The 57,500-nt window shown below is 38.9% G+C and overlaps 3 protein-coding genes across 5 annotated transcripts in view; 2 read left to right on the forward strand and 1 right to left on the reverse strand.

Annotated features, from left to right (window-relative positions):
- Positions 1 to 8,494, forward strand: part of hycc1 (hyccin PI4KA lipid kinase complex subunit 1) — a 73,670-nt gene extending 65,176 nt beyond the window's left edge. For 2 of the 3 annotated variants that reach the window (XM_061882790.1, XM_061882791.1), the window contains exon 12: positions 1,702 to 1,849. Coding sequence is in view for 1 of the 3 variants with exons in the window: in XM_061882789.1 (XP_061738773.1) it covers positions 1,702 to 2,189 (488 nt within the window). In the remaining 2 variants the exon portion in view is untranslated. Of the gene's footprint in view, positions 1 to 1,701 lie in introns of all 3 variants that reach the window. The other variant, XM_061882789.1, reaches the window with a different exon arrangement.
- Positions 8,495 to 13,179: 4,685 nt separating this feature from the next.
- On the forward strand, positions 13,180 to 27,952 carry tomm7 (translocase of outer mitochondrial membrane 7 homolog (yeast)). Its single transcript, XM_061882794.1, has 3 exons — positions 13,180 to 13,347; positions 19,446 to 19,494; positions 27,791 to 27,952. The coding sequence occupies exons 1-3, from the start codon at positions 13,242 to 13,244 to the stop codon at positions 27,804 to 27,806; spliced, it is 171 nt and encodes a 56-aa protein (XP_061738778.1). The 5' UTR covers positions 13,180 to 13,241; the 3' UTR covers positions 27,807 to 27,952.
- Positions 27,953 to 30,862: 2,910 nt separating this feature from the next.
- LOC133540216 (interleukin-6-like) lies at positions 30,863 to 41,267 on the reverse strand. The gene is made up of 5 exons (XM_061882795.1): positions 41,165 to 41,267; positions 40,911 to 41,092; positions 40,737 to 40,835; positions 34,875 to 35,018; positions 30,863 to 31,378 (listed from the first exon to the last, which is right to left on the reverse strand). Exons 1-5 carry the CDS (start codon positions 41,178 to 41,180, stop codon positions 31,160 to 31,162), a joined length of 660 nt encoding a protein of 219 aa, XP_061738779.1. The 5' UTR covers positions 41,181 to 41,267; the 3' UTR covers positions 30,863 to 31,159.
- Positions 41,268 to 57,500: the final 16,233 nt, after the last annotated feature.

Raw genomic sequence — 57,500 nt, forward strand, 5'->3', positions numbered from 1 at the left:
GTGGATCTAGTGAGAGTCCAGTCCATAGTGGGGCCAGCAGGAGACCATCCTGAGTGGACACAGGTCAGCAGCACAAAAATGTCCCCAACTGATGCACATATGAGTGGTCCACCCTGGGTCCAAACTTTAGAGAGCTAGCATATCATCTGTGGTCACCGAATCTGTGCCCCCCCCCCCCCCCCTTCTCTCCTTTGTGGAGAGCAGAAAAGAAACGGCAGATCAACTGGTGTAAATATGCATACACAAGCCAACTAGTAGTACTACTTGTGGTGTATAATAAACATGTACTTTGAGTCACTATTTACAAAAAGATGCAGGGAGCTAAATGTTGGCTGAAAGTACATTACTTAGAGTTGTGTGTTTATTATTCCCCATAGTCGTACAGTAGTAGTAGATAGTTAGATAGTACTTTATTGATTCCTTCAGGAGACTTCCTTAGTTGTCCTATGTGTGTTTGTTGTGCTTTCATTTTGGTTTAAGGTGGCCTCCGTGTATTAAACGCCGAGTTGGGGTGTGGGAGCTCTTCAATTTAGTTGTGACAAATAAAGTTCCTGCAGGTTGTGAGTTTGAGACCCCCGCCATAAAGCATTTCTCCATTTATGGCGATGAATGCGCCACCTGCTGGAATACTGTAGTACAACTGCCTGGTCATGCAGCCCATCAACACAAAATATTTGATCCTTAACATATTAATTAGGGGTGTCCTGATCTGATATTAATCTAACTTAGATAACAGACACTCTTCCACCAGTGTGTGAGTGGCAGGAAGAAAAGCTCTGACCTGCGCCACCTGCTAAGTTTGCGTGTAAAAATCTACACCCCAAATATAAGACAATAGGCCTTTTTTTTTTCGAGTCAACACTGTATAACTTCCTGAAAACCGCCTACTTCGACACCAGACACCCTTCACCAGTGTGTGAGTGGCAGGAAGAAAAGCTCTGACCTGCGCCACATGCTTGGTTTGCGTATAAAAATCTACACCCCAAATATAAGATGGCCAGCTTTGTTTTTCGGGTCAACACTGTATAACTTCCTGAAAACCGGCTACTTCGACACCAGACACTTGGCCGCCAGTGTGTGAGTGGCAGGAAGAAAAGCTCTGGCCTGCGCCACATGCTTGGTTTGCGTATAAAAATCTACACCCCAAATATAAGATGGCCAGCTTTGTTTTTCGGGTCAACACTGTATAACTTCCTGAAAACCGGCTACTTCGACACCAGACACTTGGCCGCCAGTGTGTGAGTGGCAGGAAGAAAAGCTCTGGCCTGCGCCACATGCTTGGTTTGCGTATAAAAATCTACACCCCAAATATAAGACGACCCCACAGGCAGACCAGCTAAACATACATAAGTGTATGTAAAACATGACATTTGTCAATATAAAAGAAGTATCAAATGCTTGTAGTTTTGCATTATGTATCGATACAGAGTTCTGAAGGCAGTAACAAACGTGTCCGCATCACTCAACTTAATGCATCATGTGCTTGATTTAGTTAATTATGTCTATCATGAGGTTAGTGTTTTTTTAGTTGGCGTTGTTCGGTGCCGTCTGTTCCAATCCACTCTACAAAATAAAGTTTGAGTCGATATCGTATCGGATTAATATCAGATAAGTGAAAAAGCGACACCCCTGATATTAATATTGACAGGAGTCATTCTCTGAGTATCCATGTTTTTGACCCCAGTTCTCGGCTCGCCACAGACGCAGTGGATCTGGGTTCCCCGGACGAGCTGATGGATATTTCCGAGGCGGACGAGGGGGTGTGGCCAGGCGGGGCGGGGCCCGACGTGAACCCGCCCACCATCACCATCAGCAACAGCGTGACCACGTTAAACCTGGGCGCCAAGGCCATGAAGAAGTGTCGCCTGGGCGGGCGCGGCAGCAAGGACAAAGAGGCCGCCAGCGAGCACGGCGAGGTCTCCGCCAAGCGCCTCACGCTGACCTCCAGCCAGTCGGTGCCCAAGACGGGGGCGCTCACCAGCCTGACGCGCACCGCCAGCGCCGTGTTCTCCCGCTCCTTCGAGCAGGTCGTGGGCGCCGCAGCCCCGCCCCCCAGCAACCACGCTGCCTCAGAATCCGCCCACTATCCACGCAGTCTTCAAGAGGAAGGGACGGGGTACTTGAGTCCGGCTGCCAACCACACGCCGCGCTCTCCCAGCATCGGCGTGCACCTCGGCGCCGACCTTTGAGCTTTTTAACACCAACCTTTCCCAGTCTACACACCTGGACCGCCAAGCCATGACCACTCCGAGGGCGAGGAACACTCTGGTGGTTTCTCCACGCCGTCAACCGCCTGCGTTCTCTGGGACAAAGAAAAACCACCTCGCAGCTTTCTCTGACTGCTCCGGTTGTCAGGAACTAATTGCACTCCTCACCTGGTCTAAATAGGTGACTTGAAGGGGATCGGCGCTTTCTTCGGAATTTTGCCTGTCATTCACAACCCTGAGGTAAGACAAGAACACTTTTCTTTTTTTGATGCATTCTAAATAGCTCATAAATGTCATCAAAAGTCCGCTTACAATGGAGTCGCCGCCAATAAAGCCCTTAAAAAAACATCCAATTAACTAAATATATATGTATAAATACATCTAATATTTACATATTTTGCACGTTTGAAGCATATTTATTTCAAAAACGCGTCACGACATTCGCTTTTTCCCTCGACATCACTTACTGTACGATGTCTGCTCTCATTTGGGCGCCAAGTGATAGAATGTTATGTACAGTACAGGCCACACCTTCTTGTTCAATGTGTTTCCATGACTATTTACATTGTAGATAGTCACATCAAAACTATGAATGAACACATGTGGAGTTATGTACTTAACAAAAAAAAAAGGTGAGATAACCGAAAACATGTTTTATATTCTAGATTCTTCAAAATAGCCACTCTTGGCATTCTCTCCATGAGCTTCAAGCACACCTGTGAAGTCAAAACCCATTCAGGTGACTTCCTGTTGGAGCTCATGGAGAGAATGCCAAGAGTGTGCAAAACAGTAATCAGAACAAAGGGCAGCTACAAAAAGGTTGAGGACCACTGATGTAGATGAGCATAGTAACTAATTAGATGAGCATAGTAACTAATTAGATGACCATAGTAACTAATTAGATGAGCATAGTAACTAATTAGATGACCATAGTAACTAATTAGATGAGCATAGTAACTAATTAGATGAGCATAGTAACTAATTAGATGAGCATAGTAACTAATTAGATGAGCATAGTAACTAATTAGATGAGCATAGTAACTAATTAGATGAGCATAGTAACTAATTAGATGACCATAGTAACTAATTAGATGACCATAGTAACTAATTAGATGAGCATAGTAACTAATTAGATGACCATAGTAACTAATTAGATGAGCATAGTAACTAATTAGATGAGCATAGTAACTAATTAGATGATCATAGTAACTAATTAGATGACCATAGTAACTAATTAGATGAGCATAGTAACTAATTAGATGAGCATAGTAACTAATTAGATGAGCATAGTAACTAATTAGATGACCATAGTAACTAATTAGATGACCATAGTAACTAATTCGATGACCATAGTAACTAATTCGATGACCATAGTAACTAATTCGATGAGCATAGTAACTAATTAGATGAGCATAGTAACTAATTAGATGAGCATAGTAACTAATTAGATGAGCATAGTAACTAATTAGATGACCATAGTAACTAATTAGATGAGCATAGTAACTAATTAGATGAGCATAGTAACTAATTAGATGAGCATAGTAACTAATTAGATGAGCATAGTAACTAATTAGATGACCATAGTAACTAATTAGATGAGCATAGTAACTAATTAGATGACCATAGTAACTAATTCGATGACCATAGTAACTAATTCGATGAGCATAGTAACTAATTAGATGACCATAGTAACTAATTAGATGAGCATAGTAACTAATTAGATGAGCATAGTAACTAATTAGATGACCATAGTAACTAATTAGATGAGCATAGTAACTAATTAGATGAGCATAGTAACTAATTAGATGAGCATAGTAACTAATTAGATGACCATAGTAACTAATTAGATGAGCATAGTAACTAATTAGATGAGCATAGTAACTAATTAGATGAGCATAGTAACTAATTAGATGACCATAGTAACTAATTAGATGAGCATAGTAACTAATTAGATGAGCATAGTAACTAATTAGATGAGCATAGTAACTAATTAGATGACCATAGTAACTAATTAGATGAGCATAGTAACTAATTAGATGAGCATAGTAACTAATTAGATGACCATAGTAACTAATTAGATGAGCATAGTAACTAATTAGATGAGCATAGTAACTAATTAGATGAGCATAGTAACTAATTAGATGAGCATAGTAACTAATTAGATGAGCATAGTAACTAATTAGATGAGCATAGTAACTAATTAGATGAGCATAGTAACTAATTAGATGAGCATAGTAACTAATTAGATGAGCATAGTAACTAATTAGATGAGCATAGTAACTAATTAGATGAGCATAGTAACTCATTAGATGAGCATAGTAACTCATTAGATGAGCATAGTAACTCATTAGATGAGCATAGTAACTCATTAGATGAGCATAGTAACTCATTAGATGAGCATAGTAACTCATTAGATGACCATAGTAACTAATTAGATGAGCATAGTAACTCATTAGATGAGCATAGTAACTCATTAGATGAGCATAGTAACTCATTAGATGACCATAGTAACTCATTAGATGAGCATAGTAACTCATTAGATGAGCATAGTAACTCATTAGATGAGCATAGTAACTCATTAGATGACCATAGTAACTAATTAGATGACCATAGTAACTAATTAGATGACCATAGTAACTCATTAGATGAGCATAGTAACTCATTAGATGAGCATAGTAACTCATTAGATGACCATAGTAACTAATTAGATGACCATAGTAACTCATTAGATGAGCATAGTAACTCATTAGATGAGCATAGTAACTCATTAGATGAGCATAGTAACTCATTAGATGACCATAGTAACTAATTAGATGACCATAGTAACTAATTAGATGAGCATATCATGCAAAAGCGCAGATTCCAAGCATTGAAATACTTAGTATAGTTCAATACTTGCATAAATTATAAAACATCACTACACAATAATGGCAGCTACACTTTCCATTCTAAAGATCTAAAAACAATTAGTTGGAATAGTCCAGCGGGCCAGATTGAAAAGCCTAACGGGCCACGTGTGGCCCCCAGGACCTTAATTTGCTCAGGTCTGATCTAGAATAAACTTTCACAATATAACAAATACTGAGTTAGTATTAAAGTTGTGAAATGCAAACACGGCCAAATGAGTAAAAACAAAAGGTGAAATGTTATTAGAAAGAGTTGCGAAGGTAATATCACTAACATTTAATCATTCCGATTAGCCGATTTTTGTGATAAATACACAATTCTTATTGCTGATTAATGCCTTTTAAAGTCGACCTCCTCTGGCTGACATTAATAGTTTGTAGTCTCCCGGCTGACTAGTGGCTAGCATTGTGGAGCCACTCTCCCAAACTATTAATATTCACCTCCATACCTGCAAATAAACTGCATTTCTTAGTATTTTAAGTACATTTATCATCGGAGGATGAGGCTATACATGTTACACACCGAGAGCAAGCCAGGAGCAGCTAAGCCAGGGGTGTCCCAAGTGCGGCCCGGGGGCCTTTTGGGGCCCGCAGCTCATTTTTTAACGGCACATTTTAAAAATACAATTGAACAAAATAAAAAAACATAAAAAGTGGCATAAAAGAGCAAACAGCTGAAATGTAACAAAAAATGTTGCAATGTTTATTACTCTAATAACACAAAGCTGCCATGCAGGCTGTTTCCTTCTTTAAAAAATAATAATGAATCAAAATAAATGTCATTTTGAATTATTGACCTATTTAAGGCTTTGATTACGTCACATTAAATATTCCACTTTGAGATATTTTGGGGGAAAATGTTGCATATTTTGTGTTTTGCCAAATAAAAAACTGAGCTGTTTTATTTAAAGAAGGGCCTGAAACAAAAAAAAAACAATAACACTTAAAATTGACGGATAGATCTGAAGTTTATCTCGAGATTATTGTGCTAAAAGTAAACGGTAAAAAAAAATTATAATTTATTTTTTAACACGAGTAGGAAACTTTTGGATCCCCAATTATTTTAGTGTGATTTGTTTTTAAGTGTCATTGCTCAAAAAATAATAATAAATCAAAATCCAAAATTAAGGCTCCAATTATTATATAATCTCAAATATTCCACCTAAAAAAGTTACCGGGTGAAAATATTGCATATTTTGTGTTTTTTCCATTTTTTTTCTAATAAAACTTGCATACTAATAAAAATAATAATACTGAATAATGACACATTTTTTATATATTTTTTTACCAAAACCCTTTGGGGTCCCCGGGATCATAACTGAGTGGAGGCCTAAATGTATATTTTTTATACATATATTGTATTGGTTTTTAAAATAAAAAATATGAAAATGGCCCCCGCTTGCTCTGATTTTTCAGTGTGGCCCTCAGTGGAAAAAGTTTGGACACCCCTGAGCTAAGCTAACCGCTAAACAAGCTTTAAACAACAACAACGTTTCATAAAGTTTAAGAAGTGTAGCTGGATGTTTTATTGGCGCTTTTTGGATGCTTCTTTTGTGGGTTTTAAGGGCGGGAAAATGTAAGCGGACTTTTATTTACGAATATAAGAGTTACCGTATTTACTTCAATTGCCGCCGGGCATATAGTATGCGCCTGACTAGAATTACTGCCGGGTCAAACTCGCTTCGCAAAATAATTAGCGCATGCTTAGCATTACCGCTGTCTCAGGATTAACGTCGGGTCAAACTCGTTTTGCAAAATATTATTTTTATTAGTGCATGTCTAGAATTTCCACCGGGTCAAACTCGTCACGTCACGAGTGACACTTCACCTGTCATCATTTTCAAAATGGAGGAGGCTGCTTTCAATCATTTGAAATCGCATAAAGGGAAGAAGATTAAGAGCTATTCAGTAGGATTTAAGGTCCAAGCTATTGAATATGCTAAAAAGAACAGTAAGCAGCTATGTTTTATTAATATACCTGTGGAGAGGTGGAGCCGACGGTCCGACAAGATGGCGGCGAGGAGACGGCGAGCGGAAGAGCGACCTGGACTGAGGTTTTATTGAAAAATAAACAGTCAAACTGCTCAAGCTATGTCCTTCCTTGGTGGTCCTAGCAACCAGCAAGACGGCGGCTTGAGACCGTCACAATACCGTAGCTGCGTGTGTCAAATATGAGTAACTAAATGATTCCCGCCTCCTGGTGGTAGAGGGCGCTAGTGATCCTTCTTGCGACTACTCGGCTGCAGAAGAAGTGACAATGAGTGACGTGATATGTGCTGGGACGGATATGACGGACTTTCTGATAGCGGTTTTCTAAACTGGACTTTCAATGGAAGCAGGAGGTAATAAAGGAAGATCTCCATCGAGACAGAGAGACTTTTAAAACTGAAGAAAGATAAGGAAAACTTCTATAAACAAATTATCGATGCTTTATAAGTAAAGGTAAGACCATAATAATGTTTTTTTTAATCAAATGTGCTTTTCATGATGGTATCCTTACATCACACTCAAATTTTTACTGCTTGCCTTTGGTAAGTGCCGGAGTGAGAAGAGGTTTTAAATTAATTAGCGCCCCGGTGGCAATTCAAGGAAATACAGTAGTATGCATTAAAAAAAAAACGTTGAACGATTGTGAAAATTCCCAAAAAAAAGTGCAGTTCCCCTTTTAAGGCTCATGAAAAAAAACACTGTGTGACAAAAGTATTTGGACTTCCTCCCAGGCGTGTGTTGCCTCTGCATGCCTTCTTCACCTTTACCTTCCCGCTCTGTGTGCCGGGGTCGATGTTTAGTGTTCAAGTCTCCCAAATGATGTTTTTTAAGCGTGGAGGCTGCTGGTGTGGATGGAAGACGTCCAATCTTTGTCGGACTTTTTAAAGATTGCTTGCTTCCCTCGTAGCAATACACTTTTGATCAGTGTTTCCCTTCTTTCCGACGCCACTTTCTACAAACTGGAGGGAGAAAGCACTCGCCAAAAAGGATCCAGGTGGGTTCCGGATGTTTACGACGACAATATTGGCAGCGAACAAAGTCAGTGGAAGTATTGCACTGAGAGAAAATATATATATTTTTTTGGAATGAGTTGTGGTGCACCAGCAGTCCATGTTGGGGTCGTACTCTTGAAGTGAAGATTCTCAGCATCTTTGTATTTACTTCCTCTCTTCCTTTGTGGTAATCACTTTGCAGAACTTTGACATTTTTCTTGAAGAACAAACACAAAAAAATCCTCTTCTTAATTGAAACACTGCCCTTGTCTGTGCTCCTAACTGTTGCATATTTTGGTGGGACAATCTCCGTGTTTTGCTGAGTCGCTCTTGTTGTACTAAAGATGTTTTTATTGGCCTTTTTTTATGTCACTCCCGGAAATAAAAGTGTTTCTCTGGACTCACTCTTGAATGATACGTCACCGGGAAAATATGCAGGACATTTAAAGCTGATAATATCTCCGCTAATTCCCACATTTCAGCAATTTCTGCCTGTTTTGGAACTAATGACGTTTTCCAATACATTTATCCAAAATAAATAAATAAATGAGTGACATTGCAAAATAGAATATACTGTGTGAGTGGCAGGATGAAAAGCTCTGATGTGCGCCACTACTTAGTCTGTAAAAAAAAATCTCCCACCCAGTTTTAGGACTTTTTTGGGGGGTCAATACTGTATAATCTTCTAAGAACCAGCGTCCTCTGCAATGGAAAATAAGACACTCGTGTGTGAGTGATGGGAAGAAAAGCTCTGACATGTGCCACCTCCCAGTTTGCCTGTAAAAACATGCCCCCCAGGTTTAGGACAACCCGCCTTTTTGGGTCAATACTGTATGATCTTCTAAGAACCAGCGTCCTCTGCAATGGAAAATAAGACACTCGTGTGTGAGTGATAGGAAGAAAAGCTCTGACATGTGCCACCTCCCGGTTTGCCTGTAAAAATATGCACCCCAGATTTAGGACAACCCGCCTTTTTGAGTCAATACTGTATGATCTTCTAAGAACCAGCGTCCTCTGCAATGGAAAATAAGACACTCGTGTGTGAGTGATAGGAAGAAAAGCTCTGACATGTGCCACCTCCCGGTTTGCCTGTAAAAATATGCACCCCAGATTTAGGACAACCCGCCTTTTTGAGTCAATACTGTATGATCTTCTAAGAACCAGCATCCTCTGCAATGAAAAATAAGACACTCGTGTGTGAGTGATTGGAAGAAAAGCTCTGACATGTGCCACCTCCCGGTTTGCCTGTAAAAACATGCACCCCAGATTTAGGACAACCCGCCTTTTTGAGTCAATACTGTATGATCTTCTAAGAACCAGCATCCTCTGCAATGGAAAATAAGACACTCGTGTGTGAGTGATGGGAAGAAAAGCTCTGACATGTGCCACCTCCCAGTTTGCCTGTAAAAACATGCACCCCAGGTTTAGGACAACCCGCCTTTTTGGGTCAATACTGTATGATCTTCTAAGAACCAGCGTCCTCTGCAATGGAAAATAAGACACTCGTGTGTGAGTGATAGGAAGAAAAGCTCTGACATGTGCCACCTCCCGGTTTGCCTGTAAAAATATGCACCCCAGATTTAGGACAACCCGCCTTTTTGGGTCAATACTGTATGATCTTCTAAGAACCAGCGTCCTCCGCAATGGAAAATAAGACACTCTTGTGTGAGTGATAGGAAGAAAAGCTCTGCTATGCGGAAACTCCTGGTTAGCCTGTAAAAATCTACACCCCGAATTTCAGATGAACAGTGTATAATCTCTTGAAAACCGTCCCCTGCTATGGACAATAAGACACCAGTGTGTAAGACATGGGAAGAAAAGCTCTGATATGCACCACCTCCCGGTTGGCCTGTTAAAATCTACAACCCACATTTAGGACAACCTGCCTTTTTTGTGTCAATACTGTATAATTTCCTTGGAATCAGTGTCCTCTGCAATGGACAATAAGACACCAGTGTGTGAGTGATGGGAAAAAAAGCTCTGACATGCGCCACCTCCCGGTTTGCCTGTAAAAATATGCACCCCAGATTTAAGACAACCCGCCTTTTTGGGTCAATACTGTATGATCTTCTAAGAACCAGCATCCTCTGCAATGAAAAATAAGACACTCGTGTGTGAGTGATAGGAAGAAAAGCTCTGCTATGCGGAAACTCCTGGTTAGCCTGTAAAAATCTACACCCCGAATTTCAGATGAACAGTGTATAATCTCTTGAAAACCGTCCCCTGCTATGGACAATAGGACACCAGTGTGTAAGAGATGGGAAGAAAAGCTCTGACATGCACCACTCCCGGTTGGCCTGTTAAAATCTACAACCCACATTTAGGACAGCCTGCCTTTTTTGTGTCAATACTGTATAATTTCCTTGGAATCAGTGTCCTCTGCAATGGACAATAAGACACCAGTGTGTGAGTGATGGGAAGAAAAGCTCTGACATGCGCCACCTCCCGGTTTGCCTGTAAAAATATGCACCCCAGATTTAAGACAACCCGCCTTTTTGGGTCAATACTGTATGATCTTCTAAGAACCAGCGGCCTCTGCAATGGAAAATAAGACACTCGTGTGTGAGTGATAGGAAGAAAGGCTCTGCTATGCGGCAACTCCTGGTTAGCCTGTAAAAATCTACACCCCAAATTTCAGATGAACAGCCTTTTTTGGGTCAACGGTGTATAATCTCTTGAAAACCGTCCCCTGCTATGGACAATAAGACACCCGTGTGTAAGAGATGGGAAGAAAAGCTCTGACATGCACCACCTCCCGGTTGGCCTGTTAAAATCTACAACCTAGATTTAGGACAACCTGCCTTTTTTGTGTCAATACTGTATAATCTCCTTGGAATCAGTGTCCTCTGCAATGGACAATAAGACACCAGTGTGTGAGTGATGGGAAGAAGAGCTCTGACATGCGCCACCTCCCGGTTTGCCTGTAGAAATATGCACCCCAGATTTAGGACAACCCGCCTTTTTGGGTCAATACTATATCTTCTAAGAACCTGCAATGGAAAATAAGACACTGGAGTGTGAGTAATTGGAAGAAAAGCTCTGCTATGCAGTAACTCCTGGCTAGCCTATAAAAATCTACACCCCAAATTTCAGATGAACAACCTTTTTTGGGTCAACAGTGTATGAAGTCTTGAAAACCGTTGTTCTCTGCAATGGACAGTTAGCCCCAAGTTTGTGAATGATAGGAAGAAAAGCTCTGACCTGCGCCAAAATTCTAGACCCCCAAACTTTAGATGACCAACTTTTTTTGGGGTCAACACTATATATTCTCCTAAAACAAACAGTGTCCTTTCCAGGGGACACTGTGCCACCAGTGTGTCAGTGATAGGAAGAAAAGCTCTGACCCTTGCCACCTGCCGGTTTGCGTGTATAAAGCTAAACCCCAAATATAAGACAGTCAATACTGTGCAATCTCCTCAAAACCAGCATCCCCTGCAATGGACAATAAGCCAGAATTGTGTGAGTTATAGGAAGAAAAGCTCTGACCTGCGCCACCTCCTGGTTTGCCTGTAGGAATCGCTACCCCAAATATAAGACAACCAACCTTTTTTTGGGTCAATACTGTGTCATCTCCTATAAAGACCAGCATTCTCTGCAATACCACCGGTGTGGGAGTGGCAGGAAGAAAAGCTCTGACCTGCACCACCTGCTGGCTATTAAATCCTACACCCCAAATATAAAGCAACCAGCCTTTTTTCCGGTCAATGCTGTATCATCTCCTAAAAACCAGCTGCTTCCGCAATGGACGGTCTGGCACCAGTTTGTGAGTGGCTGGAAGAAAAGCTCTGACCTGCACCAATTGCTGGTTTGCGAATGTAAATTCACACCCCGAATATAAGACAACCAGCCTTTTTTTAAAGTTAGTGTGGGCACAGTCTCAAGAAAGCCAGCGACCTCTGCAGTGGACAAGGTGTCAACAGGTTGCCAGTGCATGTGAGTGGCAGGAAGAAAAGCTCTGACCTGCCACAACTGCTGATCCCAAATATAAGACAACCAGCCTTTTTTTTTTTAAGTCAGTACGGGTACAGTTTCCCAAAAGCCAGCGACTTCTGCAGTGGAGAAGGGGTCGCCAGTGCATGTGAGTGTCAGGAAGAAAAGCTCTGACGCTCCCCACCTGCTGGTTTATTGCTAATAACACTGATATTGTTGTAGATGTATCATTTTGGGGGGGGAAGGTTTAAAAATATTTATTTATTGGGCAGTGTACCTCGGTTGGTAGAGTGGTTTTGCCGGCAACTTCCGGGTTCTGGGTTCGATTCCTGCTTCCGCCATCCTAGTCACTGCTGTTGTGTCCTTGGGCAAGACACTTTACCCACCTGCTCCCAGTGCCACCCACACTGCTTTAAATGGAACTTAGATATTGGGTTTCACTATGTAAAAAGCGCTTTGAGTCACTAGAGAAAAGTGCTATATAAATATAATTCACTTCACATTAATAATTAGAATGCATTCCAATAATATTAATAATGTAATAATTATATATTTATTTATTTATATACATATATATATATATTTATATTTATATATTTTTTTTGTTGTTGTTATAATATAATATAAAATTATTAATTCAATAATGTATAAACACCCAAATAAAAAAGTAATTATATTATATGTACGGTATATACATTAAATTATAATATAGTATTAAATTAATAATGTATAAACACCCAAATAAAAAATAAATATCAAACGTTATATTTTATATATATATTTATTATATTCTATTATAATATAATATCCAATTATTAAATAATAATGTATAAACACCCAAATAAAAAAATAAATATAGTTACAAAGGAAAAATAAGGAATATAAAATATAAAGTTGTTTAAAAAGATGTGTTTTGACCAATAAATAATTATTATACAAGTAGAACCAAATGATTTATTTCAGACAATCATACAGTTAATGGACATATTAATAAAAATAATAAGAAATATAAAAAATGTTTTCCAATATTCTGTTCGATCCTACAATAATAAATCATTATTTCGTCCTTCCAAGTCTAGCGTGACAAACGCGCAGTTGCACAGTCTGGCCACAAGATGGCGACACGTCCCGGCGTGTAGTCGCTGCAGTTGTGATGACGTGACTTCCTCTTCCGTGTCCTTGCTAGCAGTTAGCTGCTCGGCTCCCCGGCTGAAGACATGATGAAGAAAATGAGCAAGGAGAGCAAGCAGCGGCTGCAGCAGATCTTCCAGTGCGGACAGTTTGTCCTGCGATGGGGTTTCATCCCCACAGTCCTGTACTTGGGTCAGTATCATGACGTCACAGCACGCTGCTCTCCTCTTAGCATGCTAGCTGCTTAGCTGTACTCGTTCACGATTATTTTCAGTCAGTGGCTACTTCTTATTGTCCGATAATTAAAAAAATATGATTTTTAAATGTATTAATTTACTTTAATTTGCTCAACTTGATAAAACCACGCGGTGTATTCATGTAATCAAGAGTGGTGGGCACCCTTCCCGGAAGTCATTTTGTGATTTCAAAATAAAACAACCAGGCGCTTAAACACAACGCAAACACCGCGAGAATATTAATAAAAGTCACTTTTGCTGAATGTGTAACAATGAAAGGGGAAGTTCGTACGGTCATATTCGTGTCGTCACATCCGGTGGGAAATTACGCCAGACTGCCACCTTCATTTTGGAAAGGCCAAAGCGGATGTTGTGCTTCCGTATATAACCTTTGCCCTCAATTCTACATAATAGTGAGAGTCCAGTCCATAGTGGATCTAACATAATAGTGAGAGTCCAGTCCATAGTGGATCTAACATAATAGTGAGAGTCCAGTCCATAGTGGATCTAACATAATAGTGAGAGAGTCCAGTCCATAGTGGATCTAACATAATAGTGTGAGTCCAGTCCATAGTGGATCCAACATAATAGTGAGAATCCAGTCCATAGTGGATCTAACATAATTGTGTGAGTCCAGTCCATAGTGGATCTAACATAATAGTGAGAGTCCAGTCCAGAGTGGATCTAACATAATAGTGTGAGTCCAGTCCATAGTGGATCCAACATAATAGTGAGAATCCAGTCCATAGTGGATCTAACATAATTGTGTGAGTCCAGTCCATAGTGGATCTAACATAATAGTGAGAGTCCAGTCCATAGTGGATCTAACATAATAGTGCGAGAGTCCAGTCCATAGTGGATCTAACATAATAGTGTGAGAGTCCAGTCCATAGTGGATCTAACATAATAGTGAGAGTCCAGTCCATAGTGGATCTAACATAATAGTGAGAGTCCAGTCCATAGTGGATCTAACATAATAGCGTGAGAGTCCAGTCCATAGTGGATCTAACATAATAGTGTGAGAGTCCAGTCCATAGTGGATCTAACATAATAGTGTGAGAGTCCAGTCCATAGTGGATCTAACATAATAGTGTGAGTCCAGTCCATAGTGGATCTAACATAATAGTGTGAGAGTCCAGTCCATAGTGGATCTAATATAATAGTGTGAGTCCAGTCCATAGTGGATCCAACATAATAGTGAGAATCCAGTCCATAGTGGATCTAACATAATTGTGTGAGTCCAGTCCATAGTGGATCTAACATAATAGTGAGAGTCCAGTCCATAGTGGATCTAACATAATAGTGCGAGAGTCCAGTCCATAGTGGATCTAACATAATAGTGTGAGAGTCCAGTCCATAGTGGATCCAACATAATAGTGAGAGTCCAGACCTCGACTGCGGATGTTGTGGATAGGTGGAAGGAATACTTCAAAGACCTCCTCAATCCTACCAACACGTCTTCCTTTGAGGAAGCAGTGCCTGGGGAATCTGTGGCGGACTCTCCTATTTCTGGGGCTGAGGTCGCTGAGGTAGTTAAAAAGCTCCTCGGCGGCAAGGCCCCGGGGGTGGATGAGATCCGCCCGGAGTTCCTTAAGGCTCTGGATGCTGTGGGGCTGTCTTGGTTGACAAGACTCTGCAGCATCGCGTGGACATCGGGGGCGGTACCTCTGGATTGGCAGACCGGGGTGGTGGTTCCTCTCTTTAAGAAGGGGGACCGGAGGGTGTGTTCCAACTATCGTGGGATCACACTCCTCAGCCTTCCCGGTAAGGTTTATTCAGGTGTACTGGAGAGGAGGCTACGCCGGATAGTCCAACCTCGGATTCAGGAGGAACGGTGTGGTTTTCGTCCTGGTGGTGGAACTCTGGACCAGCTCTATACTCTGGGCAGGGTTCTTGAGGGTGCATGGGAGTTTGCCCAACCAGTCTACATGTCCTTGGTGGACTTGGAGAAGGCATTGGACCGTGTCCCTCGGGAAGTCCTGTGGGGAGTGCTCAGAGAGTATGTGGTATCGGACTGTCTTATTGTGGCGGTCCACTCCCTGTATGATCAGTGTCAGAGCTTGGTCCGCATTGCCGGCAGTAAGTCGGACACATTTCCAGTGAGGGTTGGACTCCGCCAAGGCTGTCCTTTGTCACCCATTCTGTTCATAACTTTTATGGACAGAATGTCTAGGCGCAGTCAAGGCGTTGAGGGGTTCCGGTTTGGTGACCGCAGGATTAGGTCTCTGCTTTTTGCAGATGATGTGGTCCTGATGGCTTCATCTGACCGGGATCTTCAGCTCTCGCTGGATCGGTTCGCAGCCGAGTGTGAAGCAACTGGGATGAGAATCAGCACCTCCAAGTCCGAGTCCATGGTTCTCGCCCGGAAAAGGGTGGAGTGCCATCTCCGGGTTGGGGAGGAGACCCTGCCCCAAGTGGAGGAGTTCAAATACCTAGGAGTCTTGTTCACGAGTGAGGGAAGAGTGGATCGTGAGATCGACAGGCGGATCGGTGCGGCGTCTTCAGTAATGCGGACGTTGTACCGATCCGTTGTGGTGAAGAAGGAGCTGAGCCGGAAGGCAAAGCTCTCAATTTACCGGTCGATCTACGTTCCCATCCTCACCTATGGTCATGAGCTTTGGGTCATGACCGAAAGGATAAGATCACGGGTACAAGCGGTCCAAATGAGTTTGGGTCTCTCCCTTAGAGATAGGGTGAGAAGCTCTGTCATCCGGGAGGAACTCAAAGTAAAGCCGCTGCTCCTCCACATGGAGAGGAGCCAGATGAGGTGGTCCAGGCATCTGGTCAGGATGCCACCCGAACGCCTCCCTAGGGAGGTGTTTAAGGCACGTCCAACCGGTAGGAGGCCACGGGGAAGACCCAGGACACGTTGGGAAGACTATGTCTCCCGGCTGGCCTGGGAACGCCTCGGGATCCCCCGGGAAGAGCTAGACGAAGTGGCTGGGGAGAGGGAAGTCTGGGTTTCCCTGCTTGGGCTGTTGCCCCCGCGACCCGACCTCGGATAAGCGGAAGATGATGGATGGATGGATGGATGTTAAGTGTTTAGTTTTTCCCATTAATTTTTAGCGCAAAGGCTGCTGATATGATTGGAAAAGTCAAATCTTTGTACAACATTTTAATGATTGCTTTGCTTTTTTATCCCCCGGCTGACCAGCGGCTAGCATTGTGGAGCCTCTCCCCCAAGCTATTAATATTCACCTCCATTACTGAAAATAAACTGATTTTCTTGTTATTTTTAGAATTAATTATCGCCGGAGGTTAAGGCTAATTATGTTGAACACCACCAGTGGTACATAAAGTTTAAGAAGTGTAGCTGGAACCGCGTTGCAGAAGAAAGCAGTGAGACATTAACAGGAAATAAACAAAATAAGAGTGGAGAGAGAGAGAGGTAATATTACAACTGTTGGTGTGTCCGCTTTGTCAGTCAGTACACGACAGTAGGAGGATGGATATAACTGGTGGTGTCAATACCAAGGGTAGTACCTGTATCCCATCGATACTAGAGTGATTAGTGCGATGATTTTACGTTCTCCAAATATTTATTTGGTAATGTTTACAAAATGGGGGAGTAATTCCCTCGACACAGGAGGATTTAAATGAGTACCGTATTTTCCGCACTATAATAGAACAGAATAGAATAAAATAGAATGAGCTTTATTGTCATTATATTTGCATATAACGAGATTAAAGACTCCAACTTAAGGTGCGGTAGTGGGAACAAATATGGGGTGAAATAAATGACACAAGAGGTAATAAAGGAAAAACTAACAATTGAAATAAACAGACTACTATCCAATAAAAATAATAAGCAATTCTGTACAATATACAAAACACTATAGAAGTACAAAATACTGTACAATATACAGAGCAAGACAAGAGTACCGAAGTAATAAATAATCAGTGACGGACGTATTGCACTCGAAGGTTAGTATTGCACAGTAGGGTATTAGGGCATTATATCGTATAGGGGTGAATTATTATTATTATAAGTTAGAGTTCAACATGGGGACAGCTTTGGGAAAGAAGCTGTCTCTGAGCCTGTTTGTTCTGGCTCTGATGCACCTGAAGCGCCTGCCCGATGGTAGCAAGTCGAACAGGTGGAAGCCAGGGTGTGTGCTGTCCTTGGTAATGTTTTTTGCTCTGTTGAGGCAACGGGAGTTGTGTAAGTCCAGCCAATGATTTTTTGTGCAGACTTTATGACCCTCTGAATCGCCTGTTTGTCTGCTTCAGTGCAGCTGGCGTACCACACTGTTATGCAGTAATAAGGCGCACCTTCAATGATTGGGCTATTTTAAAACTTTGTTGATATATAAGGCGCACCACATTATAAGGCGCATAGAATAGATGCTACAGTAGAGGCTGGGGTTAGGTTATGGATCCTTTAGATGGAGCTGCGCTAAAGATAATGTCAACAAAACAGTCAGATAGGTCAGTCAAACTTTATTGATAGATTACAAACCAGCGTTCTGACAACTCCGTTCACTCCCAAAATTAATAAACAGCTGTTTTATTATTTTCCCCGATTCAATAAACACATAAAAAACAGTCTGATACTGTTACGGTAAAATCAAAGGTTAGTGCAATCACAATATAGTAACACTGGAAATAGTGCAAAGCAATAATATATCAATAACTCAACCTTGCTCAAAGGATAATGTCACACAACACAACACATCAAATGTTATGCAATCACAATATAGTAACACTCAAAAGAGTGAATTATCGACTGTGCCGAAAATGTAATTTTAATTTCTTATGTGTCTTGTGCATGTTAAGAATTGACAGTAAATAATCTTGAAATAGTGCAAAGCAATAATATATCAATAACTCAACGTTGCTCAAAGGATAATGTCACACAACACAACACACAAAATAATCATGTAATGCTCACTTTATTAAGTTATTCCTCATCCACCAATCCCTCAAATTCTTCTTCATTGTTGGAATCAAACAGTTGGGCGAATACGGCATCCAACATGCCCGGCTCCGTCTCGTCCAAGTCCTCATTAAAGGAGTCAGTGTCGCTGCTGTTAATGTTCAATTCTCTGGCTGCTGCTCTATTCCCGTCTTCTACTGTGTGACTGATCGCCTTGACTTTAAACTCTGCTTCGTAAGTGTGTCTCTTAATAGGAGCCATTTTGGGCTCTTTACATAAACACACAGAAAAGGCACGCCTCTCGCAGTCATATATCCCAGCATGCACCACGCACTTCTTCTACGGGGGAAAATGTAGTCGGCGGCTGCTTACCACAGTTGCGAGACCTCTTCTGGCATGTTTAATTCCAACACTGAAGAAGAAGAATTTGAGGGATTCGTGGATGAGAACTAACATAATAAAGCGAGCTTTACATGTTTATTTTGTGTGTTGTGTTGTGTGACATTATCCTTTGAGCAACGTTGAGTTATTGATATATTGTTATTGCTTTGCACTATATCGAGACGTCATTACTGGAGTCAGTGTCACTGCTGTTGTCTAGCAGTTCAGTGACAATTCCTGCTTTCCTGAAATCATGTCTCTCAATAGGAGCCATTTTGGGGTCTTTACATAAACACACAAATGGAAATGAAACGGCACACCTGGCGCAGTTATATATCCCAGCATGCACCACGCGCTTCTCCTACGGGGGAAAATTAAATCGGCAGCTGCTTACCGTAGTTGTGAGACCTGTTGTGGCTCAATATTGATCCATATATAAGGCGCACTGGATTATAAGGCGCACTGTCAGCCTTTAAGACATTTTTAGGTTTTTAGGTGCGCCTTATAGTGTGGAAAATACGGTACTAGATAGTATTTTTTACTTAGTTTAGTTATTGACTTTGTTTTCACCGGACATAAAAGAGAACTGGAACCTAGTTTAAATGAATGAATACATTGTAAAATGTACATTTGGTACATGTGATTGTATCGCCCGTCTCACTCCTGGATGATGGGAGTCGGCAGCATCAAACCCTGATCGGAACATACTCACAAACATTGAAATACGCTCTCTGAATCTTTAGATTGTTCAGTATCGTCGTCCAAAGGAGTGTTTTGATATGCTCCTTTCTTTACAGGCTTCAAACGGGGAGCAGATCCAGGAATGCCAGATCCCACAGTCTTGAGGTATGTTGGACACACCGTGAAGGAAAGAACAATCATGACTTTTAAATATAACAACTGTTTGGTATCCCTAACACAATGAAGAAACAAACTACCGTATTTTTCGGACTATAAGGCGCACTTAAAATACTTTTTTTTCCTCAAAATTCGTCAGTGCGCTTTATTATCCGGTGCGCCTAATGTACGGAATAATTCTGGTTTTGCTTACCGACCTAGAAGCAATTTTATTTGGTACACGGTGTAATAAGTCTGACCAGTCAAACATAAGAGATACATGTACCGTAGACTGCAATATGATGGCAGTCACACATAAGAGATATGTGTAGACTGCAATAAGAGTCAAGTAAACAACACCAACATTTTATATGTTCCATTGAAAATATAGAACATTACACACGGCGCTCAAAACTCGATCAAAATGTTTTAGTATGACTTTGGTAAGCTGTGAAGCCACACCGCTTGATGTGCTTCAACATAGGATTATTATTATGGTCTGTGTGTAAGGTAAGACATATTATCTGGCCTTTTGTTTCGCAATATAATGCAAAAGCCACTTTTCTAACCTTCTGGTACCTGCTGATCTGTATTTGGGATCTGCATAAGTCCTGAAAAAGCAACTGCCAGAAAGCGGCTTGAAAATGATGTGTAAAACATCATCTGTGCAACATTTTGACCAAAGAACCACATTACATGTTATGTAGACCTCAAGGAAGTCTTTTACATTTAGAAAATCATAATAATATGACCCCTTAAATGCACATTATAATCTGGTGCGCCTTTTAAATGAAAATAGACGTGAGTAGATGCGCTCATCGGCGGTGCGCCCTATACACACACACATATATATATATATATATATATATATATATACAGCGGGGCAAAAAAGTATTTAGTCAGCCAGCGATTGTGCAAGTTCTCCCACTTAAAGTGATGACAGAGGTCTGTCATTTTCATCATAGGTACACTTCAACTGTGAGAGACAGAATGTGGAAAAAAATCCAGGAATTCACATTGTAGGAATTTTAAAGAATTTACTCGTAAATGATGGTGGAAAATAAGTATTTGGTCAAGCATTCAAAGCTCTCACTGATGGAAGGAGGTTTTGGCTCCAAATCTCACGATACATGGCCCCATTCATTCTTTCCTTAACATGGATCAATCGTCCTGTCCCCTTAGCAGAAAAACAGCCCCAAAGCATGATGTTTCCACCCCCATGCTTCACAGTAGGTATGGTGTTCTTGGGATGCAACTCAGTATTCTTCTTCCTCCAAACACGAGGAGTTGAGTTTATAGCAAAAAGTTCTATTTTGGTTTCATCTGACCACATGACATTCTCCCAATCCTCTGCTGTATCATCCATGTATCCATTTTGGTATCAACTCAACTGGTGGTGTTTGGAGGAAGAAGAATACTGAGTTGCATCCCAAGAACACCATACCTACTGTGAAGCATGGGGGTGGAAACATAATTTTCAGCCAAAACCTCCTTCCATCAGTGAGAGCTTTGAATGCTTGACCAAATACTTATTTTCCACCATCATTTACAAATAAATTCTTTAAAATTCCTACAATGTGAATTCCTGGATTTTTTTCCACATTCTGTCTGTCACAGTTGAAGTGTACCTATGATGGAAATGACAGACCTCTGTCATCATTTGAAGTGGGAGAACTTGCACAATCGCTGGCTGACTAATTGATATATTTACTGTATATATACTGTATATATGTGTGTGTATGCATATATATATGACTTAAAACACTTTTTGAGCCTGTCCGTGTCTTAGTAGGCCGGGCAGGCGTAAGCTAGTTTTTCATGAATTCGACTCAAAGGTTAAAGACTCGTAGCTGACTTGTAATTTCCGATCACGTCAGCATCTCTGTAAAGTTGCATCAGGGTCAGATACCCTGTGTTGCAGTGGGAGTGGAAAATACCACAGACATGTAATATTTCTGTTGAAGGGTACGTGAGTGACATGATTCCACTGCTGATGTCATCAACCATTTCTTCTCATAATATGTCTGTAATCACTTGTCTTACCTAACTTCTTGGATTTTCTGTTTGTTTTTCACTCTTGTTTTCCATTTTCATGTCATCAATAAGACTTGATGGAAGGCTTAAATATAGTCCGCTTCTTCCTGTGTACAAATGCTGTAAATATAACTTGTTACAAATGTTCAAGACAAATGAATCATGACCATATTTGCTAGAACTGGGATGGGGGTCAATCAGGGGCTGATCTCGCCTTAAGTTGGGAACTTGGGACCCCCTCTATGCTGCTGCTGGTCCCCCCAACCATTTTTTGCACCAGGGACCAGTTTGATGTAGGCATTATTTTCAGGGACCGCCTTCCCACTTGTGAACAATACAACTCACTAGAAGCCTGAATTAGTGGGAGTCCTCGCCTTGTTGCTTTGCAATGAAATGCTGATGGAAATCAGCCTTTGGCTACAATCCATCCATCCATTTCCCACTGCTTATTCCCTTCGGTGTGGCGGGGGCGCTGGAGCCTATCCCAGCTACAATCTGTCACATTTATATTCGATATCATGTCACAAAGCTAGAACAAATGCTGACTTCCTATGAGGAGTTTTATTGTACGTCATCGGTGTGTCTTGTGCACAGGTGTCAGACTCAAAGCCAGGGGCCACATGTGGCCCTCCTCGTCATTTCACATGGCCTGCAAATAACTTGTCAATAAAATACCTTATATTTTCTTTCTTTGCTTTCTTATTTTCTCACTAAAGGTATTAGGTTTTTTCTAGTTTGACAGGGAAAAATAATAATGTCCATTATTGCAACAAATATTAACTTTGTTGGTCAAAATCTAAATAAATACTTAAATATCTGCTTAATTTATGGTTTGGAAGCAAGTTATCAATCAAAATGTACACTATAAAAATGACCAATAGGTTTTACTGGAAAAATACCTTATATTTTCTTTCTTTACTTTATTTTCTTACTAAAGGTATTAGGTTTTTTTCTAATTTGACAGGGAAATAAAATAGTGTCCAATATTACAACAAATATTATACTATCTAACTTTGTTGCTGAAAATCCAAATAAATACTTAAATATCTGCTGAATTTACGGTTTCGAAGCAAGTTATCCATCAAATTTTACACTATAAAATGACAAATAGATTTTACTGGAAAAATACCTTATTTTTTCTTTCTTTACTTTCTTATTTTATTACTAAAAGTATTAGTTTTTTTCTAGTTTGACAGGGAAAAAAATAATGTCCAATATTGCAACAAATATTATACCATCTGGTCAAAATCCAAATAAATACTTAAATATCTGCCTAATTGATGGTTTCGAAGCAAGTTATCCATCAAATTGTACACTATAAAAATGACCAATAGATTTTACTAGAAAGATACCTTATATTTTCTTTCTTTACCTTTTTATTTTCTCACTAAAGGTATTAGGTTTTTTTCTAGTTTGACAGGGAAAAATAATAGTGTCCAATATTGCCACAAATATTAACTTTGTTGGTCAAAATCCAAATAAATACTTAAATATCTGCTTAATTTATGGTTTGGAAGCAAGTTATCAATCAAAATGTACACTATAAAAATGACCAATAGGTTTTACTGGAAAAATACCTTATATTTTCTTTCTTTACTTTATTTTCTTACTAAAGGTATTAGGTTTTTTTCTAATTTGACAGGGAAATACAATAGTGTCCAATATTACAACAAATATTATACTATCTAACTTTGTTGCTCAAAATCCAAATAAATACTTAAATATCTGCTGAATTTACGGTTTCGAAGCAAGTTATCCATCAAATTTTACACTATAAAATGACAAATAGATTTTACTGGAAAAATACCTTATTTTTTCTTTCTTTACTTTCTTATTTTCCTTCTATAGGTATTATGTTTTTTTCTAGTTTGACAGGGAAAAAAATAATGTCCAATATTGCAACAAATATTAACTTTGTTGGTCAAAATCCGAATAAATACTTAAATATCTACTTAATTGATGATTTTGAAGCAAGTTATCCATCAAATTGTACACTATAAAAATGACCAATAGATTTTACTAGAAAGATACCTTATATTTTCTTTCTTTACTTTTTTATTTTCTCACTAAAGGTATTAGGTTTTTTTCTAGTTTGACAGGGAAAAATAATAATGTCCAATATTGCAACAAATATTAACTTTGTTGGTCAAAATCCAAATAAATACTTAAATATCTGCTTAATTTATGGTTTGGAAGCAAGTTATCAATTAAATTGTACACTAAAAATGACCAATAGGTTTTACTGGAAAAATACCTTATATTTTCTTTCTTTACTTTATTTTCTTACTAAAGGTATTAGGTTTTTTTCTAATTTGACAGGGAAATACAATAGTGTCCAATATTACAACAAATATTATACTATCCAACTTTGTTGCTCAAAATCCAAATAAATACTTAAATATCTGCTGAATTTACGGTTTCGAAGCAAGTTATCCATCAAATTTTACACTATAAAATGACAAATAGATTTTATTGGAAAAATACCTTATTTTTTCTTTCTTTACTTTCTTATTTTATTACTAAAAGTATTAGTTTTTTTCTAGTTTGACAGGGAAAAAAATAATGTCCAATATTGCAACAAATATTATACCATCTGGTCAAAATCCAAATAAATACTTAAATATCTGCCTAATTAATGGTTTCGAAGCAAGTTATCCATCAAATTGTACACTATAAAAATGACCAATAGATTTTACTAGAAAGATACCTTATATTTTCTTTCTTTACCTTTTTATTTTCTCACTAAAGGTATTAGGTTTTTTTCTAGTTTGACAGGGAAAAATAATAGTGTCCAATATTGCCACAAATATTAACTTTGTTGGTCAAAATCCAAATAAATACTTAAAAATCTGCTTAATTGATGATTTGGAAGCAAGTTATCCATCAAATTGTACACTATAAAAATGACCAACAGATTTTACTAGAAAAATACCTTATATTTTCTTTCATTACTTTCTTATTTTCTTTCTAAAGCTATTAGGTTTTTCTCTAGTTTGACAGGGAAAAATAATGTCCAATAATGCAACAAATATTAACTTTGTTGGTCAAAATCCAAATAAATAATTAAATATCTGCTTAATTGATGGTTTGGAAGCAAGTTATTAATGAAATTGTACACTATAAAAATGACCAATAGATTTTACTAGAAAGATACCTTATATTTTCTTTCTTTACTTTTTTATTTTCTCACTAAAGGTATTAGGTTTTTTTCTAGTTTGACAGGGAAAAATAATAATGTCCAATATTGCAACAAATATTAACTTTGTTGGTCAAAATCTAAATAAATACTTAAATATCTGCTTAATTTATGGTTTGGAAGCAAGTTATCAATCAAAATGTACACTATAAAAATGACCAAAAGGTTTTACTGGAAAAATACCTTATTTTTTCTTTCTTTACTATCTTATTTTATTACTAAAAGTATTAGTTTTTTTCTAATTTGACAGGGAAATACAATAGTGTCCAATATTACAACAAATATTATACTATCCAACTTTGTTGCTCAAAATCCAAATAAATACTTAAATATCTGCTGAATTTACGGTTTCGAAGCAAGTTATCCATCAAATTTTACACTATAAAATGACAAATAGATTTTATTGGAAAAATACCTTATTTTTTCTTTCTTTACTTTCTTATTTTATTACTAAAAGTATTAGTTTTTTTCTAATTTGACAGGGAAATACAATAGTGTCCAATATTACAACAAATATTATACTATCCAACTTTGTTGCTCAAAATCCAAATAAATACTTAAATATCTGCTGAATTTACGGTTTCGAAGCAAGTTATCCATCAAATTTTACACTATAAAATGACAAATAGATTTTATTGGAAAAATACCTTATTTTTTCTTTCTTTACTTTCTTATTTTATTACTAAAAGTATTAGTTTTTTTCTAGTTTGACAGGGAAAAAAATAATGTCCAATATTGCAACAAATATTATACCATCTGGTCAAAATCCAAATAAATACTTAAATATCTGCCTAATTGATGGTTTGGAAGCAAGTTATCCATCAAATTGTACACTATAAAAATGACCAATAGATTTTACTAGAAAGATACCTTATATTTTCTTTCTTTACTTTTTTATTTTCTCACTAAAGGTATTAGGTTTTTTTCTAGTTTGACAGGGAAAAATAATAATGTCCAATATTGCAACAAATATTAACTTTGTTGGTCAAAATCCAAATAAATACTTAAATATCTGCTTAATTTATGGTTTGGAAGCAAGTTATCAATTAAATTGTACACTAAAAATGACCAATAGGTTTTACTGGAAAAATACCTTATATTTTCTTTCTTTACTTTATTTCTTACTAAAGATATTATGTTTTTTTTCTAGTTTGACAGAGCAAAAAATAGTGTCCAATGTTGCAACAAATATTAACTTTGTTGGTCAAAATCCGAATAAATACTTAAATATCTACTTAATTGATGATTTTGAAGCAAGTTATCCATCAAATTGTACACTATAAAAATGACCAATAGATTTTACTTGAAAGATACCTTATATTTTCTTTCTTTACTTTCTTATTTTCCTTCTATAGGTATTATGTTTTTTTCTAGTTTGACAGGGGAAAAAATAGTGTCCAATTTTGCAAAAAATATTGTATCATCTAACTTTTTGGGTCAAAATCCAAATAAATACTTGAATATCTGCTTAGTTTATGGTTTGGAAGCAAGTTATCCATCAAATTGTACACCATAAAAAATGACCAACAGATTTGACTAGAAAAATACCTTATATTTTCTTTCTTTACTTTCTTATTTTCTTTCTAAAGGTATTATGTTTTTTTCTAGGTTGACAGGGAAAAAAATAATGTCCAATATTGCAACAAATATTAACTTTGTTGGTCAACACCCAAATAAATAATTCAATATCTGCTTAATTTATGGTTTGGAAGCAAGTTATTAATGAAATTGAACAATATAAAAATGACCAATAGATTTTACTGTAAAATGTGGGGAGTTTTTTACAGCATGTTACTGTAAGTTGGAGAAAAAAACGACCAATGTTGTTGTTTTTTTACAGTAAAATTATTTCGATTGAGCTGTCAGTTTTTTTGTTTTTTTCTAAATCCACGGTTGATGATTTTATGGAACAACATTTTATTATGGTAAAAAACTGGCAGAGTTGCCAAAATAAAATTAAACGGGTACAGTATTTCTATTTACACTATCCATCCATCCATTTTCTACCGCTTATTCCCTTTCGGGGTCGCGGAAGGCTACAATCGGGCGGAAGGCGGTGTACACCCTGGACAAGTCGCCACCTCATCGCAGGGCCAACACAGACAGACAGACAACATTCACACACTAGGGCCAATTTAGTGTTGCCAATCAACCTATCCCCAGGTGCATGTCTTTGGAGGTGGGAGGGGCCTATCCCCAGGTGCATGTCTTTGGAGGTGGGAGGGGCCTATCCCCAGGTGCATGTCTATTTACACTAATATGTTGTAAAAATAACAATAATAAAATAACACCATATATTTTACAGAAAAAACACTGGCAGCTAAAAAAGCGACCACTTTTTTTTCTGTAAAAAATAATTGGTGAAATCCAGATTTTTTAAATTTTACTTTTTATGTAAAAAAAAGTAAAATGTTTAAATTCATAGACAAATTCATGAATGATTTCCTGTTACAAGCGGCCCTCTAATGGCAGCCATGACTGCGGTGTGGCCCTCAATGAACAACAAGTCTGACACCCCTGGTCTGGTGGGACGGGACAAAATGAAGTCAGAGAAAATGCAGTTCTTTATAATTGATGTAATGTTCCATGGACTGTACTGGTCCAACTACCAACTGAAAATGTTCTATTGCTGTGAACGTTAGCACCTCAATTAGAAGTCTTCTTAACTTGTTTTGAAATAGTTCTAGTGGCATTCATATCTATGCTATATATGGAGCTAACTGGGATTCTGGTCAGGATGACACCTGAACGCCTCCCTAGGGAGGTGTTTAGGGCACGTCCAACCGGTAGGAGGCCACGGGGAAGACCCAGGACACGTTGGGAAGACTATGTCTCCCGCCTGGCCTGGGAACGCCTCGGGAAGAGCTAGACGAAGTGGCCGGGGAGAGGGAAGTCTGGGCTTCCCTGCTTAGGCTGCTGCCCCCGCGACCCGACCTCGGATAAGCGGAAGAAGATGGATGGATGGATGGATGAATGGATGCATGGATGGATGGATGGATGGCGCTAACTGCAACACACTGCATGTCACCCATGGATTGAAGGAACCAAATGATTGTGTTTTCTTGTGTTTTCTAGTTTACTTTGGGGATGAGGACCATCAATAATCCCCTTCCGAAGACCACCAGTCCCTGCTCCATTAGGCAGGCTTACACGTCGACCAAGTGACACCGCAGCAGCATCTCTGTAACTACACATTTATTCTCTCCAATGGAAAATAAACACATGACTAAAATATAATTGGACTTGATTTGGGGGTCATGGGTCGAAATCCTCTCAGTACGTGTAGTTTTGCTGATAATATTTGTTGTGTTGCTCAATTACCCTGAAAAAACAAGTTCTACTTTTCCCCAGGTGTAGTACAGCACATACTGACAGTTGTCACGAAGCCAAACAGGACATAAAAGTACTTCATTTTTCAAGGCATTTAAACATAATGGATTTATTTTTCAAACAACTTCGGCCCTAAAAAAGACAAAAAACAATCCTGTCATGTATTTTTTTTTTAAGCTGTCAGAAAGAGATATTTTAAAGTGTTCTTTCTTATTCCATAGTCATCTTTAAAAAGCAGCTAGTATTTCCCCATGTAGTGAGTCTTCTCGTCACCTGGCTTTTATCTTATGTCCGATAGTAAACACTTTTTGTCTCTCAAGGACCGAGCTGTTTGTTTACATGCTTTTCTTTATTTCTCTTTGCTATTTGGGCTTATTGGACCCTAATTAGAATAAAAACTAAGAATCCTCTTTTGATATGATGTACTTAGTCCATAAGTACACAAACGTGTAATTCATGTTTAGAGACATGCTAATTCTTATTTTTACACTTTTTTCCCCCCAAAATTCCATTGTATGTTATACTCATCTGACACCACCAGATGGCAGTATAAATGTCCACATAAGTGAAGTGAAGTGAATTATATTTATATAGCGCTTTTCTCTAGTGACTCAAAGCGCTTTACATAGTGAAACCCCATATCTAAGTTACATTTAAAGCAGTGTGGGTGGCACTGGGAGCAGGTGGGTAAAGTGTCTTGCCCAAGGACACAACGGCAGTGACTTGGATGGCAGAAGTGGGAATCGAACCTGCAACCCTCAAGTTGCTGGCACGGCCACTCTACCAACCGAGCTATGCCGCCCCGTAAGACCCCAATTCAATAGTGTACACAATTTAGGAAATAGCTAAAAGGTGCTGTCCACGCATGTGGCCACTAAGCCTTTAGAGGTAAGGGCTGACGTTTGTCGGCTCACATCGCTGTTTTGGCCAGTTCCTTATCTGTTTTGAAGTAGCAGCTGCGCTCCAGTTTTTGCTCTACAGAAAATTGGATTTAGACCTCTTCTTGCTGATGCTATTGTTGCATTGTAAGGGCTGGTCTCCTAAAACTCTAGTAAAACTTGGCCAAGTACTATTCTGTCTCGGTGGATATGTCATCCAAAATAATTTGGGATTGATCAGTGTGTTTTATTCCCTGAGAGAAAGACTGGTCTCGTGCAACAAACCCTTTTTGTACACATTTGCATAACGTAATTTATTTTAAATAATACAAACCAATCAATCAATGTTTATTTATATAGCCCTAAATCACAAGTGTCTCAAAGGGCTGCACAAGCCACAACGACATCCGCGGTACAGAGCCCACATAAGGGCAAGGAAAAACTCACCCCAGTGGGACATCGATGTGGATGACTATGAGAAACTTTGGAGAGGACCGCATATGTGGGCAACCCCCCCCCCACCCCCCGCCCCCCTCCCCAGGGGGGACAGAAAGCAATGGATGTCCAGTGGGTCTAACATAATATTGTGAAAGTCTAGTCCGTAGTGGATCTAACATAATAGTAAGAGTCCAGTCCATAGTGGATCTAACATAATAGTAAGAGTCCAGTCCATAGTGGATCTAACTTAATAGTGAGAGTCCAGTCCATAGTGGATCTAACATAATAATGTGAGAGTCCAGTCCATAGTGGATCTAACATAATAGTGTGAGAGTCCAGTCCATAGTGGATCTAACATAATAGTGAGAGTCCAGTCCATAGTGGATCTAACATAATAGTGTGAGAGTCCAGTCCATAGTGGATCTAACATAATAGTGTGAGAGTCCAGTCCATAGTGGATCTAACATAATAGTGTGAGAGTCCAGTCCATAGTGGATCTAACATAATAGTGAGAGTCCAGTCCATAGTGGATCTAACATAATAGTGTGAGTTCAGTCCATAGTGGATCTAACATAATAGTGTGAGAGTCCAGTCCATAGTGGATCTAACATAATAGTGAGAGTCCAGTCCATAGTGGATCTAACATAATAGTGAGAGTCCAGTCCATAGTGGATCTAACATAATAGTGAGAGTCCAGTCCATAGTGGATCTAACATAATAGTGAGAGTCCAGTCCATAGTGGATCTAACATAATAGTGTGAGTCCAGTCCATAGTGGATCTAACATAATAGTGTGAGAGTCCAGTCCATAGTGGATCTAACATAATAGTGAGAGTCCAGTCCATAGTGGATCTAACATAATAGTGTGAGAGTCCAGTCCATAGTGGATCTAACATAATAGTGAGAGTCCAGTCCATAGTGGATCTAACATAATAGTGAGAGTCCAGTCCATAGTGGATCTAACATAATAGTGAGTCCAGTCCATAGTGGGGCCAGCAGGAGACCATCCCAAGTGGAGACGGGTCAGCAGCACAGAGATGTCCAAACCTTTGACATCTCATTAAAATGTCTTCAAAAGGGTCGACATTTCCAGAAAATACGTGTTTGTTATTTTTGTTTAAGACTGGTTTCTGGGGAAATTTGAGGAAATGAATATGATTCCAAAACCTTTTATGTCTTTAGAAGACATTTTAGGATAGGTCTTTATTGTCATTGCACAAGTACAACAAAACTTTTGCGTACGTAGGGGATTCATTAATGACACATGAAACGTGACAAATTAGGGGAATGCACTATCCAGGGAGTATCAAATATCTTCAAATGTGTTTTGTGGCTATTGCTATGTAGAGTGGCGCTTTCCATCATTTTCATCCGACTGCATTGCAAAATGATTAACCCCCCTCCCACTGGCATAAGAATCCCTTTTCTTATTGGATGATTTCTGATCCCAGCATTGTAGACTTGATTTATCACCACTGACATCAAGGAGCTTCGTTCAGAAACATGTTGGCAAAAGTGTTTTATTATTACATTCTTTATCTAAAAAAAATACTTTCGTTACATTTTAACGGCATGAGGTTGAAATAAATATGCATAAATACAGTCAAGTAGAAAAGAGGTCTTCCAAATAAATACAGTAGTTGTAATAAATAAGGCATGTTATCCCACATATGTGAGCAATAAATACTTTTCCATAGAATAAATACGTCTTGTCTTAGTGCGTCATTCAGTGAATGAATCACGAAAGCAGCAACTTCCCTCTTTTTTTTTGGTTTGTTTTGCACAACTTTCCTACGCGTTTAGACAAGCATGGACATGACGCCGTTTCTGGCCGGTCTGTTCTTGCGGCGCTCTTTGCGGCTCAGCGCCCGCCTGCCGTCCACCAGGAAGATGTAGAGCTGCCGCAGGATGCTGTGGGCCGTCATCTTCCTGTGGAAGGTGTCCGAGGTCTCCAGCGGGCCCAGCAGGCTCTGCTCCTCGCTGCTGCTCAGACCGCTCACCTGGTCTGGCTTCTTCATCTGCCGGGATAATAGTCCCCGTTAATTGTCACCTAGTCTCAGGCACAGTTTGCAGCACCGGGGAGGTCGAAATGGTTCTCCATTCAAGATATTTGGTATAAAGACTATTATAAAATATATAATATATAATATTTGGTATAAAGACTAGTATCAAACATATAATATATAATATTTGGTATAAAGACTATTATAAAACATATAATATATAATATTTGGTATAAAGACTATTATAAAACATATAATATATAATATTTGGTATAAAGACTATTATAAAACATATAATATATAATATTTGGTATAAAGACTATTATAAAACATATAATATATAATATTTGGTATAAAGACTATTATAAAACATATAATATATAATATTTGGTATAAAGACTATTATAAAACATATAATATATAATATTTGGTATAAAGACTATTATCAAACATATAATATATAATATTTGGTATAAAGACTATTATAAAACATATAATATATAATATTTGGTATAAAGACTATTATAAAACATATAATATATAATATTTGGTATAAAGACTATTATAAAACATATAATATATCATATTTGGTATAAAGACTATTATAAAACACTTTTATAAAAGGCAGCAAGTAAGCGCGGAGAAGCCTTTGAATAAGCAAAAAATGTAAAACATTTTTAAACTAAAAATATATATTGTGTTGTATTTTTTTAGAAAAAGAAAGAATAATAAAAACGATACTTGAAAATGATGAATTATTTTAGATCCTAGAAAACCTCAGGAGAGTGAGACCTGAGGATCCTAAAAATCTTAGGATAGTGAAACCTTAGTATCCTAGATAACTTAGGATAGTGAATCCATAGGTTCTTAGAAATCTTAGACAGTGAAACCATAGGTTCCTAGAAACCTTAGGAGAGTGAGACCTCAGGACCCTAAAATTAATAGGATAGTGAAACCTTAGGATCCTAGAAAAACGTAGGATAGAGAAATCACAGGTTCCTAGAAACTTTAGGGTAGTGAAACCATAGTTTCCCTAGAAATCTTAAAATAGTGAAACCGTAGGTTCCTTAAAATCTTAGGATATTGAGACCTCAGGATCCTAAAATTAATAGGATAGTGAAACCTTAGGATCCTAGAAAACGTAGGATAGAGAAATCACAGGTTCCTAGAAACTTTAGGGTTGTGAAACCATGGGTTCCTAGAAATCTTAAAATAGTGTAACCATAGGTTCCTAGAAACCTTAGGAGAGTGAGACCTCAGGATCCTAAAAATCTTAGGATAGTGAAACCTTGGGATCCTAGAAAACTTAGGAAAGTGAAATCACAGGTTCCTAGAAACTTTAGGGTAGTGAAACCATAGTTTCCCTAGAAATCTTAAAATAGTGAAACCGTAGGTTCCTTAAAATCTTAGGATATTGAGACCTCAGGATCCTAAAATTAATAGGATAGTGAAACCTTAGGATCCTAGAAAAACGTAGGATAGAGAAATCACAGGTTCCTAGAAACCTTAGGGTTGTGAAACCATAGTTTCCCTAGAAATCTTAAAATAGTGAAACCGTAGGTTCCTTAAAATCTTAGGATATTGAGACCTCAGGATCCTAAAATTAATAGGATAGTGAAACCTTAGGATCCTAGAAAAACGTAGGATAGAGAAATCACAGGCTCCTAGAAACTTTAGGGTAGTGAAACCATAGTTTCCCTAGAAATCTTAAAATAGTGAAACCGTAGGTTCCTTAAAATCTTAGGATATTGAGACCTCAGGATCCTAAAATTAATAGGATAGTGAAACCTTAGGATCCTAGAAAAACGTAGGATAGAGAAATCACAGGTTCCTAGAAACCTTAGGGTTGTGAAACCATGGGTTCCTAGAAATCTTAAAATAGTGTAACCATAGGTTCCTAGAAACCTTAGGGGAGTGAGACCTCAGGATCCTAAAAATCTTAGGATAGTGAAACCTTGGGATCCTAGAAAACTTAGGAAAGTGAAATCACAGGTTCCTAGAAACTTTAGGGTAGTGAAACCATAGTTTCCCTAGAAATCTTAAAATAGTGAAACCGTAGGTTCCTTAAAATCTTAGGATATTGAGACCTCAGGATCCTAAAATTAATAGGATAGTGAAACCTTAGGAACCCAGAAAAACGTAGGATAGAGAAATCACAGGTTCCTAGAAACCTTAGGGTTGTGAAACCATGGGTTCCTAGAAATCTTAAAATAGTGTAACCATAGGTTCCTAGAAACCTTAGGAGAGTGAGACCTCAGGATCCTAAAAATCTTAGGATAGTGAAACCTTGGGATCCTAGAAAACTTAGGAAAGTGAAATCACAGGTTCCTAGAAACTTTAGGGTAGTGAAACCATAGTTTCCCTAGAAATCTTAAAATAGTGAAACCGTAGGTTCCTTAAAATCTTAGGATATTGAGACCTCAGGATCCTAAAATTAATAGGATAGTGAAACCTTAGGATCCTAGAAAAACGTAGGATAGAGAAATCACAGGTTCCTAGAAACCTTAGGGTTGTGAAACCATGGGTTCCTAGAAATCTTAAAATAGTGTAACCATAGGTTCCTAGAAATCTTAAAATATTGAAACCATAGGTTCCTAGAAACCTTAGGAGAGTGAGACCTCAGGATCCTAAAAATCTTAGGATAGTGAAACCTTAGGGTACTAGAAAAACTGAGGACAGTGAAATCACAGGTTCCTAGAAAACTTGGGATTTTGAAACCATAGGTTCCTATAAACCTTAGGATAGTCAGACCTCAGGATCCTAAAAATGTTAGGATAGTGAAACCATAGGATCTTAGAATTCTTAGGAAACGGAAACCTTATGATATTAGAAATCTTGGGACACTGAAACCTTAGGATCCTAGTAAACCTAGGATAGTGAAACCATAGGTTCCTAGAAACCTTAAAATAGTGAAACCATAGCATAGGTTCCTAGAAACCTTAGGATAGTCAGACCTCAGGATCCTAAAAATGTTAGGATAGTGAAACCATAGGATCTGAGAAGTCTTAGGAAACTGAAACCTTAGGATCCTAGAAAACCTAGGATAGTGAAACCATAGGTTCCTAGAAACCGTAGGACAGTGAGACCTGAGGACCCTAAAAATCTTAGGATTGTGAAACCGTAGGATCCTAGAATTTGAAGGAAACTGAAACCTTATGGTACCAGGAGCCCTTAAGATAGGGAAATCTATATGCTACAGGCTATAGGCTACTAGGAGCCAGCAGCTACACATCAGTTAAGCAAACAAGCTGGACATGCATAATAATTGTACCTAATTGAACAGTATTACAGTCTAAAACATGACTTAAGTTAATATAAACAAGTATCAAATCATTATAGTTAATTACTTACGATTACAAAGTGTATTGGATTAATATCGGTATCAGCCAATACGTCAAAGCTCCAATATCAGTATCGTATCGAAAGTCAAAAAGTTGTATCGGCACTCCCTTCAGATAAATTCCCTCTGTTATGTGTATTTTTCCAGAGAAATACTACATTGTACACGTACCTTTTGTCTGAGGACACTGAGGGCGAGCACAGTGTTGCGTTTGGCCTCAGACAGAATGGAACTGCTGGGATAGTCCTTCTCCACGTGTTTCAGCAGACTTGTGTAAAAGGACAAACCTTGGGCCAACCTATGAAAGCAGGCCTCCTGAAAGAGATGGGTTGAAAAACAGTCATTTAGTGTCATTATGGCACTTAAAAGTAGTATTCAGTATCCTAAGGCTTCGAGGATCCTCAGACTTCAGTATCCTTAGGTTTCTACCATCCTAAGGTTTCAAGGATCCTAAGTTTTTAATATCCAAAGTTTTCTAGCATCCTAAGGTTTTTAATATCCTAAGGTTTCTTGGATCTAATTTTTTAGTATCTTATGGTTTTCTCCATCCTAACATTTCTAGAATCCTATGCTTCAGTATCCTAAGTTTTCTAAGATCGTAAGGTTTCAGTATCCTATGGATTGTATAATGCTAACTTTTTAGGATTCCAAGGTTTTAATATCCAAATGTTTCTCTGCTCGAAAGGTTTCGAGGATCCCCAGATTTCAGTATCCTCTGGGAACTATGATCCCAACCAAGGTTTCAATATCCTAAGGTTTTTATCATCATAAGAATTCAAGGATGCTAAGTTTTCAGTATCCTAAGTTTTCTATCATCCTAAGGTTTCTAGGATCCCAAGGTTTCATCATCCTAAGGTTTCCGTATCCTAAGGCTTCTAGGATCTAACGTTTGTTTCAGTATTCTAAGTTTTCTAGGATCTTAAGGTTTCAGTGTCTTAGGGTTTCAGTATCCTATGGATTCTAGGATCCTAACTTTTTTAGGACTGTAAGGTTTCAGGATCCAAATGTTTTTCTGCTCGAAAGGTTTCAGTATCCTAAGTTTTTTTACCATCCTAAGGTTTCAAGAAAGCTAAGTTTTCTCTCATCCTAAGGTTTTCCCCATCCTAACGTTTCGAGAATCCTATGCTTCAGTATCCTAAATTTTCTAAGATTTTAACGTTTCAGGGTTTCAGTATCCTCTGGATTGTAGGATCCTAACTTGTTTAGGACTGTAAGGTTTCAGGATCCAAATGTTTCTCTGCTCGAAAGGTTTCAGTATTCTAAGGTCTTTACCATCCTAATATTTCAAGGACGCTAAGTTTTCAGTTTCATAAGTTTTCTATCGTTGTAAGGTTTAAATATCCTAAGGTTTTCGATCCTAAGTTTTCTAAGATCTAATGTTTCAATATCCTATGGTTTTTACCATTCAAACGTTTCTATAATCCTATGCTTCAGTATCCTAAGTTTTCTAAGATCTTAAGGTTTCTGTATCTAGGGTTTCAGTATTCTATGGATTGTAGGATCCTAACTTTTTTAGGATTCTAAGGTTTCAGTATCCAAATGTTTCTCTGCTCGAAAAGGTTTTAGTATCCTAAGGTTTCGAGGATCCTCAGATTTCAGAATCCTCTGGGAACTAAGATCCCAAGGTTTCAGTATCCTAAGGTCTTTACCATCCTAATATTTCAAGGATGCTAAGTTTTCAGTTTCATAAGTTTTTTATCGTTCTAAGGTTTAAATGTCCTAAGGTTTCCGTCTTAAGTTTTCTAAGATCTAATGTTTCAATATCCTTAGGTTTTCACCATCCTAACGTTTCCAGAATCCTATGCTTCAGTATCCTAAGTTTTCTAAGATTTTAATGTTTCAGGGTTTCAGTATCCTCTGGATTGTAGGATTCTAACTTTTTGAGGACTGTAAGGTTTCAGGATCCAAATGTTTCTCTGCTCGAAAGGTTTCAGTATTCTAAGCTTTCTACCATCCTAACGTTTCAAGAAAGCTAAGTTTTCAGTATCCTAAGTTTTCTATCATCCTAAGGTTTTCACCATCCTAACGTTTCGAGAATCCCATGCTTCAGTATCCAAAGTTTTCTAAGATCTTAAGGTTTCAGTATCCTATGGATTGTAGGATCCTAACTTTTTTAGCATTCTAAGATTTCAGTATCCAAATGTTTCTCTGCTCGAAAAGGTTTTATTATCCTAAGGTTTCGAGGATCCTCAGATTTCAGAATCCTCTGGGAACTAAGATCCCAAGGTTTCAGTATCCTAAGGTCTTTACCATCCTAATATTTCAAGGATGCTAAGTTTTCAGTTTCATAAGTTTTTTATCGTTCTAAGGTTTAAATATCCTAAGGTTTCCGTCTTAAGTTTTCTAAGATCTAATGTTTCAATATCCTTAGGTTTTCACCATCCTAACGTTTCCAGAATCCTATGCTTCAGTATCCTAAGTTTTCTAAGATTTTAATGTTTCAGGGTTTCAGTATCCTCTGGATTGTAGGATTCTAACTTTTTGAGGACTGTAAGGTTTCAGGATCCAAATGTTTCTCTGCTCGAAAGGTTTCAGTATTCTAAGGTTTTTACCATCCTAACGTTTCAAGAAAGCTAAGTTTTCAGTATCCTAAGTTTTCTATCATCCTAAGGTTTTCACCATCCTAACGTTTTGAGAATCCCATGCTTCAGTATCCAAAGTTTTCTAAGATCTTAAGGTTTCAGTATCCTATGGATTGTAGGATCCTAACTTTTTTAGCATTCTAAGATTTCAGTATCCAAATGTTTCTCTGCTCGAAAAGGTTTTATTATCCTAAGGTTTCGAGGATCCTCAGATTTCAGAATCCTCTGGGAACTAAGATCCCAAGGTTTCAGTATCCTAAGGTCTTTACCATCCTAATATTTCAAGGATGCTAAGTTTTCAGTTTCATAAGTTTTTTATCGTTCTAAGGTTTAAATATCCTAAGGTTTCCGTCTTAAGTTTTCTAAGATCTAATGTTTCAATATCCTTAGGTTTTCACCATCCTAACGTTTCCAGAATCCTATGCTTCAGTATCCTAAGTTTTCTAAGATTTTAATGTTTCAGGGTTTCAGTATCCTCTGGATTGTAGGATTCTAACTTTTTGAGGACTGTAAGGTTTCAGGATCCAAATGTTTCTCTGCTCGAAAGGTTTCAGTATTCTAAGGTTTTTACCATCCTAACGTTTCAAGAAAGCTAAGTTTTCAGTATCCTAAGTTTTCTATCATCCTAAGGTTTTCACCATCCTAACGTTTCGAGAATCCCATGCTTCAGTATCCAAAGTTTTCTAAGATCTTAAGGTTTCAGTATCCTATGGATTGTAGGATCTTAACTTTTTTAGCATTCTAAGATTTCAGTATCCAAATGTTTCTCTGCTCGAAAAGGTTTTATTATCCTAAGGTTTCGAGGATCCTCAGATTTCAGAATCCTCTGGGAACTAAGATCCCAAGGTTTCAGTATCCTAAGGTCTTTACCATCCTAATATTTCAAGGATGCTAAGTTTTCAGTTTCATAAGTTTTTTATCGTTCTAAGGTTTAAATATCCTAAGGTTTCCGTCTTAAGTTTTCTAAGATCTAATGTTTCAATATCCTTAGGTTTTCACCATCCTAACGTTTCCAGAATCCTATGCTTCAGTATCCTAAGTTTTCTAAGATTTTAATGTTTCAGGGTTTCAGTATCCTCTGGATTGTAGGATTCTAACTTTTTGAGGACTGTAAGGTTTCAGGATCCAAATGTTTCTCTGCTCGAAAGGTTTCAGTATTCTAAGGTTTTTACCATCCTAACGTTTCAAGAAAGCTAAGTTTTCAGTATCCTAAGTTTTCTATCATCCTAAGGTTTTCACCATCCTAACGTTTCGAGAATCCCATGCTTCAGTATCCAAAGTTTTCTAAGATCTTAAGGTTTCAGTATCCTATGGATTGTAGGATCTTAACTTTTTTAGCATTCTAAGATTTCAGTATCCAAATGTTTCTCTGCTCGAAAAGGTTTTATTATCCTAAGGTTTCGAGGATCCTCAGATTTCAGAATCCTCTGGGAACTAAGATCCCAAGGTTTCAGTATCCTAAGGTCTTTACCATCCTAATATTTCAAGGATGCTAAGTTTTCAGTTTCATAAGTTTTTTATCGTTCTAAGGTTTAAATATCCTAAGGTTTCCGTCTTAAGTTTTCTAAGATCTAATGTTTCAATATCCTTAGGTTTTCACCATCCTAACGTTTCCAGAATCCTATGCTTCAGTATCCTAAGTTTTCTAAGATTTTAATGTTTCAGGGTTTCAGTATCCTCTGGATTGTAGGATTCTAACTTTTTGAGGACTGTAAGGTTTCAGGATCCAAATGTTTCTCTGCTCGAAAGGTTTCAGTATTCTAAGGTTTTTACCATCCTAACGTTTCAAGAAAGCTAAGTTTTCAGTATCCTAAGTTTTCTATCATCCTTAGGTTTTCACCATCCTAACGTTTCGAGAATCCCATGCTTCAGTATCCAAAGTTTTCTAAGATCTTAAGGTTTCAGTATCCTATGGATTGTAGGATCTTAACTTTTTTAGCATTCTAAGATTTCAGTATCCAAATGTTTCTCTGCTCGAAAGGTTTCAGTATTCTAAGGTTTTTACCATCCTAACGTTTCAAGAAAGCTAAGTTTTCAGTATCCTAAGTTTTCTATCATCCTAAGGTTTTCACCATCCTAACGTTTCGAGAATCCTATGCTTCAGTATCCAAAGTTTTCTAAGATCTTAAGGTTTCAGTATCCTATGGATTGTAGGATCCTAACTTTTTTAGCATTCTAAGAATTCAGTATCCAAATGTTTCTCTGCTCGAAAAGGTTTTATTATCCTAAGGTTTCGAGGATCCTCAGATTTCAGAATCCTCTGGGAACTAAGATCCCAAGGTTTCAGTATCCTAAGGTCTTTACCATCCTAATATTTCAAGGATGCTAAGTTTTCAGTTTCATAAGTTTTTTATCGTTCTAAGGTTTAAATATCCTAAGGTTTCCGTCTTAAGTTTTCTAAGATCTAATGTTTCAATATCCTTAGGTTTTCACCATCCTAACGTTTCCAGAATCCTATGCTTCAGTATCCTAAGTTTTCTAAGATTTTAATGTTTCAGGGTTTCAGTATCCTCTGGATTGTAGGATTCAAACTTTTTGAGGACTGTAAGGTTTCAGGATCCAAATGTTTCTCTGCTCGAAAGGTTTCAGTATTCTAAGGTTTTTACCATCCTAACGTTTCAAGAAAGCTAAGTTTTCAGTATCCTAAGTTTTCTATCATCCTAAGGTTTTCACCATCCTAACGTTTCGAGAATCCCATGCTTCAGTATCCAAAGTTTTCTAAGATCTTAAGGTTTCAGTATCCTATGGATTGTAGGATCCTAACTTTTTTAGCATTCTAAGATTTCAGTATCCAAATGTTTCTCTGCTCGAAAAGGTTTTATCATCCTAAGGTTTCGAGGATCCTCAGATTTCAGAATCCTCTGGGAACTAAGATCCCAAGGTTTCAGTATCCTAAGGTCTTTACCATCCTAATATTTCAAGGATGCTAAGTTTTCAGTTTCATAAATTTTTTATCGTTCTAAGGTTTAAATATCCTAAGGTTTCCGTCTTAAGTTTTCTAAGATCTAATGTTTCAATATCCTTAGGTTTTCACCATCCTAACGTTTCCAGAATCCTATGCTTCAGTATCCTAAGTTTTCTAAGATTTTAATGTTTCAGGGTTTCAGTATCCTCTGGATTGTAGGATTCTAACTTTTTGAGGACTGTAAGGTTTCAGGATCCAAATGTTTCTCTGCTCGAAAGGTTTCAGTATTCTAAGGTTTTTACCATCCTAACGTTTCAAGAAAGCTAAGTTTTCAGTATCCTAAGTTTTCTATCATCCTAAGGTTTTCACCATCCTAACGTTTCGAGAATCCCATGCTTCAGTATCCAAAGTTTTCTAAGATCTTAAGGTTTCAGTATCCTATGGATTGTAGGATCCTAACTTTTTTAGCATTCTAAGATTTCAGTATCCAAATGTTTCTCGGCTCGAAAGGTTTCAGTTTTCTAAGGTTTCTACTTCCTTCCTTACCTTGCTGAAGTTAGAGATGGGGCATTTTGCTGGCAGCGAGGATACTTTGTAGTTCTCCAGGACATGATACGACACATGATTTTGGAATTCATCTTCAAACTGAAAAGAAAAGAAGAATAATCAGCAATGCAGTTGACAAAACGAAGAGGAAAACACAGCTAAGGTTAAACGTACGGCTTTCTGGTGTTGTTTTGCTGCGATGATGACCGAGTCCCAGACGGGGGATGCGCTGATCAGGTCCGGGGTTTCCATCTCCTCCTCACCTGGCGGAAGCGTGGTGGGTGTGTCTGTAAGCGGGGCTCCTGAGGCACACAGCAGCATGGCGGCCATCACCCCCACAGCCAGGAAGTGTGTGTCTGCGAGGCCAGGAGAAGAGCATGAATGGACTGAAAGAGGAAGAACTGAACAGAAGTCAGAATGCGACTTACGGGCTTCGGTGGGCATGTCGTGTCGTTGGTTGGGTTGAGCTTCCTCTAATGACGACCGCCTGGACGAGTGAAACTTGTCTCGTCTTCACATTTACTCGGGCGTTTTATATTCTTCTGACCGCAGGGATTTCCTCATAACTTCCTCCCTTCGGGGTCCACTTGTGTGAGTAATGACGATACTAGTAGATGTTGTGGTTCCTCCTTGCGTCATCAAGGATCTTTGACATCATTTCATTCATAGCTGCTGTACCATGACAGGACATTTTCATATTTACATAACTTTAGGATTGGAAACTTCAACGTCTCCAGTTAGGCCCGGGTGTCAAATTTGGGACACCAAAACCATACATTTTAACACCGAGAACACTTCTATATGTTCATCCATCTATCTTCTTCCACTTATCCGAGGTCGGGTCGCGGGGGCAGCAGCCTAAGCAGGGATGCCCAGACTTCCCTCTCCCCAGCCACTTGGTCCAGCTCCTCCCGGGGATCCCGAGGCGTTCCCAGGCCAGCAGTGTGTTTGTCTCTCTCTCGCTGCCTCCAGGGCCAGGCCCTGACACCTTAAGTTCTAGAAACCTTAGGATAGTGACACCTTAGGTTCTAGAAACCTTCGGATAGTGAGACCTGAGGATCCTCAAAAACTTAGGGTAGTGGAACCACAGGTTCCAAGAAACCTTAGGATCATAGAAAGCTTAGAAAAGTGAAAATTTATGATACTAGACATCTTAGAACACTGAAACCTTATGATAGTCAAACCTTAGGATGCTAGAAAACTTGGAATAGTGAAACCGTAGATTCTTAGAAACCTTAGGATAGTGACACCTTAAGTTCTACAAACCTTAGGATAGTGACACCTTAAGTTCTACAAACCTTAGGATAGTGAGACCTGAGGATCCTAAATAAACTTTGGGTAGTGAAACCATAGGTTCCTAGAAACTTTAGGATCCTAGAAAGCTTAGAAAACTGAAACTTTATGATACTAGACATCTTAGAACACTGAAACCTTACGATATTCAAATCTTCGGATGCTTGAAAACTTGGAGTAGTGAAACAACAGATTCCTAGAAACCTTAGGATAGTGACACCTTAAGTTCTAGAAACCTTAGGATAGTGAGACCTGAAAATCCTAAATAAACTTTGGGTAGTGAAACCAGAGGTTCCTAGAAACCGTAGGATAGTGACACCTTAAGTTCTAGAAACCTTAGGATAGTGACACCTTAGGTTCTACAAACCTTCGGATAGTGAGACCTGAGGATCCTCAAAAACTTAGGGTAGTGGAAGCACAGGTTCCAAGAAACCTTAGGATCATAGAAAGCTTAGAAAAGTGAAAATTTATGATACTAGACATCTTAGAACACTGAAACCTTATGATAGTCAAACCTTAGGATGCTTGAAAACTTGGAATAGTGAAACCATAGATTCTTAGAAACCTTAGGATAGTGACACCTTAAGTTCTACAAACCTTAGGATAGTGACACCTTAAGTTCTACAAACCTTAGGATAGTGAGACCTGAGGATCCTAAATAAACTTTGGGTAGTGGAACCACAGGTTCCTACAAACCTTAGGATCCTAGAAAGCTTAGAAAACTGAAACTTTATGATACTAGAAATCTTAGCACACTGAAACCTTACGATAGTCAAACCTTCGGATGCTTGAAAACTTGGAATAGTGAAACAATAGATTGCTAGAAACCTTAGGATAGTGACAACTTAAGTTCTACAAACCTTAGGATAGTGAGACCTGCGGATCCTAAATAAACTTTGGGTACTGAAACCAGAGGTTCCTAGAAACCTTAGGATCCTAGAAAGCTTAGAAAAGTGAAACTTTATGATACTAGAAATCTTAGAACACTGAAACCTTAAGGTCGTCAAACCTTCGGATGCTTGAAAACTTGGAATAGTGAAACAATATATTGCTAGAAACCTTAGGCTAGTGACACATTAAGTTCTAGAAACCTTAGGATAGTGAGACCTGAGGATCCTTAATAAACTTTGGGTAGTGAAACCAGAGGTTCCTAGAAACCTTAGGATCCTAGAAAGCTTAGAAAAGTGAAATTTATGATACTAGACATCTTAGAACACTGAAACCTTATGATAGTCAAACCTTAGGATGCTAGAAAACTTGGAATAGTGAACCAATACATTGCTAGAAACTTTAGGATAGTGACACCTTAGGTTCTAGAAACCTTCGGATAGTGAGACCTGAGGATCTTCAAAAACTTAGGGTAGTGGAACCACAGGTTCCTAGAAACTTTAGGATCCTAGAAAGCTTAGAAAACTGAAACTTTATGATACTAGACATCTTAGAACACTGAAACCTTATGATAGTCCAACCTTAGGATGCTAGAAAACGTGGAATAGTGAAACCTTAGATTCCTAGAAACCTTAGGATAGTGACACCTTAAGTTCTAGAAACCTTAGGATAGTGACACCTTAGGTTCTAGAAACCTTCGGATAGTGAGACCTGAGGATCTTCAAAAACTTAGGGTAGTGGAACCACAGGTTCCTAGAAACTTTAGGATCCTAGAAAGCTTAGAAAACTGAAACTTTATGATACTAGACATCTTAGAACACTGAAACTTTATGATAGTCCAACCTTAGGATGCTAGAAAACGTGGAATAGTGAAACCTTAGATTCCTAGAAACCTTAGGATAGTGACACCTTAAGTTCTAGAAACCTTAGGATAGTGACACCTTAGGTTCTACAAACCTTCGGATAGTGAGACCTGAGGATCCTCAAAAACTTAGGGTAGTGGAACCACAGGTTCCAAGAAACCTTAGGATCATAGAAAGCTTAGAAAAGTGAAAATGTATGATACTGGACATCTTAGAACACTGAAACCTTATGATAGTCAAACCTTAGGATGCTAGAAAACTTGGAATAGTGAAACCATAGATTCTTAGAAACCTTAGGATAGTGACACCTTAAGTTCTAGAAACCTTAGGATAGTGACACCTTAGGTTCTACAAACCTTCGGATAGTGAGACCTGAGGATCCTCAAAAACTTAGGGTAGTGGAACCACAGGTTCCAAGAAACCTTAGGATCATAGAAAGCTTAGAAAAGTGAAAATGTATGATACTAGACATCTTAGAACACTGAAACCTTATGATAGTCAAACCTTAGGATGCTAGAAAACTTGGAATAGTGAAACCATAGATTCTTAGAAACCTTAGGATAGTGACACCTTAAGTTCTACAAACCTTAGGATAGTGAGACCTGAGGATCCTAAATAAACTTTGGGTAGTGGAACCACAGGTTCCTAGAAACCTTAGGATCCTAGAAAGCTTAGAAAACTGAAACTTTATGATACTAGAAATCTTAGCACACTGAAACCTTACGATAGTCAAACCTTCGGAAGCTTGAAAACTTGGAATAGTGAAACAATAGATTGCTAGAAACCTTAGGATAGTGACAACTTAAGTTTTACAAACCTTAGGATAGTGAGACCTGCGGATCCTAAATAAACTTTGGGTAGTGAAACCAGAGGTTCCTAGAAACCTTAGGATCCTAGAAAGCTTATAAAAGTGAAAATTTATGATACTAGACATCTTAGAACACTGAAACCTTATGATAGTCAAACCTTAGGATGCTAGAAAACTTGGAATAGTGAACCAATACATTGCTAGAAACTTTAGGATAGTGACACCTTAGGTTCTACAAACCTTCGGATAGTGAGACCCGAGGATCCTCAAAAACTTAGGGTTGTGGAACCACAGGTTCCGAGAAACCTTAGGATCCTAGAAAGCTTAGAAAAGTGAAACTTTATGATACTAGACATCTTAGAACACTGAAACCTTATGATAGTCCAACCTTAGGATGCTAGAAAACGTGGAATAGTGAAACCGTAGATTCCTAGAAACCTTAGGATAGTGACACCTTAAGTTCTAGAAACCTTAGGATAGTGACACCTTAAGTTCTAGAAACCTTCGGATAGTGAGACCTGAGGATCCTCAAAAACTTAGGGTAGTGGAACCACAGGTTCCAAGAAACCTTAGGATCATAGAAAGCTTAGAAAAGTGAAAATGTATGATACTAGACATCTTAGAACACTGAAACCTTATGATAGTCAAACCTTAGGATGCTAGAAAACTTGGAATAGTGAAACCATAGATTCTTAGAAACCTTAGGATAGTGACACCTTAAGTTCTACAAACCTTAGGATAGTGACACCTTAAGTTCTACAAACCTTAGGATGGTGAGACCTGAGGATCCTAAATAAACTTTGGGTAGTGGAACCACAGGTTCCTAGAAACCTTAGGATCCTAGAAAGCTTAGAAAACTGAAACTTTATGATACTAGAAATCTTAGCACACTGAAACCTTACGATAGTCAAACCTTCGGAAGCTTGAAAACTTGGAATAGTGAAACAATAGATTGCTAGAAACCTTAGGATAGTGACAACTTAAGTTCTACAAACCTTAGGATAGTGAGACCTGCGGATCCTAAATAAACTTTGGGTACTGAAACCAGAGGTTCCTAGAAACCTTAGGATCCTAGAAAGCTTAGAAAAGTGAAACTTTATGATACTAGAAATCTTAGAACACTGAAACCTTAAGGTCGTCAAACCTTCGGATGCTTGAAAACTTGGAATAGTGAAACAATATATTGGTAGAAACCTTAGGCTAGTGACACATTAAGTTCTAGAAACCTTAGGATAGTGAGACCTGAGGATCCTTAATAAACTTTGGGTAGTGAAACCAGAGGTTCCTAGAAACCTTAGGATCCTAGAAAGCTTAGAAAAGTGAAATTTATGATACTAGACATCTTAGAACACTGAAACCTTATGATAGTCAAACCTTAGGATGCTAGAAAACTTGGAATAGTGAACCAATACATTGCTAGAAACTTTAGGATAGTGACACCTTAGGTTCTACAAACCTTCGGATAGTGAGACCTGAGTATCCTCAAAAACTTAGGGTAGTGGAACCACAGGTTCCAAGAAACCTTAGGATCATAGAAAGCTTAGAAAAGTGAAAATTTATGATACTAGACATCTTAGAACACTGAAACCTTATGATAGTCAAACCTTAGGATGCTAGAAAACTTGGAATAGTGAAACCATAGATTCTTAGAAACCTTAGGATAGTGACACCTTAAGTTCTACAAACCTTAGGATAGTGACACCTTAAGTTCTACAAACCTTAGGATAGTGAGACCTGAGGATCCTAAATAAACTTTGGGTAGTGGAACCACAGGTTCCTAGAAACCTTAGGATCCTAGAAAGCTTAGAAAACTGAAACTTTATGATACTAGAAATCTTAGCACACTGAAACCTTATGATAGTCAAACCTTCGGAAGCTTGAAAACTTGGAATAGTGAAACAATAGATTGCTAGAAACCTTAGGATAGTGACAACTTAAGTTCTACAAACCTTAGGATAGTGAGACCTGCGGATCCTAAATAAACTTTGGGTACTGAAACCAGAGGTTCCTTGAAACCTTAGGATCCTAGAAAGCTTAGAAAAGTGAAACTTTATGATACTAGAAATCTTAGAACACTGAAACCTTAAGGTCGTCAAACCTTCGGATGCTTGAAAACTTGGAATAGTGAAACAATATATTGCTAGAAACCTTAGGCTAGTGACACATTAAGTTCTAGAAACCTTAGGATAGTGAGACCTGAGGATCCTTAATAAACTTTGGGTAGTGAAACCAGAGGTTCCTAGAAACCTTAGGATCCTAGAAAGCTTGGAAAAGTGAAATTTATGATACTAGACGTCTTAGAACACTGAAACCTTATGATAGTCAAACCTTAGGATGCTAGAAAACTTGGAATAGTGAACCAATACATTGCTAGAAACTTTAGGATAGTGACACCTTAGGTTCTACAAACCTTCGGATAGTGAGACCTGAGGATCCTCAAAAACTTAGGGTAGTGGAACCACAGGTTCCGAGAAACCTTAGGATCCTAGAAAGCTTAGAAAAGTGAAACTTTATGATACTAGACATCTTAGAACACTGAAACCTTATGATAGTCAAACCTTAGGATGCTAGAAAACGTGGAATAGTGAAACCGTAGATTCCTAGAAACCTTAGGATAGTGACACCTTAAGTTCTAGAAACCTTAGGATAGTGACACCTTAGGTTCTAGAAACCTTCGGATAGTGAGACCTGAGGATCTTCAAAAACTTAGGGTAGTGGAACCACAGGTTCCTAGAAACCTTAGGATCCTAGAAAGCTTAGAAAACTGAAACTTTATGATACTAGAAATCTTAGCACACTGAAAGCTTATGATAGTCAAACCTTCGGAAGCTTGAAAACTTGGAATAGTGAAACAATAGATTGCTAGAAACCTTAGGATAGTGACAACTTAAGTTCTACAAACCTTCGGATAGTGAGACCTGAGGATCTTCAAAAACTTAGGGTAGTGGAACCACAGGTTCCTAGAAACCTTAGGATCCTAGAAAGCTTAGAAAAGTGAAACTTTATGATACTAGAAATCTTAGAACACTGAAACCTTACGATAGTCAAACCTTCGGATGCTTGAAAACTTGGAATAGTGAAACAATATATTGCTAGAAACCTTAGGCTAGTGACACATTAAGTTCTAGAAACCTTAGGCTAGTGAGACCTGAGGATCCTTAATAAACTTTGGGTAGTGAAACCAGAGGTTCCTAGAAACCTTAGGATCCTAGAAAGCTTAGAAAAGTGAAATTTATGATACTAGACGTCTTAGAACACTGAAACCTTAGGATGCTAGAAAACTTGGAATAGTGAACCAATGCATTGCTAGAAACTTTAGGATAGTGACACCTTAGGTTCTACAAACCTTCGGATAGTGAGACCTGAGGATCCTCAAAAACTTAGGGTAGTGGAACCACAGGTTCCGAGAAACCTTAGGATCCTAGAAAGCTTAGAAAAGTGAAACTTTATGATACTAGACATCTTAGAACACTGAAACCTTATGATAGTCAAACCTTAGGATGCTAGAAAACGTGGAATAGTGAAACCGTAGATTCCTAGAAACCTTAGGATAGTGACACCTTAAGTTCTAGAAACCTTCGGATAGTGAGACCTGAGGATCCTCAAAAACTTAGGGTAGTGGAACCACAGGTTCCTAGAAACCTTAGGATCCTAGAAAGCTTAGAAAAGTGAAACTTTATGATACTAGACATCTTAGAACACTGAAAGCTTATGATAGTCAAACCTTACGATGCTAGAAAACTTGGAATAGTGAAACCATAGATCCTTAGAAACCTTAGGATAGTGACACTTAGTTTCTTGAAACCTTAGGATAGCGAGCCTGAGGATCCTAAAAATCTTAGGATAGTTAAACCATAGGTTCCTAGAATTGTTTGGACTCAAAAAGGTCTACGGGAAGACGCTTACACACATTAAGCGGCGGCGATAGTTTAGCCCAGGCTTTTGGATAGTAAAACCTTGGGATTCCAGAAAGATTCTACAAACACTAGTTGGGCAAAGATGCAGTCGGACTGAATGTTGTAATTTTCCATGCCTACAAAGCGAGTATGCCTGATAGAAAGCACCCGAGTGGACACTGAGACACCACTTTCTAAAGGTGCTAGCTCAATGCTAATTGACATTGGATTTGCCATAGAAAAGCAATTTTACCTGGCGATTTCAGCACCTCCGAATTATTTAAACTAAGATGCACGTTACAATCAAACTACAGACGTGAAATAAGTACTGAACAAACCCTTTTTAGGGTGCGACAAAGGACTAAGTTCAGCCTAATGGCAAAGACTACTTCCCAGCATCCACTTGCAGCTGCATGCAAAGTCCGCTATGTGATACTGCATGCAAAGTCTGCTATGTGATACTCGCAAATGAGACGCAGAAGTGTAAGAAATAAGATGTTTTAGTCGATAAGTGAACATTTTTTTAGACATGAGCACACACAGAAGTGCCAACTATTGGTACCTGTATTGCTTCAAATGTGAAAGGATACTAATAAATACTATAGCAAATGGAGGTGGGCGATACGAACATGTTGGTATCGATTCATTCATATGATAGTAAGAGCAGTGCCAGTGTTTGCCAACACCGATACAGACAATAGATATTTGGGACAATAACATTGATCTCACTACAGTACTATCAATCCGATACCAGGTATTGATAATGTCCACATTTGGATTAACCCGTCAACGTCGACTGAGATAATTATTTTTTAGAAAGTGATATCTGTGGATACAGCTCACTTAAAACTTCCTCCTGTGCAAAGTTACGCCTTCACAATCATTTCCTCTCAGGGTTTAGTCACTGATTAAAAGGAATAAGGGAAAATAGTTTGATATCCTTACTGTATCTGACTCAGGTTTGAATATTCTCTCTTGATCTCTGGCCTGGGTTGACCTTTAGTCCACATAATATGAATTGTCTCGTGATACTAATTCTGCTGATATTATATTAGGATGACCCAGTCAGTTGTCAGAAAGACAAAACACCCACTAAATAAAAGATGCAGTTAAATACACAAGACTGATGAACCGTACAATAATCAACATTCAATAAGAATATGATACAGAAATGAACAAGCAACTAAATATTGTGTTCAATCTCACATGTGTTGATGTACACATGGGGAATGAAGGTTCTAACATGAATAACAAAACCTGAATGTTTCAACAACTTCAATACCATTGGAAAAAGTATGTATTAATATTGTAAAAAAAAATTAAAAAGGTCATCAATACAATTCCTAATAGGATAGGATAGGTCTTCTAGAATCTGGAGTGGGAAAAAAAACGATAAGTCCAAAGTCAACAATGAAGGGCAAGAAGGGAGTTTGTTGTGTCTTCGCCGCACTGTCCTTCAGGAGAATCTCAAGGCCAGGGAAACAATCCATGTTAGAATGTTTTGTATACGAGTGAAAATAAAAGTAGCTTTTCACTCTGAATAGTCTATGAGCTGATATATTCTCATCTTAAAACTCATCTGTATACTCTAGCCTTTAAATAGACCTCCTTTTTAGACCAGTTGATCTGCCGCTTCTTTTCTTTCTCCTATGTCCCCCCCTCCCTTGTGGAGGGGGTCCGGTCCGATGACCATGGATGAAGTACTGACTGTCCAGAGTCGAGACCCAGGATGGACCGCTCGTCGGGACCCAGGATGGACCGCTCGCCTGTATCGGTTGGGGACATCTCTACGCTGCTGATCCGCTTGAGATGGTTTCCTGTGGACGGGACTCTCACTGCTGTCTTGGAGCCACTATGGATTGAACTTTCACAGTATCATGTTAGACCCGCTCCACATCCATTGCTTTCGGTCCCCTAGAGGGGGGGGGGGGGTTGCCCACATCTGAGGTCCTCTCCAAGGTTTCTCATAGTCAGCATTGTCGCTGGCGTCCCACTGAATGTGAATTCTCCCTGCCCACTGGGTGTGAGTTTTCCTTGCCCTTTTGTGGGTTCTTCCGAGGATGTTGTAGTCGTAATGATTTGTGCAGTCCTTTGAGACATTTGTGATTTGGGGCTATATAAATAAACATTGATTGATTGATTGATATATAAGAATATTTCGTGTCAGGACACATATAAAAATACACTGGACAAAAATATGAATGCTTTTGCTCCCGTTTTTCAGGAGTTGAACTCAAAGTTCTAAAACTTTTACACAAAAGACCTATTCCTCTCAAATGTTGTTCACAAATCTTTTTAAATCTGTGTTAGTGAGCATACCTCACCTGCACTGGCTTCCTGTGCACTTAAGATGTGACTTTAAGGTTTTACTACTTACGTATAAAATACTACACGGTCTAGCTCCATCCTATCTTGCCGATTGTATTGTACCATATGTCCCGGCAAGAAATCTGCGTTCAAAAGACTCCGGCTTATTAGTGATTCCTAGAGCCCAAAAAAAGTCTGCGGGCTATAGAGCGTTTTCTATTAGGGCTCCAGTACTCTGGAATGTTCTAGCAGTAACAGTTAGAGATGCTACCTCAGTAGAAACATTTAAGTCTCACCTTAAAACTCATCTGTATACTCTAGCCTTTAAATAGACCCCCTTTTTAGACCAGTTGATCTGCCGCTTCTTTTCTGCTCTGACCCCCTTTCCTTCGTGGAGAGGGGGGCACAGGTTCGGTGGCCGCGTATGAAGCGCTAGCTGTCCAGAGTCGGGACCCGGGGTGGACCATTCGTCTGTGCATCAGTTGGGGACATCTGTGTGCTGCTGACCCGTCTCTGCTCGGGATGGTCTCTTGCTGGCCCCACTATGGACTGGACTCTCACTATTATGTTAGATCCACTATGGACTGGACTCTCACACTATTATGTTAGATCCACTATGGACTGGACTCTCACTATTATGTTAGATCCACTATGGACTGGACTCTCACTATTATGTTAGATCCACTATGGACTGGACTCTCACACTATTATGTTAGATCCACTATGGACTGGACTCTCACTATTATGTTAGATCCACTATGGACTGGACTCTCACTATTATGTTAGATCCACTATGGACTGGACTCTCACACTATTATGTTAGATCCACTATGGACTGGACTCTCACTATTATGTTAGATCCACTATGGACTGGACTCTCACTATTATGTTAGATCCACTATGGACTGGACTCTCACTATTATGTTAGGTCCACTATGGACTGGACTCTCACTATTATGTTAGATCCACTATGGACTGGACTCTCACTATTATGTTAGATCCACTATGGACTGGACTCACACTATTATGTTAGATCCACTATGGACTGGACTCTCACTATTATGTTAGGTCCACTATGGACTGGACTCTCACTATTATGTTAGGTCCACTATGGACTGGACTCTCACTATTATGTTAGATCCACTATGGACTGGACTCTCACTATTATGTTAGATCCACTATGGACTGGACTCTCACTATTATGTTAGATCCACTATGGACTGGACTCTCACTATTATGTTAGATCCACTATGGACTGGACTCTCACTATTATGTTAGATCCACTATGGACTGGACTCTCACTATTATGTTAGATCCACTATGGACTGGACTCTCACTATTATGTTAGGTCCACTATGGACTGGACTCTCACTATTATGTTAGATCCACTATGGACTGGACTCTCACTATTATGTTGGATCCACTATGGACTGGACTCACACTATTGTGTTAGATCCACTATGGACTGGACTCTCACTATTATGTTAGATCCACTATGGACTGGACTCTCACTATTATGTTAGATCCACTATGGACTGGACTCTCACACTATTATGTTAGATCCACTATGGACTGGACTCTCACTATTATGTTAGATCCACTATGGACTGGACTCTCACTATTATGTTAGATCCACTATGGACTGGACTCTCACACTATTATGTTAGATCCACTATGGACTGGACTCTCACACTATTATGTTAGATCCACTATGGACTGGACTCTCACACTATTATGTTAGATCCACTATGGACTGGACTCTCACACTATTATGTTAGATCCACTATGGACTGGACTCTCACACTATTATGTTAGATCCACTATGGACTGGACTCTCACTATTATGTTAGATCCACTATGGACTGGACTCTAACACTATTACGCTTGATCCACTCGACGCCCATGGCACCGGTGGCCCAGGGGGTCCCACATCTGTGGACCCCTCCAAGGTTGTCCCATTGGGTTGAGTTTTTACTTGACCTGATGTGGGATCTGAGCCGAGGATGTGTCGTGGTGGCTTGTGCAGCCCTTTGAGACACTTGTGATTTAGGACTATATAAGTAAACATTGATTGATTGACTAATTTCTTCTTTGCCAAGATAGTCCATCCCACTTCAAAAGTATGGCCTCAAACGGCATGCTTAAGTCACAGGTGTGCCTTAGGCGGCCTGCAGTTAAAGGCCACTCTGAAATGTGCAGTTTTATCACGTAGCACAATGCCGCACATGTCACGAGTTCTGAGGGAGCGTGCAGTTGGCAGGAATGTCCACTCGAGCTGTCGCCCGTGAATCAAATGTTCATTTCTCTACTATAAGCCGTCTCAGAGAATTTGGCAGTACATCTAACCGGCCTCACAACTGCAAACACACCAGCCCAGGACCTCCACATTCAGCAGGTGCATCCATGATTGTCTGAGACCCGCCACCTGGACAGCTGCTGCAACAATTGGTTTGCAGAACCAAAGAATGCCTGCACAAACTGTGAGAAACTGTCTTCGGGAAACTCATCGGGGTCTCGACCTGGCTGCAGTCCCCATATCCAGCTCAAATTATTCAGCATTATTTTGTACTTCCTCTTTCTAGCTGTTTTCCATTTAGTTCCTATCACTTCCATTGAAATGTGATTACGTAAAAGAGAGAGAAATTAGAATAGCTTGACGTTCTTCCCATTTATGTCACCTCCTTGTGTCCAAATATTGCTGTGTCATCGTTCCATTTATGACTCCCAGCGACTCTTCCTCATTTTAGTCTTTCGCTATCAATGAAAAAACGTTTTTGGGGAAGTTGGCTTATTTTTGTTTTTGTATAAGCAGGCGGGGAAAATGAAAGTGTCATCACTGTAGGATTAACCTGAACATCTTTGGTGGTGTTTGGTGCGTGTACAGGAAGTACTGGTGCGTGTACAGGAAGTACTGGTGCGTGTACAGGAAGTACTAGGCGGTATTCTGCCTCATCAGAACCAGACCATTCTGATTTTTTTTAAGCTTAATCATTTGATATGAATCAGTGTTGGGTCTACACGCCGGTATTCAACGTTGTACAAACCACAGCCGTAACGCGGTGGTAGAGTGGCCGTGCGCAACCCGAGGGTCTCTGGTTCAATCCCCACCTAGTACCAACCTCGTCACGTCCGTTGTGTCCTGAGCAAGACACTTCACCCTTGCTCCTGATGGGTGCTGGTTAGCGCCTTGCATGGCAGCTCCCTCCATCAGTGTGTGAATGTGGAAGTAGTGTCAAAGCGCTTTGAGTACCTTGAAGGTAGAAAAGCGCTATACAAGTACAACCTATTTATCATTTATAATTGTTGCAGCAGCTGTTCGGGTGGCGGGTCTCGGCGGGTCTCGATCGAAGCCAGCGGCGACCCGGCAGAAGTACTAAGTGCACAGCAGCAGGGGAGATTTTCATCGCTTGGGTCTTCACGCTGGTATTCAACGTTATACAGACCAATTGTTGCAGCAGCTGTCCGGGTGGCGGGTCTCGGCGGGTCTCGATCGAAGCCAGCGGCGACCCGGCAGAAGTACTAAGTGCACAGCAGCAGGGGAGATTTTCATCGCTTGGGTCTTCACGCTGGTATTCAACGTTATACAGACCAATTGTTGCAGCAGCTGTTCGGGTGGCGGGTCTCGGCGGGTCTCGATCGAAGCCAGCGGCGACCCGGCAGAAGTACTAAGTGCACAGCAGCAGGGGAGATTTTCATCGCTTGGGTCTTCACGCTGGTATTCAACGTTATACAGACCAATTGTTGCAGCAGCTGTTCGGGTGGCGGGTCTCGGCGGGTCTCGATCGAAGCCAGCGGCGACCCGGCAGAAGTACTAAGTGCACAGCAGCAGGGGAGATTTTCATCGCTTGGGTCTTCACGCTGGTATTCAACGTTATACAGACCAATTGTTGCAGCAGCTGTTCGGGTGGCGGGTCTCGGCGGGTCTCGATCGAAGCCAGCGGCGACCCGGCAGAAGTACTAAGTGCACAGCAGCAGGGGAGATTTTCATCGCTTGGGTCTTCACGCTGGTATTCAACGTTATACAAACCAATTGTTGCAGCAGCTGTTCGGGTGGCGGGTCTCGGCGGGTCTCGATCGAAGCCAGCGGCGACCCGGCAGAAGTACTAAGTGCACAGCAGCAGGGGAGATTTTCATCGCTTGGGTCTTCACGCTGGTATTCAACGTTATACAGACCAATTGTTGCAGCAGCTGTTCGGGTGGCGGGTCTCGGCGGGTCTCGATCGAAGCCAGCGGCGACCCGGCAGAAGTACTAAGTGCACAGCAGCAGGGGAGATTTTCATCGCTTGGGTCTTCACGCTGGTATTCAACGTTATACAGACCAATTGTTGCAGCAGCTGTCCGGGTGGCGGGTCTCGGTAGAAGTGTTAAGTACACAGCAGCACTTGTGTACAGCACTAAAAGGAGGAAAATGGAGACGCTTGTGACCAGAATGACCAGAAAAAGGGAGTATTTGTGAGAGAAAATAGAGAAAAATTGTTGTAAAAGATGATTGTGTAAACATAAATCCTATTATTAAAGTTGACTTCATGTAATATAGTTTGTGGGGACTACACATTCAAGCAGGTATTTTTTTTATTCAATAATGAACATGGATTTCAAAGGCAGGCGCTTTAATGTGAGCTGCAGTTTACTATTTTTACCGCTAGATGGCAATGTTGCAGCAGTTATACACAGAGGGTCCTATTGCACGCTAGAATGTCAGCTTGTCTTGATACCAATATTTTGGTACTGGTACTGTATTTCTGAACTTTTCTGAAAAAAGGGGACCACAAAAAAGGGCATTATTTGCTTTATTTTAACAAAAAAAAACTTACATTAAACATATGTTTATAATTGAAATTTAGTCATTTAATAAAATGTTGAACATACTAGACAACTTGTCTTTTAGTAGTAAGTAAACACACAAATACTTCTAATTAGTCTGCTGACATATGCAGTAAAATATCGTGTCATTTATCCACCTGTTATAAAGGACAAACTGTAAAAAAAAATATTAACTTGTTCATTTACTGTTAATATCTGCTTACTTTCTATTTTAACATGTTATCTGTTCAAATGTAATCATCACTTATTCTTCTCTTCTTTGATACTTGACATTAGTTGTGGATGATACCACACATTTAGGTATGGATGTGATACCAAGTAGTTCCAGGATCATACATTGGTCATATTCAAAGTCCTCATGTGTCCAGGGACATATTTACTGACTTTATAAATTTAATATGAATTTTAAAAAAGATTTTGTGATGCTAAAAAAAAAGATAGATATCGACTAGATACGCTCTTGTACTTGGTATCATTACAGTGGATGTCATGTGTAGATCCACCCATGGCGTTTGTTTACATTGTGATGGCGGTGAGCTATTGTATCCTCCTACGTTGTGTAGTGAAGCATGTTTAGCTATTCCTCGTCCTCCTACTTGTAAGAAACTTACTTGATTTATCGCCATGGAGACGAGGATTAGTTATTTAGAAAGTAGCTAAAACACTGCTGATAGCGGATGGACGTTAGCCGATAAGTAACCAACTAGCCATGTCTTAAAGCAGCTCTTCCTGAGGGTGTTTGAGTGTTATAACTTCACTTTTATCTTTACTTTTTAATCCAAAATGTGTCCGTTCTCCCTTTTCTGTCTACACACTGTGTCTGCTTGTAAGTACTCTGTGTGTGTGCGCTGCCGAACATGCTCCTCTGCTGGTAAAAGCAGCAATGTCACGACGTGACCACGACATCAATCAATCAATCAATGTTTATTTATATAGCCCCAAATCACAAATGTCTCAAAGGACTGTACAAATCATTACGACTACAACATCCTCGGAAGAACCCACAAAAGGGCAAGGAAAACTCACACCCAGTGGGCAGGGAGAATTCACATCCAGTGGGACGCCAGTGACAATGCTGACCATGAGAAACCTTGGAGAGGACCTCTAGGGGACCGAAAGCAATGGATGCCTGTAAAAATAATCATGGCGAACCAGTACTTTTGAAACAGAGTATAGTAACGTTTTTGATTCATTAGTACCACGATACCACCACGATACCAGTATACCGTACTACCCTACTAGAATGTTTTGTCCTTCCTTATTATTTTTGTCTACATTTATGAGAACTGGGGTGTCCAACAATGTGTCATTAAGGCAGGGAGGTCAAACTTGTCTTTATATATATATATATATATATATATATATATATATATATATATGTGTATATGTGTGTGTGTGTGTGTGTATATGTATATTTATCCATCCCATCCATTTTCTACCGCTTACATGTATATTTACATATATACATATGTATATTTATAAATGTATATATGTCTATCTATGTATATGTATATATATATCCATGTATATATGTCTATGTGTATATATATATATATGTATGTATATTTGTGTGTATATATATATATATATATATATATAATGTATATATGTGTATATGCATATATGTGTATATTTGTATATATTTTTTAAAAGTACCAATGCTTTTTTATGTGTATATATATATATATATATACAGCATAAATATACATATATATGTATATACATATATATGTATATATACACATGTATGTGTATATATACATATATATGTGTATGTATATATGTACATATATATACATACATGCATATAGTGATAGTGAATTATATTTATATAGCGTTTTTCTCTAGTGACTTAAAGCGCTTTACATAGTGAAAGCCAATATCT

Source organism: Nerophis ophidion, linkage group LG21 (genome assembly GCF_033978795.1).
Source record: "Nerophis ophidion isolate RoL-2023_Sa linkage group LG21, RoL_Noph_v1.0, whole genome shotgun sequence".
Classification (NCBI taxonomy): Eukaryota; Metazoa; Chordata; class Actinopteri; order Syngnathiformes; family Syngnathidae; genus Nerophis; species Nerophis ophidion.

Excerpts from the sequence above, each read along its gene's own strand:
- tomm7 (XM_061882794.1), top strand. The coding sequence starts at position 13,242 with ATGATGAAGAAAATGAGCAAGGAGAGCAAGCAGCGGCTGCAGCAGATC. Across the intron at positions 13,348-19,445 it reads CCCCACAGTCCTGTACTTGG|GCTTCAAACGGGGAGCAGAT; the intron begins GTCAGTATCATG and ends CTTTCTTTACAG.
- LOC133540216 (XM_061882795.1), bottom strand. Across the intron at positions 40,836-40,910 it reads CAAAACAACACCAGAAAGCC|TTTGAAGATGAATTCCAAAA; the intron begins GTACGTTTAACC and ends TTTTCTTTTCAG. Across the intron at positions 35,019-40,736 it reads CCATCTCTAACTTCAGCAAG|GAGGCCTGCTTTCATAGGTT; the intron begins GTAAGGAAGGAA and ends CATCTCTTTCAG.